The sequence below is a fragment of the Zosterops lateralis genome, assembly GCF_965231275.1.
Source record: "Zosterops lateralis genome assembly, contig: HAP1_HAP1_SCAFFOLD_57, whole genome shotgun sequence".
In the NCBI taxonomy this organism is placed as follows: Eukaryota; Metazoa; Chordata; class Aves; order Passeriformes; family Zosteropidae; genus Zosterops; species Zosterops lateralis.
The window spans coordinates 131,247-203,335 of NW_028154609.1; positions in this window are offsets into that span (position 1 = coordinate 131,247).

Here is a 72,089-nt window from a genome sequence, read left to right on the forward strand (position 1 = left end):
TATTTACCTTGTTTCTTCTCGTCACCAATAACAGAATCACACAAACCTATTTTTTCATTATAAATTAATTGCAATTCAATACAAATCAAAGACTTTTTGGCTTTTATCTACTTGGATATACTCCTTATCAGGAGGTGAATTACTAACTTGCACCTACTATTTTTCTTACCTTCTAAGGAAAAAAAGATTTTGCTAAAGTATTTCAAAAGTATTTGAAACTAGTAAATGAAGCACAGGCATTGGTGGTGATGGCAGACATCTATTTCTCCACAGTGACTGTTCTCTGCCTCTGGGTTTACCACTGTTTGGAGGAGAAGTTGTCTCTTTGGCCTTTACATTCATGCCTTCTTCATCAGGTTTTCTAACTGATTTGACAATTATTTCCAAGTTTGGTATTTAATTGTAATTAATTCATCATTCTTGTTTCATATCGGTTTTCAAGCTCTTCCTGCTATCTCGTAGATGCCTGGCATGGGCTCAGTTTAAACTCTTCATTTATACTTTCCCAGGATTTGAAAGGAAACACAGAAGCAGCATACCCTCTTGTGACTGTATTACAGTTTCTAGGATAGCTAGACACTGCCAACAAATAGCCTTTTCTACTGAGCACAATGTTCACTGTAACACATATTAGGGAACCAAACAGGCCACTTGCAATCAATGGAAAAAAGTACAGTGCTAAGCTTCAGTGAGCACTCAGATGATTGTGGATCGATTGTGCAAAGAATTTGAGGTAAGTTAAAACACCTTTTAGTGCACTGGCTGTTTACATGAGTTTAATGCAGTGGATGAGCTGTTGATGCCTTTTGCAATTGCATTAGGCCCTGTATCCATTCCAATCTCCTTGGCCTTAGTGCAAGGATCAGCACAATGGCGTTTGTCTCTTCTGTAGCACTCATCTCAAAACTGGCAGGCTGTGTGTAATGAACAGAGGGGGTGGGGTCAGCTGCTGCCTCTCACAGGATGGGCCAAACCTTAACTGGGAACACAGGCCAGGTGCAGCTGAGTGTAGCACTGTGGGTATTTATTCTCTGAGTTAGGCTGTACTCTGGTTCTCTGAGAGACTGAAAGGAAATGTGAGTGCTGCTGCTGTTGTAATTGTTTTTGATTTTTTTCATTAACCTTGAGTTTATGATAGCAGTGATCTGGGCCTTGTATTGGAAATATCTAACCTATTAAGCAATAAAGCTTAATTTTTCCCTTATAATTTAATTAGTGTGAGATTATAAACTCACTTAAATCAGGAGCTTATTTCTTCACAAGATATATGCGAAACCAAAACCCCTTCTTGAAACCTTATGGAGGATTAATTTCCTATATTGCATAATCCTACTGATCCTTTTCAGTGAGAATCCTCTGCTACCCATAGCAGTATCAGGTGTCTTGAGAGAATGTACATAATTTTATAGACTAGAAAGCTTTTTTTTTTTTTTTTTTTTTTTTTTTTTTTTTTTTTTTTTTTTTTTTTTTTTTAAGCAGCTGTTGTGTTTTTGCTGTTTGCTTTTCACAGTAGTCTCATGCTGTGGCAGCTTTGTTCAAATATGTAATACCTACTACTGTATGTAATACAAACTCCTCCTGCTTATTGTGTCAAGCAGCAGGAGTTTTTTGGTCAAAATGCTGGAATACCAGAATATATCTGTACCTCTGTTTGTAGGGTTTTTGGTTTATTGTAAACGCACAACTCTTTGCTCTTGGGAATGACAATACATTTAATTGGCAATTAAAACCCTCTGAAAAAGGAGAGAGAAAACGTGCTCTACATACTGTCACTGAAAGTTGGAAATAAGGCTCTCTAACACTATAAATTCTAATATTTCTAACCACTTTCTAATAAAGTGGTGTCACTTTTCTTTTCAGAAATGGGTGTAAGGGGAGTATTTGCCCCTAACTCACATAGAGCAGCTACCTAACAGACAGTTTTCCCCAAACTTGTTCATATCTGCTCAATATTCCTGCAAATTTTTTTTTTTTTTAAATATTAAAAGTACTTCTCAGAGCTTATTTACATCAGAGTAGGGTCTTTTGAAGGTCTTGGTGGTTGTTTGGGAAGCATACCATTCCTCAAATTACTCTTTTTTGGTTGCAGGCTTCCAAAAATGTTTCTTCTCTTTGGATGCATTCCCGTTATGTGGTCTGGCCAAGATATACCTTCTGGGGAGAGTTTCTCAGGCCCACAGTCTTAAAGGCTAAGAAGGCTACTTGCACATATTAGTACAGGACTGAGCCCTGACACTTAAAACTGAAGGTGTTCATAGGACTTAAACACTATTTGTTGCAATTAAACATTTTCCCAGCAATAATGAATGTGTTTCTTATGAGGAAAAAGAAAGCATTTTTGGTTGCCTATTTAATTTGTACAGATTTACTCTTTAATTTGGGATTTTTTCTGCTCAGATGAACTAAAAAGATCTATATTTGTATCATCAAAGAGTATATACCTTCATGTTGATGATCGCGGTAATGATGGTCAAGGAGGTGTCTTTCTGAAGGGTAATTTAGTCCTACTGTGGTTATAGTGCTCTATGACACACAAAAGACTGATATGTTCACCTGTTGTTCCTCCTGACGGAGTGTTCCCATAGCACAGACAGTTTTTCCTTCCACTAAAAAGTTCCTGCCTGCATGCCTGACTTTTATTACCGTTATAATGTAAAACAACATGGGTGCACTTAGAGAGCAGTGAAATATAATAATTGTGAGAAGTCCTTATTCAGTACCCCAGGATTTAAACTGATTTCAGTTGTCAATATTTCTCCCCTCCACCTGTCAAACTGATTTTCTTCTTATTGGTATCAAGGAGAGATTGTCACTGTTCATTTAAAGCAGATAAATTTCCAAATATATTTCAGGCTTGTTTTTTTCTAATATCTAAGAGCAAACATCTGAAAAAACACTTGCCTAAATTGCAATAGTAATCACTTGGACAAAATATGTGAATATATACAGATACTTACACACATATATAAGTACTTGGTGCTTTCTCAGGGAAAGTTTAATTATTTATTTGCAAGGCTTATATTGTTTTGGGTTTTTTTAGTTCATGGAAGTTAATGAATAGGACTGCTCTTGAAGAGAACAAATATCCTATATGATTCCATGTGTCCTAAGATACAGTTCTTGCTTTTCCACCGCCTTGCAGCTTACATAGATGGGGGTATCAGATAGTATCAGTGCAAGCCAGTACAGGCAATGGTAGAAGAGTGGAGGAAAGCAATACTCAAGAGAAGCATGGCCCTAATTGTTTCTTTCAGTAGTATTGTGCTCGTAAATAAATATAATAAATCTCTTTTATCTACTAAACAAAGCAGAGGGGTTAATTTATTTCATGGGATGTAGACATGATGGATCACATCTTGAGCCTTCTGATGTTGCAACAAGCTGGTGATTTGTTGTTTGTCATCTATAATTAAGAGTTCCCAGCAGATGTGTTTGTTACTCTTACATAGCACCATGGCAGGAAAACAACACCTGCAGCCTGTGGTTGCACAAGTAAATGACTGAGAGTCATGTCAAGTTCAAATTAGCATCCTTATATTATGTGGTTCTAAAATTGATTTACATAAACTCACATTTTCACTTTATTTTCTATTAAACTGGGACAATGCTTTAGGAATTCAGGTCTCTAGAAGATCAGGTTTTCCTGACTCTGTCTGTAGTCTGTATCTTCAGATATGTGTATGATTTTCTCACTTCTTTTGACAGCCTTTCCACAAGTACCTGGGTGAAATGGGCAAAGTTGATTTGTGTTCATACGCTACTCTACAGCTACAAAGCTGAGCTGAGTGTATAAATTTTAAAAAACAGAATATGTTATTGGTTTTCTTTGTTTGATATTTTTTGAAATACATTAACTCCTGTGGTTTTTGTTTTCCATTATTTTAAACAAGTGATGATGTTTGATGGGAGGGAAGTTAATTTCCAGACTAGTAGGATAGCATACTGTTGCTTTGATTTTATTATGTATTCACAGCTTCTTTCTACTATTCTTTGTTTCAGAGTAAATATTTAAAAACTCAGTGTTTCAAAATCTTTACATTTGTGTTTGCATCCTGCATAAAATTAAATGCTTTCCCTATCTAATAAAATGGATTGACTTTTTTTTTATATATAAGTGTTGGTTGGTGGAGTCAGATGTAAATATGCATTTAATACTAGGAAAAAAATCTAATGTGATTTCTGGAAGTACCAGATTTTCACTTTCTAGAAAGAATCAGTTATTAGTTGGTAAATAGATTTGTTTGACACCCACTCATGTTTATTCAGATTAGTTCCTGCTCTCGCAAACTGCCGGCTTGTTTTCTGCTGTGGAGAGAGCAGCAGGAACTCAATATTTAAGAACAGAATTAAATAATACTTAAAATTTAAGGGAGACTTCCTACATTCTGACTACCTTTTTACACTTTGCAAAACATTATTGTCATAATGAATAGCTTTGTAAAAGTTTTCTTTGGCAGTCAGTAACTCGTGTTACTGAGCAGCACAGGAGAGATGAGCTCTTGCTGGAGAGGTTAAAGTCAGTGCTGAGTTAAGGGGAAGGATCTTGTCCCTCAGTACCCTGGCAGGATTCTTCAGATGCCTTTTATTCTGCTCACTCACAGTAAAAGTCCCTCTTCTCTCATAGTATGTCATCTTGAGCCACATAAAGCAAAGTTCTCCAAATAATCACAAATAATTTTGATTAATTCAGTTCTGGCTTTGAAGATTTCTAGGGTCTGATTTTGTATCGAAGCCATATAAGCTCAGATTTACTATGGCCTTTTTGAGCAGAAAAACTCAAGGAGTAATTCAAGCACTTAAGTCCCATTGAGCATATTTATTGGCCTCTAGCCTGGCTTTCCAAGTTCCCAGGGAATCTTGAGGGCAAAGCCTCTGTTTTGCATCATGGACAGACTCTTCAACAAGGTTTAGCAACCAAAGGATTTACCTAGAAAATAAACTCCTTTCAAGTAAGGCTGCAGCTTATTTTCTATTGCATTGACAAACTTCAAAATGCTGGCAGATTTTCTGTTACAAGTTCTGCCCAATACTGATATTTTGGTAGGGCTTGAGAAAGGTGAAAAGGAGTGAAATTAACCAGAATTATTGTAACCAGAATCACTCTGCAAGTGAGCTGAGCAAAGTCAGGGAGCAGAGAACATCAGTTTGTTATGAGAGGAATTGAATTCAGAGTTGCTTTTAGGGTCCCAGTAGAGCACTTTTCTGCTGAGAAGTGCCTATTCAAGTTCAATTTGAAATATTTTTCAGGAAGCTGTTTCTAAAAAAAACCCCTTTTGATAGCTAACATAATTATATTAACATTTATATATAATAACAGTTTGTGTCTAAGATAATTGAAAGAGTGACTGTTAGAATCAATATATGAAAAATGCCTTCCAGTAGGATTTGGGAAAGAACCAACTGTCAGCATTTTGCAGTGATTAAAAGTGCATCTATACATTTGCCATCTCTTGAGGGCTGTTACAACTCAAAACAGCGCTGACTGTCACCACGGGGAGTGAAAAATTTCTCTTTATAAGAAGTCTATTTTTTTTGCTTGATACTCTTGAGTAATTTTATGTAATAATTGCTCTCAGTGGCTGTGACAAGTGTACCTGCTGTATGCCCATGGCCTGTTTGTGTCCCTCCACTCATGGTGCTGTTCTAAACCTCCTGCAAGTTGTTTGGCCTTCATTTTCTGGTAATTATTATCAGACTGAAAACCTCAAAAATTGTGGGGCCTGTGTTACAGCTAACTGCAGAGAAGAAACTGGCTAGTGACAGTTTCTTGAAGAGACAAGTGTATAAAGGTAAGGGATGTTCCTGATTTATTAGCCCTCCTGTAACCAAAATGCCACTTGGGGATTGCTCTGTTGGATCAGGATCTGTCCCATTTCTTCCTAGGGTTGTTTAATGATGGGATAGATATTGGCTATTTTTGAAGGAAAAATCTGTGTCAAGGAAATAGTGTAAATCTTGAAGCAACTAGAAATTAGCCAAACTCAGCTGAGGATGTAAGAGGTGACTACCATTGGGTGGTGCTGCTCTGCAGGGCAGGGTCTCTCCTCCGGGAGTTTCCCTGGTACATCACAGACCGTCAGCAGAATGCTGGAGCTTGGGCAAGGGAGGGGGATACAGTGACCTGCCTGGAGGAGGAGGGGAGCAATCTGCGTGGAACCAGGAAAGATTGAAAATAGATTGATATTTCTGTGTAGAGACGTGGCTACATCTGGTGGTTTAGGTGGAAAACTGGCTTTTGCAGCTACAAGATGTTTTTTAAAGATGAAGGATTGCTGTGGAGAGGAGGATCTGCCTGACGAAATGGGGCAACAACAGGTTGGCCAACCTGATGAGGAGAGGGAAGGAGACAACTTGGGAAGTAAGGACACCATACATGAGGATGCAAAATGGCAGTTACAAGAGACAGCTCAGAAACAATAAAACAGGGCAAAAGACACCCGTATAAAATGTATGTATACGGATTCATGGGGCCTGGAAAACAAATGGGAGGAACAACCACTCTGGTTGTCAAGCTGCGTCACTTGCAAAAAAGGGCATTGATTAACTCCCTTGGTTTACCACTTGTTAAGCCATATCTAGGCTACTGCATGCAGCTTTGGACAAGTCCCCTTCTCAGTCCAAGAAAGACATTCAGCAGAGGCCCCCATAGTGGTCCGGGTGGGAACCTTTACCCTGTAGGAAGAGGCTGAGGGACCAGGGCTGGGAGCTGGGGGTTTTTAGCAGCAGCTCTGCATCTTTGTGGAGAGGTTATAGGGGAAAATGACCAGCTATGCTTGGGCAGGATGTGAAAGGCAACTTGCAGAAACTGAAATTAAGGGTCCAGACTGCATGTGAAGAACAAAGATTTCCCCATGAGCACAGCCCAGCAGGGAAGCAGGCTGCACTTGCTTTAGTGCATTTTACTGAGTAGGAATTGGAGTAGCTGCAATTCATCACAGTTCTGCCTTGGTAATCTAAGGAGAGTCAGGAGTGATTGACATGTACCTAGATGATCTTATCTTCATGCATGGATCAAACGTGCCATGTGATCTCATGGGCTTTGAGAATTTGGGGAATAATGTCACCAACTTCTCTATGCTTGTTGTTACTTTCTTGGTCATATGCAAAATCGTCAGGGAATGTAATGCTGGTCTTTCTGAGGCTGTGTCTTTTCTGTTCACAAACTCATTGGATATGCTGGCCTCTTTTAATACCTTAGAAGTGTTCCAGTTTTCTGTTTTAGAAGGAGGATTATAGGAGGACTATGCATCTAGAAGTGTGGGGAAGCTAGTTCAGCATACAGCTCTCTGCAGTTATAATTTGGTTACTAATCTGATCTTTCTTATTTTTTAACCATAAGATTTGAGCAAAATTAATTCCTGTGCTCTACAAATATCTGAATCTGCAGACACAGGGATTTCACCATTCTAAATATAATATTTTGATTTTTCAGTAAGTGAAACCTATATTTCTTGTTCTGAGAACAGTGCCTTGATCACACACTTCACACACTTAGCCTGTCATAAATTATTTAGACAATTCCATTTTAATATTAGAGATGTGACAGTTCTATCCAAAATAAAACTTCAATACAGACAGATTCTGCCAGTCTGGCTTTAGGCTTCTGCCTAAAGCTCTAATTTAAGAGCTTGTGATGTTTCAGCTCAATTTGTAGAAGCTATGTAGGGCATTCAAAGTAAGAGATTAGAGGATGGGCATAGCAGACTCCATATCCAGTCCTCTCACAGTACTTTTTGCTCTTCTCAAGTATAAATTCAAATTAATTTCAGAGGAATAGATATTTCAGAAAGAACTTACACCTACCTTATACATTACAAATAAAGTTTGCTGCTACTCTGCACATACTGATGAATTCACCTGGGATTTTTTGGATTACACTAGCCAGTGAGTCAGGGCATGTAAAGTTCACCTTTTTCCTCACAGGAAAGTTAGTGTAACAGAATGCTGTTTCAGTTATTTCCAAAAGATGGTACCTCATTTCAGTGGTGAATAATTTTCTGTATATTCAAATCTATTTCTCTACAGTACAGCATCAGTTTTTGCAGACCTGTTTCATGACATCCTCACTAGTTTGATTTGGCCTTGGGATGTGTTCTTGTTCTTAATCTCTTCTTGCGGAGATTTAGTTGTTAATTGCTCGTTTGACAATAGAGTTATATTTGATACTAGGGAAAAATCCGAAGCAGACCCTCTTTATGAATATTTAGGAATATGGCCCTCTTTTCATATAGCTTGCACCATATCTTTTTTTCTGTTTTATCAAAATAATTTTTCTGTATTTTTCCACTACTTGTGGCTGTCTCTAAATTGTCTCTTATACATGGTAACTGTTCCTGTACTCTGTCTAGAGTAATGTATAGAGGTGAATATTGTTTCCAAAGGCATTCACAGGGCAGTTCATGCTTAATTTCTTTTATAAATATTTTTGGGGTTTAGACTGGGTTTGTATTTTTAGTCTTGGTATGAAATCTGTGCACCCCTTCATAGGCAGTTACATATATCCTGTGCTAAGTTTGGGGAAAAGAACCCCAGAGACCAGATTGTGACACTCTGGGTTTTACTGTACTGGAACATGGGGATCACATGCAGTAAGGTCACTGATTTACCATTGATTTAGTCTCTTCATTAAGGTACAACATATCACTAAAGAATTCAAAACTGGAGCATAGATGAAACTGGATAGCTTAAGCTCCAAACATGGTAGGCAAAATGCTGAAGGTCTGTTCTGGGCCTCTTTCTTCTGTTTGGAGTAGACTACCCTGAAGATGACAGAATTTGGTCACATATTCAATCATTTTAGCTTTAATATTTCAGATTTGTATCTGGTAAGTGTAACACAAAGGCTTTGAACGCTGAAAAGAGCTGATGATATAATGAGACTGTTAAAAAGTCAATGAAAAGTGAACCCAACCTTTGTGTAATCAAAGTGCTTTACAGACTTAATCCCCAAGAAGGATTTGGAACTCTATGAGCAAATTTTAGCTTCATGGTTTAAATGTGAGCACTATTCAGATTTGAATGTGCAAAGAGTCATGCATAATAGATATTTTCCCCCTTAGTTAAAGCCTGATGAGACTGTAGTTTAAATGCTTGACTCAGTATCTAAAGTCAGTATTTTGCAGGAGTTTGCTATCATGCTCTGATTGCTCAGCTACCTTGATGTTTTAATTAGTTGGCTGAAGATATTTTTGGTCTGAACATGAACAAGAATATGTTTGTACCTTGCTGAATTTGGCAGGTATGTGAGTTTTTTCACTTTTTTAGGGCCGGTGGCAGGTTCAGAATGTTCCTGAATAACTTCTGCAACTTCTGGAACTTTTGGTCCTTGATTAACTTTTTTTTTTTTTTTTTTTTTTTTTTTTTTTTTTTTTTTTTTTTTTTTTTTACCTTGCGCAATTGCACGGAGCAAAGACCTTCAATTTCTAAGCTGATAGTACTTTGCCCAATAAAGAAGGTGAGGGAAATCTAAGTCTCTCATACTGAAGCTTATAAAGACCTCTAGATAACCAGCTTTGGATGATAAAATGCAGTATTTCTTATGTGAGAATGACCTGATGGCTTTGGTGTAGGTTACCTAATGTTCTCCTTTCCACATTTGCAGATATTGCTCAGAGAGCTTGAGCCCTTCCCTGACTTCAACTGTTCCCAAAACACTGCCCTGACAAAGTAAATCTAGTGCCATATTTTGAATTATCTGGAATGTTTATGTATGAGTAAGAACAACTGGGTTAGTTGTATTGATTTATGACTAAGTCATTCAGCTATTGATTCAGTATGTTATTGGCAAGTAACACACTGCATTGCAGAATTATATGTGTGCTTATCAGCTCTATTGTTCACCACTGACTTTTTGGTTTTTCTTTCCAATGGAAACTAAATCCTTAGCTGAAAAAGGCTGAAAACATATATCTGTTGCTGCCTCTCAGTTTCTAACTCTGACATAACACCTGCTGTTGGCTTTGCCAGTGGTTCTTGCCATGCAGCTGCATGCCAGGGGCAGTGAGATTGGTGTTGGAAATTTTGCTGGGCAGACAAAATTTAAATACTTCAGAAACTTGACAATTTCCTTCTGAGAAACAGGTCACTTTTCTGATCAGCTCTGTACTGCTACAGGTCCTCCTGGTCCTCATCTAGCAAAGCATGATGGTTTTGGATATGTAATGAGACAGAGCCTTAGTGCCTGCAGGTTGTCTGTGTCTGGGTGGGTACCTCAGGGATACTCCCTTTGCAGCTGGGCTGTGCAGCAGCTTTGCTTTTGATCTGTACTGTTGAAGAATAAAAATTCATGCAAAAGGCAGAGTGGATATGCTATATTAAACTAGCATTCTTCTGTATTTGTCTGGATGGTCCCATGGGATTTCACTTGTACTTGATTTTGAAGCAGGAAGCTGAAGGGGCAGCCCCCCACATGAGCGCCTGCAATCAGCACTGAGGGTTCAGGGAACAGTGAGCTCGTATTAGTTTTTCTTGTCACTCAAGAGGGATCAGAAGCTAAAGATGAATTGTCTTTTTTTTTTTTTTTTTTTTTTTTTTTTTTTTTTTTTAGCTGTCGTTTTCTTCTTTATTTCTTGCAATAATTTTTAGATTCTGTAAAAATAGTTCCAAGTTATTCACTATTGAGTTCAAAGTTGGAGAAACTGTGAGATACCACACTTCTGCTGGCTCTTGTACCAGTGCTTTTATGAAAGTTCTCTGAATGCTAAAAAAAGCTTTATTTGGAGAGAGACACTTGCCCTCAATCAGTGTGTTTGACTTTCCCAAAGGCAATTAAGCTGCTAGTACTTCACTGAGAGACCAGGGGACAAATGTTGGTACATTACTGCGGGAATTCTGCTGTTCTTTGGAAATGGGAAGGCTGCTGCATCAAAGAAGTACTAAAGTCTTTCAAATAAAAGAGTTTATTAGAGGTGAGATACTAAGTCTATCCTTGTCTGAGTCTGTCTTTCCATACTGAGTTATAGCTGTAACAATTACCCTTGTATGTTTCAAATTACCACAAAATGGTCACGTAATAAGGAATTTAAAATTAATATTATTCCAGTTACCTTTTCTATTAAGGGAGCACAATATCTTAGGAAAGTGTAGTGTTTTGGATTAGAGGCTTTTTATTTTTCAATGAAGGCTTTATAAAACACATGTATGTGTTTTAAAGTACAAGGTTGGCTTTTAATTTCCTGCTTTAGAAGCTTAAGATAGATATTTGGAAGCTGAACCTCTAGAAAAGGAGCAATGAGGATTTTTTATTATGATAACATCTTAAAAAGTGTGGGGTTGTAATTTTGAAAATACATGTACGTATGAAATTATTGCAAACCTTAAGTTTATTTCAAGGTATATGTTCTAACTAAAGTGCAGTTGAATTAGTAAATGCAGTAGAAATCTGAGTGTTTGATTGTTTTGTGTGAATATTTGATTCTGAATTTGTACTATTCCAAGTGTAATGCAGGTATGAGGAGCTGAGCAGCAATTACTGTGGTTGTCACAAAATTAGTCATTAATGTAGGACAGGCAAAGTGAAAATTATACTTTCAGCACTTTCTCTCTGGCCTGACAGATACCCTTGAATTTCTGCTGCTGTCGGTTAAATATGTTCCCCTTTGCAGTGATGGATTTTCCCTGGGCTTCAAACAACAGGCATGAGCTATGAGTTGCTGCTTACTGGTGAAGAATGCAGAGCTTGCAAAGAATTCAGCTTGGCTTTTAGAGCTGGACTCTGAAGTTCTTTCTTTTGCCTCTGGCAGAGAGGTAAAAAGAATGAGTGCAGTTTTCTCCTCATGAAAATAAAACAGATTTAGCAATTATTTGTAATAACAACTATCTAGGACAGTTGGTTTTGGCCTTACTGATTTATAGAAGGAGGAAGAATTAAATTCTCCAGTAGAACATTTCAAATTTATTAAAACCATTTGTTTTTTAAACCCATGGTTTTGCATTGTAACATTTTTGGGTCACTATTTCTAATTGAAACCAGGTGCTGATTTTGGAATGAAAAAAGTTACATTAGAGTTGATTTGTTGGAAGAAATTACTGAAAACCTTTGCATGTTAAAGTGACTGAAAGTCTTTGCATTAATCTGAAAATTACGTCAAATGGTTGTTTTGGTTACAATTTTTTGGGAAAAAATAAGCTGGGAAAGGGAAGTGTCCAGAGCAAAAGTTCTTCTAATCCTCCTTTTTGAAAGTCCTTAACCCCTTTTAAAAAGGAAGCAATCTGGTGTCTTACTGTGCTGGCTGTTCTAGGATCTGCCTGACAAGTGGCAGGAAGTCTTTTTATGATCAGCGAGTTGCTTTTGAAGTGGGAAAATCTGGATGAGTAATAGCTGGAACCATTTTCAGTGATGTCTAACAGGAATAAATATTTGATAACTAGGTGATGTGTCATATATGTGTTTCTTGGTTTTGAGTGAGGATGGCATTCCATCCACGAAGTAATCATTTTAATTCATGTTCTTTAAGCATTGCTTGCTGAGAAATCTTTGTACTTTTGCTTTTAATCTATTCTACCAGAAACAGCCTGGAAGAAGTGATACTTACAATGACTGTGCTCCTTTTCTTTTTGCCTGGTGTTGAAAGTTGGAAGAGAGCTGGCTTAGATGTCCTGCTTTCTAAATGAAGAGTTTATGGAATTCATGAAAGCTAGGAGAAGAGATACATGTTGAAAAGCAGAACAGAAAATAAGGGAGAATGATAACTGTGGAACTATAGTCTGCTACTCCTACTTAATTTACCTAATCTTAAAGCCATTAGCTGTTGTCTGTATGATACTTTATACTTTTATAATGACATTGCAGGAAGTTAGTGGTGATCTCTCACCTTAGAAAAGGAATTGATGGAAAAACTACAAGGCTTGACTCTTTCTGAAAAGCAGTCCTGGCGGGGCTCCCTCCCAGCTTCTTTTGCACCAGCTTGCTGGCAGAGCTTGGGAAACTGAAAAGTCACTGACTTAAGGTAAGAACCCCTAGTTAGCAACAAACAAAACATCAGTGTGTTGTTATCATGATTTTCATACTAAATCCAAAGCACAGCACTGTACCAGTGACTAAGAAGAAAACTAACTTTATTCCAGCCAAAACCAGGAAAGCAATGTTGGTTGGTTAGATAGCTCCATGCTTCACATTGGTGTTTGGGCAGAGATTTCTGAGGTGTGAGACATAAGGATAACAAGTACTAGAAAAAACGGAATCTTAAACTACTTTATGTATGTATGTTGAAGTAGAAACAACCTTGCCTTTATTGATATATTTACCCCCTCTTCACACACGATGTGTCACTTGGAAACGAAAAGAAATCCTTCAGGCCATTCCTCTGAATCTCAGCTGCTCCTCCTGTAGAAGCTGTGCTGCATCAGTGATCCTGGGGGAGGGGTGTGTGTGTAGGTAAAAGAATTTGAAAATTCCAACAAACTAATTTGGTGTTGATTACAAACAGTTTGCAGACTTGTGAGTCCTCCCTTGACAACACTTCCTGATATTGCACCTAGGTCACATTGTACCTGCTTCACATAGGAGAACTTCTTGCTTGTGTCTCATCTGAACTTTCTGTTTTGCTTATATAAGATCTAAAAGCAGACTAACTTCATTGTTCTATTTAAATCTGACCCTTTATAAACCATTTTATAGTAATTTATTCTTTGTTCAAACAGTATACTTAAGCTTTTGTGGTCCAGCAAGTTTCTAAGTTTTCATTCGAGTTCTCAGCTATGTGATGGTGAGCTGTGGAGCCCCTTGTGCCCTTAAAGGAATTTCCAACTGCCTTTCCCTGGAAAAGCAACCCCTCCCAGGTGCAACAGAGGCTTCTCCTCCACGATTCCTTTCAAACATTGTGCAATCCGCTCCTTGGGTTTCACAAGTCCATTACTCCCCCATGGTATCTTCTTTCCCTGTTTCCCCATTGGCTATGGGGCCTGGTGTCCAGTTTCTGTCTTCCCTATGGTCACTTGCCCCTTGCCCTGCTCCCTGTACCCCCTACGAACCTGAGACATTATATAACTGAGAAAAATCACATGATCCCTCTTTTTGGCCTTCTGGATCCAACTTCAGCATATCGAATAACTGCTTGCTGAACTGATCTGGGGCTGACAGCCCTCTGCCTCTCTTTCTGAGCTAGCCTGTACCATGTGTGGATGTGTGAACTTAAATGCTTGCTTCAATTCTTCTTGAGAATTCTTCTCAAGAAATTTCTTCACTGGAGGGGCTGACTGAGATCTAATTAGGCTGTAGCTGCACTCTGAAAAAGACACTCTGTTACAGTGAGCCTTGGTAGAATGTGTACCACCAGTAAACCCTTGCATTACAAATGCTTTTGTAAGATCTGTGAATTCACATCTAAATTTCTTCTTTCTCTCCCCTAACTTTTGAGTAGTGTGGGAATCAACTTCTTACCTGCCTGGAAGATGTTAACTGTGAGATGGATGAGATGTTTGGGCTGTTTTTTGACCAGTCATTCTTTAGGATTGTTGACTCATTATTTATGGGATCAAGCTATTATTCCTCTCAATTTGTAATATGAATGGGTGGAGGGAATAGGAAGGTTTTAAGTCATTAATTATTTTTAAAAGTCCATAAGAATTTATAGCTAGCTTGTTTGAGGTTAGTGACTCAAGGTTTTTTGGCATTCAGTCCATTCAGTTCTGCGTTTTTCTACAGACAGAGGATAAATATAAAGTAGTTTTACATTTCTTGAAATCATAATGCTCTTAGGAAAAAAAAAGTGGTTTTGTTTTGGTGTTTTCTTTTAAACTGAACTGTACATTTTTGAGTCACAACATTTCTTTTCCTGTTGGGAGGAATAATTAATGTATGAGCCTCTATCCTTTTTTCATTCTAAAGTAAGAAGTACTAAACAATTATATATGCAAAGATCTGATTTTTTATTCAGCACAGCAGCATGCTGGTCCGCAAGTAGATCTGCTGATTTAAATGGTGGTGTTTCTGAACATTGTTAGAAGAGTTAGAACAAATTTAGAAGGTCATGTTTGATTTTGATGAGCTACAGCTGCAGAAAAGTGTTTGAAACATGTACTAGTTGCAGAACACAGCCTTATTACAAATGGGCAATTATGCAGATGTGAGTGTGGTCTTCTGTGTGAGCAGATGTCTTCCTTCAGCAGATAAATTACATGTTTTAGTGGTATACCAGCTTAGATCAAGGTGGTGTGAAGAACATTTCACATATTTTCTGTTTCAGAAATTGACTATTCTTGCATTTATTTCAAAATTCTATTCAATGGGTTTGTACATAAAATTGCAGAACAAAGATTCTTTCTCTTGGTTATCTGTTATATGCCTTCGTCCTGGTTTAAGGCAAATTTTGGAGGAAACCAGAAGGGATCCCTCTGGAAAGCAGGTTCAAACAGTCCCTCCCCCTACTGCTTCGGAAAAAGATTGCCTTTGAGAGAAATGGAAAAAGCTTGTTTATTTAACTAGCAAAGTATTCACAGGCATAAAAAAATGAGTAATATTATACAATAAAACCTCTTACTGTTCTGATGAGGTGGCAAATTCAGAAAATCCTTGTCATGGGGTGTAGCTCAGCTCACTCAGTCTCTCATCAGCCCCTCCTGCACTGGAAAATGCTGCGTCCTGGGCCCTGATGGGCCACAGGTATGAGCTCCTGGTGTTCTGGGTTTTCAGTCCGGAGCAGGTTTGAACAATTCCAAGAAAAAGGAAAGAAACAGTCCCAGGAGCTTCTCTACCACAGCTAGCTAAAAAAACCCTAAAAGCAAAGGAGAGCTCTCTCTCACTGTCCATGCTGCAGATAAAAGAGTCTGTGAGAGGGAAAAATGTGGGAGAACAAGTGCAGTTTCTGAAAACAAACTGCACACTTCTCTCCCCCTTCACTCTAGGAACCGGTCTTAAAGATGAAGAACTTAACATTCAACATAAACAGGACAGACAATTGGGGATAAAAGCATCAGAAAGTCACTCCAGGACGTTCCACTCCTTATCTCCAGATCATCAGCCTATCATCACCCCAGGACAGCCTTTCACAAATAGCTCATGAAAATTAGGATTGGATGTCATTAGGAATAACATCTTTGTTCTCTGTCATATTACTGGGTAATGAACTGTTTGTTGAACAGCAGTGGTGAGCACCCGATGGCCACCTGCAGCTGATTCTCCATAAAAATAATAATACTTTCACAGATGTAAGTATTGATTTCATTTTCCTTCTGCCTTAGGGAATTACATGATCCTTACCATTTATTATCTCTTTGGCTGACAGAAGTTGATAGTGGAAATGCTGATAACATTAATTCCTGTGTCTGTCAGGAACCTGGTGAAGTATTGTGTTGGATGGGCCTTTCCAAGTCCAAAGGCCTCTGGGAGAAGGAAAGTCCTGTGTTCAGTGCTCTGACAGCTGATTTTTTTTTTTTCCCTTCCTTTCCTATCTGTGGAGAAATATACCAAAGTTGGCTGATGAACTCTTAACCCTGACTGGATAAGGAATGTCCCTCTTGCTACCATAAACTTTCTCTTAAGAAGTCTTTGCCATGTTGGCCTGTAATATTACTGGTTCTGCAGCTCGGTATGAAAAAGGGATCAGGCATCCAAATTATGGGCCTTTTTGATGCTTAAGTAGGAATAATCCTTTCCTTCACCTCCTCTTGAGTACTGAACCCAAAATATTCTAGACCTCTGCATTTTGACTTTCTCAGACTTGAACTCGTTTTTCTCATAGGAAGTTTACATTTGTTTTGTAACTCTTCATGTCTTCCTTAAACTGAAGACCTTAACTTGCCCCTGCTTCTTCTGGAAGCTCAACTATATCCTATGCAAAATATCTTATTTCCACAAAAGCTCAATCTCATATTACACCTGTTGTGTCTGGACAGATTTGGGTTTATATGTCAAAAATCATTGAAAAAATAGTCTGTAATACTATTCTTTGTTTGCCTCACACAGGAGGTGTACTTCGTGTCAGCTGAAGAGGGAGTTAAACATCAGTCTTCACCCTTTACTCATTTAAGGAAATGAATTAATACATAGAGGTGAGGGACAATTGTTTGTTCTTTATTTGAACCCTCTGCATGTTGCTGTGAATGTGGGCATGGGCAAGATAAATGTCACCTGATTTTTGGTTAGCCCTTCAAAATGCAGCAAGGGCCAGGGAGTAGGGGAGCAATACCATGTTAAGGACATGGTCTGGAGCTCTGGTTTCTGTTTTGTTGTCACTTGTTCTTGAGGCTAAACAACTGGTCTCTTGCTTGTTCATTACTTTCTACAGAGGGGTGCTAAGTCTCTCTTCCAGTAGAGTACTGCCAAAACATTTTCCTAATCAGTGGAAGGACTGGAAGAAATCTGTGAAACAATCATGAGAGTTTTCGTGGGAAATTGGGCTTGCTCTGGCTGCTAGGTGTACATTACTTTCTAATGGGACAAGAAATGTATTAAAGTGTCTAGACTTTCAGAAGTAAGAAGTAAGTTGGTAATTAGTGAGCAGGATGAGAGAGATACATTTTTATGAGTAAACATGATTTTCTTCATTGAAATGAAGAGGAAGTGTGAGCCAATACTATGTTAAATAGGATAAATGTTAGCTGGATGAAAATGCAAACTCAAGGGGTTTTTTAATACTTCACTGAAACACTGGATTAATGTTTAATTCTGATGACTAAATCCATTAATAGATATATTTCTTACTAAGTTAGATAAATGAGTTTTTCAGGCAATTTTGTTATTCCCTCAGGGCATGGGTTCCACTTGCCTGAATATTGCTCTAATTAGATGATGACACAGTATCCCAATAGCTCTTTTAAAAATGTGGGACCTCTGCCACTAGACAATAACTTTAGTTCAGCTTCTTTGTTTTTAATTAATGAAAAAGAGGTCTTTTGTTTGAAGAAATCAAAGGATACTCTGGGGATATGAAGTATTTATGTCATTCCAGGTAGGGTAGAACAGATAGACTGAATTTAGAAAATATGGAAGATCTTTGCTGCAAAAGGCTCCTATAAGTTATTTTATGTTCCTCATTTTTGTGGCTCTTGAAATAATTAAATTCTTATTTCACTAAATTAAGAATGATGCTACTCTCTAACTGGCTTTCAAACAAAGGTAATTGTTTGAAGTCTATTACAAAAGTCAAGGGACACTGAGGAAGTTGAACTTTTTGAAAACAGTTTAGTAGGTGCAGTTAACTGAAATCTATAGAAAGGTTGAGTAGATACTGCAGGCTGTTCTTCGTATTCTATGTGATAACTCATGACTGGAATGTGAGCTACTAATGTGTGACTGACATGGGAGGAAAAAAAATCTGGCTTTAGATAATGGATCTGCAGGGAAAGAAAAGAAGTTCTTTTAAAATCAGCTACAAAGCTGAGGCTGTACAATGACAGGATGCATTTCAACAACTGCTTACATAAAGGGTTTTTGCCTGACAGAAGGTATTGCTCTGTTTCTTCCACCTGTTTGTGTGACAGCTGTCACTACTCTCATTGCTCTGGTTCATGAGTGCAGCAGAATGTGAGTCCCTGGGTGGGTATTACCTTGGTTTTCTTCCTACTTGCTGGATGTAGAATCATTCTCAGTACATGTCAACACAAAAGAATAACTTGTCTAGCTTTATCTAGAGAATAATATTGGGCAACCATATTTAAAAGTCAAGACCATAAATCTTGAATTATGGAATGATAAGGAGCCAATGAAGGTTATCTAGCTCCTGCTTGAATTAGGGGCGGAAGCAGCTTCAGGGTTAGGTCAGGGTACTTATGGCCTTGTCCTTCTGAATTTTAGGTAGCTCCAAGAATGTAGATTGCCAGACCTCTCAGAGCATTCTGTTCCAGTGCTTTCTGTGCTCACTGTGAACCTATACTCCCTTTTATATCTAGCAGTAATTTGCAGTGTCTCAGCTAGTGACTATTTTCCTCCTTTCACTGTGCTCCTTTGAAAAAATAGTGGCATCTTCTTTATAACTACCTCTGAGGTAAAAGGCACTGTATTTATTCCTGAGATCTTGACGTTAAACTTGATCTGAGTAGAATAACAGGTAATATTGAGAAGGCATGAAGAATATAGATTTCAAGCAATAGAGATGGAAACAGAAGTCTGGTGCTTTGCTGTAGGGATTTGGGATACATAGGCTCAAGCTCTTGCTCAGCTTCAGTCAAAGTGTAGAGCTTTTTGCCTCTGGCAAAGAGACAATGTTAGAACTTTAGTTTGTCAGGGGCTATGACAGGATTTCAGCATCATGTGAGTTTACAAAATCTCCAGTGCCAGTATAGGGCACAACCTAATTTTAAGGACTTTGGTGACAAATGGCTTATTGTCTGTTTTCATGGGCAGTGGTAGTGTGATATTAAGTAGCTATTAGTTTTCATAAAATATCTGACTTGACAGGAATGTTGATATGGGTTTTGACCTAGTCTTAGGGGAAATTGATAAGCCACAAAGTTTAAAAGCAGTTAAGTAATCTTGAAATTTTGAGAACAGGCTCTACTTTTTTTTTCCTCTTGAGTTAACTGCATGTATTTCTATTTTAATTACGTTTTCCCTAAATGAAAAAAGCCCTTTTACAGTCTCATTTTGAAAGAATACAAACAATGAGTTCAGCAAATGAGGTGTACAAATGTGTGAATAGGACACAAAATGTCAACGCAGATTTGGCCTTTTTTGCATTTGCAGTTGACACTGCCAAGGGAGTAAATGACATTCAGCATTGGCATCAGTATTATAACGTGGCATTCCCCTATGGCAGTATCCCAGTGAGGCAGGCAGGGTTTCAGAGTGAGAAGAGCAGAAGCAAATATCTCTTTTTCTTCTGTTTCTTTTTTTGAGCGGTTTTGTGACATTTTCTTTTGTGGTGAAGAAAATAATTTGATATAGCAAAATCTAAAGCAAATAAATTAACTTCTGGTGAAAGACTTTCTTCTAGGGCAAGAGTTTTCAGCAGAGGGGAACACAGAGAATGCCTCAGTGGCTACAGTGCTGGTCTTGGAGAATGGGGCTCATTCAGTTTCTTTCTTTGAGAGATTTGGAATTGAATGGTTCTTTCCTCGATACCTGTGAGAAGGTGCTGTTTGAAGGGTGCTGAAAACAGAAAGCTAGAAGGCTGAGAAGGGCACAGATTGTTAGCTGAGAGTTATGTTGAGACCTGTGTGATAGAAATTCTGATTTCTAGTCTCAGCATTCTGGGGGAGCGGTGCAGCGGAATTGTCCAGGTTCAATGGGCAATGATCATCCACTAGCCTTTATGCAAGGGAATGGTACCACCTATCTCTCTCTGGACACAGAAGTAACTTGAAATCAGGCTAAAGAAGGAGAGATCATACCATTTTGGCAATTTCAAGGTGCACAGCTTGAGCGGTGATCTGGATCATGACATCTTAGCAGTCTTTTGGAATCACTAGTAGGTGCTAAAGTGAAATGCTCCCCTGAGCAGTGCTAAATTCCACCAAACCTGTAAATGCTGCATGTGTTCAGTCTTGTACAAGACCAATTTAGGCTGCACTGCCTTACCTTGAACTTTTCTTCAAAACATTAAAGCATAAATTGAGTTTGTTTTCTGAAAGTTGATCTTGTGATTAAAAAGAAAAGAGATATAAGGTTTGGGAGGGCTGGCTTTTATGTGTGTGTGGAGAAATTTCTTTTATTGTGTCTCAGTTGCAAGAGCTGCAGGAAACTGATTTTTTTTTTTATCGGACCTGGCATGCCAGCAGCTTTATTGTTTGGAATATCTGTGATTCCATCTGAGATACCTATTGAGAGTACATGTGCTCTTTATTTTCCGGCAAGCCAGGGACTGTAAGCCATGCTTACATATAAGCTATGCTGATGAGTTGTCTGGAGAACATTGGAAGAATATGAAATTCACTCTAAAGAACAGTTAGGTAGTGCACTGTCTTTGACCTTGGGGTTTCCCAAATGTTGGTTGCATCTGTCACGTTGATGACAGAGTAGAGCAAGAGGGTTATTTTCCCAACCTTGATCTGTTGCACAGAGTGGGCTGTCATATGCTGGATCACCCAGCCCCTGCTCGTGAGTTCATGCATAGTTTGACTGACTTGCTTAGTGTTAATTTCCTTTTTTCCCTCCAGCACATAATAAAGATATTCAGCTGCTTAGAAAAGAGTATTGTACTTGTATCTCAACAGTATGTTTGATTACTTTTTTTAAAGCTCTTGTAGCTGGTTTCAATAAATTACAGAGGGTTTCCTTATTTGAATGTAAAAGTATCTGATTTTGTGCCTAAGTTTATGCTCATCTATTCTTATGTATTTTCAGTCCTCATAGGTGCGAAAGTGAGACTTCTGTGCACCTTAAGCTTGGATTTCAATAAGTTTTATGTATTGATTTACAGCGATGAAGGTCGTTTATTTTTGTCAGCTAGTCCTTTCTTAAGATTTTTTTTGAAAAACTTAGATATTTTCTTCAGTGATATACTGTCATAGAAGAAAAAGAAGAACATAACTGGAATTAAGTGGGTTCAGGAGAACTTCTTGGTTGCTATATTTGGTTTATTCTGATTGCTCAGAGAGCAAAGGTCTGACAACAGATCTTTGATTAGGTTTTACACTTGATAAATGTTTTCAATACATCTATTTCTATTTCAAACCCAGAAAACTTGCGAATCTTTTTTTCACCCTAGTATGCAGTCACACCTCTTGGTGTCTTGATGTGGACTTGCTTCTGGGGAGAGCTTAGTTATTTATTTGTAGATGATTTCATCCATTAATTCTGACTTGTAGGAATCTGGTTTTGAAAGTATTTCTTTTCAGCATCATGTTCACTGATTTCCAGTTCAGTGTTTCCTCTGGCAAGTCCAGTTTTCAAATGTCATTTGTTCTTTTCTTGCCTAAGTATCTAAATAAACTCACAAGCTTTTAAATAGTGAATTAAAAAAAAATAAATAATCAAGTGCTCTGACATGTGACCTCAGATTTATTCAAAGCCCTGTGGGAGACATTTAAATTGTTAAAATTCTGCATATGTGATACTTCTATGGGGCAAGAAAGTAACTGTATCTAATTTAGTTCAAAGTACTGAGAAGGCTTGAATGTAGCTATGTTCTAGATGAGTAAGATTAAATTAGAACTTTCCAGCTGAAATAAGAGTAAATATATTCCTCATTTTACTGACTTGCAGAGCCACCTGTATCTATTAAGATACCAAGACCCTCCTGAAGAGAGAGAGAATGCTGCTGCTGTGTGGAACTGTCTCTCCTGGGTTTGCTCTGTCTCTACCTGCAGCTGGAACAAAATGAAATTAATATGATAAATACCAATTAGTTATGGCTTTTTGATACAGATGAGACTTGGAAGACACCTGGCCCATCTCTTGCTGAAATGTTTGGGAATGAGCCTGGTGCTGTATTTGGAGCAGAAGTGCAACTGTACAGATTATTTTCTGGCTTACTCTAAGCCATTTAAACAGCAAGGTTCTCATCCTGCTGAGTAAACATGGGGTGAATTTGGCTGCTGCTGAGGAAAGTCTTTGGATTCACTGCGCAAGAAAAGAGTGCCATTAATGCTTAATGCCATTAAGCAGTTGCCATACCGGTAACAGTTTCAATTTAATGAAAGGGGTCTGCACGTATGCACACATGATTTGTGCGTATAATTTGATACAGAGGTGTGGATTAGAGTTTGCCTCTGGCTGACTGAAGATCCTTTGGATGAAAGATGATCTGCTAATGTGCTGCTAAGTTTATTAATATCCAGCAGAGCAGCTATTATCCATTTTATCAACAGATTACAGTGCTTGGTTTATGACTCCTTTTTTGCCTTCTCATGACTTGTCAAATTGCTTCCAACTGAGTATCGATGTTTCAAATCTACAATACCTGCAGAAGGCACTGCAGGTATATAAAATTAATCTTTCATGGTGCAGCTAATTTTCTTTGACTGCATAACACCAGTGCTTTCTTAGTGGGAGGCATTAAGGTCTATCTGCATTTTTTTTTTAAGGCACTCATAGACTTGTACTGAAAACTTGATTGATCATCATTCCGACTTAGAGAACTTGCTGTAAGTTCTGTAAGTGCTGTACTTGTCACCCAGCAATCCAAACACAATAGAGCATGCGGATGAAAACCAAGCATGGAGTTTTGCTGTGGAGTTTTCCTGCTGGAGAATTTTTGTCTTGATCCAGCTCCCGAATTCTGAGTAATTGAACAGAAATGATTGAGCATAGATAATTTTTCCCATGTATTAATAATTTTTCAAGGCTTGTTTCAAAGCTTATTGAAAGCTTATTTGTGGAAGAGTCTTTTGCTTTCTTAATAGCTTCTGAAATATTCAGCTGTCTAGTAATTAAATTCAATGGTCTGCATTATTCTAAGATCATTTGTATTTCAAATGTGCTATTTGACATTGGACAACTTTTAGCAGAAAGAAGTTTTGTGTGTTGCTTACACTCTGTTTCTGTTCCTTGGGCAAAGGTATCTAAATTAATTATTTAATGAATGAAGAGGAAAGGATATTGCTCAGCATGGTTAATTACTACCATATGTCCCATGCTTGCTTTGCTACCATTAATCTTCCTAAATCTTGGGAAATTTTTTGTTGCTTGATGTGTCTCAGGATTAGCTGTGAGAGAACAGCCACTTGTGGAGTAGTGGCCAAACTGCGCCTACTGTGAGATCCATTCCCAAGCGGGTTTACTGTTGTCAGGAAAGCTCTTACCAGAAAAGTTGCTCCCCATCTGCTCTTCCTTACTGCAGAGGAGTTTGTGCATCCATTGCCACATCATATCCCTCTTCCTTTCCCTGGCATGATATGAAAAAGTATCTGCATGGAAATAATATTGCTCCAAAACATAATGCACAATAAAACTGCTGCAATAGACTGCTGCAGTTCTGTACTGGGCCCTGGCATGAAATGTCCTGGGAACACTCCAAGAGCAGACTGAGCACTGTACTGGCTGCTAATGGCAGCACTTTGTACTGTCATCCATGATGGATGCTGGTTAGTAGGTCATCTCCCTCCCTGAGCTGTATCTGGTTTTGGCACTACTTTACTGCAAATAGAGCTGTAGACTGGTTTTACAAAGGCTTAACATTTGACTAGTGGTGCACAAGCAATAGAAATGTCCCAGAATTTATTTTATTTTATTTGTTAGTTTCTATGAGCTGACAGATTCAGGGTATTTTGAGCTGCTGAGGTACCCAGACAGGACAGTTACTGCCTGCAGACAGAGTACTTCAACCTCGAAGGAAAAGCACTGTGCTAAATAAGCTTCTAAGCCTTTAATATGAATTTTCGAGAGTCTTAAAGCTACTATTAACTGCTGTTCCAGTCTGGTTTTGTAGGCTGGATATGGATCACTTGTATTACAACATTCGTGGATCATAACTCAAGTGAGTTACTACCTTATTCTTCTGGATTTAAAACAGGCTAAAATCGCAAAGACCTAACAGGCTTAAGGACTGGGAGAGGAGGAGGAGGATATAAAACTACATGTTAGAAGTGGCAAAGCTTCCACTTCATGAGAATAATTCTGTTTCTGCTGTAAAATCACTTAAAAGGGCACAGGAGATTTTTTCTTTGGAGATTTTTGAGCTCAGGGCTTTTCAGTGGTTATCACTGAAAACATGTATCAGCTATGGTTGTTTGAAATTTCTGTACAAACTGAGAATTGAAGAAACTGTTACTATAATATTCCCATTGGAAATTGCTTTTCTGCTAGTGTGTTTACAGAGCTGAAGAAAATGGTAGACATTCAGGGACAGCCATGAATGTGATAGGAACAATGTTAAATTAGATTGCTGACTTTGAAAACTTCTTTATAGAAATAGTATTTTTATAATTATATTATCTACTTGTTTAGAAACTCTAGCTGTTTTCTAGGAACTTTGTGAGTGGTAGGTGCTAGAAAACATGGAATCTTCTCTAGAGTGCTCACAAAAATTGGACTGTTCCACTTCATACATAAATACACACATAAATACACACATAAATATATTCATATGTATTCAAAGAAAATTAGAGATCTAGTAGAATTCCACAGCCCCACCCTCTACCCCCCAACTAGTTTAGCCTTAAGTTAATTTCTATTGATTTACTTTAGTAGGGAGAGGGAAAAGAGCCAAGGAGGGAGGTTTCAAAGTACTCCCTTAAAAAACTATAAAGTTAAGGGGTTTATTTTGTGAACAGACTTCTTTATTGTCAAGTAGACTCTACAGTATGGGAAATATCTAAAGTAAAGCTGCCTTCAGTGCTTTCATATGCTCTGCAATATATCTGTGCAATCCTTTCCAGTTGGAACCTTTCCTCATTTTGATGGACTGGCAAGTGAAAGAGGCAACTCTGTTAATGTTTATTTTCATCCTCCATAGAACCACAGAATGGTTTGGGTTGGAAAGGACCTTAAAGACAATCTAATGCCAATCCCCCTGCCATGGGTAGGGACACAAGAATGCTCTCTGGGTATAGGAACACATTTAGAATGGATGTTACATTCTAATGAAACCATAATGGCAGAGACACTGCTAAAAGGCTCATTATGCTGTAATAATCTGAACATCTATGCAAAATAATAAGTGACTAAGTTTTCGTGTGACTTCAGTCTAGCCAGATCTACTATTTTTTTCTCCTCTGTAAGTTTTCTTATTTCTTGATTATTTTTTATGAGGAGGAAGACTGAGTATTTTCTTCCTGAGACCAGTGAAGGTTAGGTGAGAGCATGTCTCTTGTACTCAGAGATGAACTCTACAAAATTATGTTTTCTTCTTTCAAGACTTTAGGGAAAAAATCATTCCTTCTGTTCCTAATTTCCAGATGTGTGCAGAGTTGCATTTGGAACTAATTAAGAGTTTGAAAGTGTTATCTTGTGTAGCAATATTTGAGTCAAGGTGCATGGAGATCGAAGTTCTTTCTGCCTGCTCATGCCTAGCAAGCAAAGTCTGTGAATTTCTAGTGAAATTTTCCTACTCTGTGGCACAATTGCATTGTGAAAATGCTATTTTTTTAAACTGTATAATGAAATACTTCTGCATCACGGGAATTATCACCAATATTTTTTTCCTTCTTTTCTGCTGTTCCCCCTTTCATTCCATTTATCTTTTATTCTTGAATAATCTTCAATAATTTACTTTTTTTTTACTTTACTTACTTAACTTCTGCTTTACTAACTTAACTTCTGCAAAGTTTTTGCTGGGTGGTATTTAACAGTCTTACTGCAATGTCAATAATTTAATTTTTACAGTATTCAAGATGTAATATCAATACAAATAGGTAAAAAAGCTTCTTAAAATTTGTGTTGTTTTTTTTTTTTTTTTTTAATACTGCATAATTTATTGAAAAGCAAGCAGATTAACTAATTTTAATGCTAATTTGCATTACTGTATTCTCCTGCCCTTGAAATTGGATTGTTTGAAAATGTCAGAGAGAGAAAATTTCCACTTTCTGTAATCCTCAACATTTGTCTGATCCTCTGACTTTGTCACTTTCCAGTAAGCTGTGATATGCTCTAGGCAGGCCTACTTTGAAGGGAGGAAGAGTGCTGGCAACATAAAAAGGCTGGAGAGGCAGAGAGGTAACGGAAGACCACAGGCAAAAAGAAATACCTGGATAACACAATGGTGAAGAGGCAAACATGAAAACAGAAGAGACTCACACCTCAGCCTTTAAGATAATGGTTCCCAAATCTGTAAAGTTGAAGAGCTGTTTGTCACTCTGCTCTGAAGGTTTGCTGCTCATTACAGCAAGGGGAACTTTTTCAGGACAGTAGGAGCTGCAGGGCTGGGACCATGGCAGAGCAGCCTCTTTGATTTTAGTAGGGACACTTTTGGAAAGTTTGGAAAAGGTGGCACTGGGTAGAAGATGTGAAGCCAATCAGTGAGCTGCACTCTAGGGGCACCTAGAGTCAGCTACTGAATGTGTAGTTTGTCATGTCTTATTTTGAGAATCCTTAAGATGGCATTACTTTTTGTAGTGGGTCAAATTACTGGGCTGCACAGAGAGGAGGGGCAAGAACATGTGCTCAGTCATTGAGTATTTCAAACTAGAGAAGCATCAGAAATAATCTCTAATAGTCAAAATGGAGATGTAGGTAGTGCCTCTTTTCCTGCTCCCCTGGAGCCTTTTATATTCATAAGGCAGCATCTTTGTGACACTGATTCCTGTCTCTTTACAGATCAGCAGCATGTTCTTCAGGCATGATGGTAGGCTACAGGCTTTACCTGTGGTTATCTGTCTGCAATTGTCTGCCTTTTAAAACTGTTCAGAGCAAGAGATCTTCACTCTGCCTTCACCTAACAAATGGACAGGGAATGTTTGCAAGCTGCTAAATTTGAATAAAAGCCTTTTGGAGTGAGTAGTTAGCATGGCTGGCATCAGAAGGCCACTGCAGGGTTTGGGCTTTTTGTATTCTCTGGTGTATATCTGCAAATGACAAGAAAAACAGAGATAAAAGGGAGGAGATGATTCCTCTAGAACATAATAGAACAGCAAAATGTTCTAATATGGCTGGCAGGTTTGCTTATCTAGTGCTATTTTAAGCTAATGAAAGCAGTATTTCATCCTTGGATCAAGGTTTATACATATTCTTACAGTTGTGAGGGTTGTCAAAGTAATTGATGTACTGCCAAAACTGCAGTGAGGATACAAATAGATTTTTGTGTGGGTTGGAGTAGATCTCATGGTAATTTAGTGGCAATTGGTGTGTGTAGGAAGAGTATTTAGTCCCTTGTTCTGAGGTAAAAACAGTCCATTTGTAATGTAGATCTTGAGGAATATGGATCTTGGCTTTCTGAGGAAGACCAGTAATTTATCTAACTTTGTATTTTGCTTGGATTAGTGGCCAAAGTAACAGAGGAAGATGCAACTCTTTTAAAATTTGAGCTCTTATGGATGGCCTGGACTAGCTTCTCTTTGCATCTGCATGTGAGCGTTAAGTATTTTTGCTTTAACACAAGCGAAGTTCTGGTCGCTGTGATCAGCTGCTGGTATGGATGGTTTGTGGGAGAGAGAGGAAAGTATTCACAAAGCTTTCTCTAGGTACCTAGCAAGGAAGCAATGGAGCACACTAGCCATCAGGATCCAGCATTTCTTGTGTGCCAGCAAAAAGCTGTATGATCTTTCTGGGCCTTGTCACTCTGTTCTCCTCCCTGAACATCCTGGTGCTACAGTGCAACTGTTTAGTGTCTTGTCTTGTGGTGTGTTCTGACCCAGACTCTTCCAGAACAAGGCCAGAGCATATGCTACCTCTTCTCTGTGCTTCTCATCATAAGAAAAGTGAGGGTCAAGAGTGAGGGAGAATTGAACCCTCTCCCTCCAATCTGTTCTGCTACAGACATGTACAGTTACAGAATCATTACTGTAAGTTCAAAAGCATTTCTAGGTCCCTCATTTTAGGTACAGGAAAGTCTATTTGTGCACTTGACAGAGCCATTTCGTTTTAATTTATTCTGCCTGAGGGTGCTTCTAGTTAGGAGTTAGAGAAGACTACCAAAGGTGTTGAATGTGACCATGTGTTTCACTGAATCAATGGATCCTTATATTTCTTCCTAGGAAAAAAAAAAAAAGTAATGGTTCTGTTGATGCTATCCAGCTGAACCATGTCTTTTGCCCTCTTGAAATTAGAAACCAAGCTCTTAGATACATTCAAGATGTATGATTTCTTTCTAATAATGTATCCTAAGTTCTATACGAGTTTCTTTATTTTGAGAAGTTTCACTTTGTTTCCGAAGCTTACCCTTTTGAACTTATGTCCCTTCCAAGCAGAGGAGATGAGATCTTAGGATGTGTCAGAGAGAAGCAGGCAGAGAACTGGTCTAGTGTTTTGGCTTCTTTCTTTCCAATGAAGAATGACGGGGACACTATAGACAAGAGTGTGGGCAGACTTAGAGCCTGGTAAAATATAGGCAAGGACAGATATGGGTGTAAATGACCTGATAAAGATGAAAGAAGAAATTTACTGTGTTCAGTGACTTTTCCTGAAGATGAACTGCATATTTTTTGCTGTTCTTGTTGCTATACACTTTAAGACAGATTGAGTTGAAACTTTTTTTCCAAATATCAGCAAGGTAGAGGGAAATACATAGTGTTTTGTTTTGGGGAAAGCCTACCAGTGATCTGTTTCTGCTATGAAGATCCAGTTATGAGTCACTGGTGTTACTGATAGCATGTATGTACAGGTTGATGCTTATCAGCTTGATGGTATAGTGAGGACCTATTTGCTTGCTTTGATTTTGTCTGGTTTGGTATGAATAAGAGTTATAAGCTTTAAATGCATGAAAAAGCAAAATAAGAGTGATAATGTTTTCCATTAACCATGCGCTATTCTTTTTATTTTTTTCCTTTTTTTCTTTGTTTGTTCGTCGGGCGGGAGGGCAGGGGTTGGGGTTAGGGTTAGGAAGCGCTACTATTTTAATGGTTGAACTAAGTGATTTCTATTTCCTTTCATTTGGGTACCCTTTTGCAGTAGAGGTGAGAGCACACTAGCAGCTGGTTTAATCCTGAAAATAGATTTCCTTTTCTTATTGCTTTCATGATCTTCGCAGAAATCTGTGATCTTTCAAGGGTTGTTTTACGACTGAGAACCACTCAAGTATCGAAATCGAGTGATGACAGTGACGGGATTTGGCCGGTAGATGGGGAGTCAGAAAAACTATCCTGCGGAGCCCTCGGCTTGGAAAAATAGATTTTGGGGTTTGTGACTTCCAGCAAAGTCTTTGGCTCCCGACACAGATTACCTGCTTGAGTTGATTTAATATTTTCTTCTGTGAAAGTGGATGTCGAAGCCTGGTAATCTCATAATCTCAGCCGCAGAATTTGGATCCAACTATAACTGCTGCAATGTTCAAAACGATGTGTTTGGGAGTAAATAAGCAGCTATTCTGCTCAGTGGTTGAATATGCTGTTAGATTAAATCTTGTCTACCCTATTGAGTGCAGACTAATACTACGACAAATCTAGTCTTTTATGCTTGACCAAAATATTTTGGAGCTTTTTAAGGTCACCTGCAGCTGGACCTTTTGAAATACCAGTGTGCTCCAACTTGGTTGTCTTTTAAACCAGAGGTCGTCATGCTTTAAGGACTAAGAGTCTCTGGTTAATTTGAATATTGTCTAAGAAATGCTATTTTCATTGGAGTACTGTGAATAATAGCTCTGAAAACATTCTTTAGCATGGCTAAATTGGTAAGTTGCAGACCTTTAATGCAGCTTTTAGATGCTGTGCTTGAAAACATTTGGTGTGAAGGATCAGCTACTGCAGTATGTTTCAAAAATATTGGGGGGCAAGTTGTTGGAAGGATTTGGTTTGAAGTTTTAAGTTGACATTCATAAAGGCAGAATGTATACCTATGAGCAGGTATAAAACTGAAAGTATAGTTCTCTGCTGTGAATTGACTATTTATGCACTCAAATGGTTTTGTGGTTACACAATGAAAAATTCCACAGTATTTAAGAAATTCAAGGAAATATTTTATGATGACTTGCATCAGTCCTTTAGTATGTGAAGCGTGCTATTGGCCATGGAACAATCAAAGGAAAACCATTTCTCGGTTCTTGAGCACAATCTAAAAATTATAAAGATGGGATCAATAGCTGTCCAAGTACTGTGATTTTGTTTGTTTGAACAACTTTGTGGGTAATGTTGACTATATATTTTGGAAGGGGTGTTGACAAGGCAAGAGAAGACTGGGAGTAGAAGAGAATGGTAGAGTGTAAAGTGAGAAAAATTTGTAAGTTTGGCTAAAAGAATGTGTTCAACTGTCCTGATGGTTGCTTATTTTTCTCAACATTGAGGCCAATATTTTCAAAAGCAATTATAAAAGTGGCATACATCAATTTTATGCATCAGGGCACCTGTATTACATTCTTTACTCTCTATAAATGTTCAATTACTGCTTTGCCTACAATAAAAAAGATTTATTCTTTCAAGATAATGCTAATTGAACATCTGAAAATTAAGCCACTCAGTATCATTAGTAGAATCTGATGAACTAGGCCAAGCTTGAGGAATAAGCTGATATTGATCATTTTGGTACAAAGTGGATAGGAATAAAGTGCTTATAACACTACTGGTTTGTTTTTTGTTGTTTTGTTTCTTTAAAAAAATGTAACTGCTTTAGAAGACTCAACCCACTTTTTAACCCAGTCACACTGCCAGAGACATGTTCAAACCAGAAGGCTTTTCGTGCTTTCTCTGCATGGAGTTCTCACTCAGATCTCCAGTTAAGGAATGTTATGTTGTGGGAAATAGTAAAGGTAAGAAGCTGCGAAAGCAGGTCTCAGAAACAGAAAGAGCAGAGAACTTAGAGCTAACTGCAGCTGCAAAGCCTGAAAGAAGTAAATAGACAATAGTACAGCAAGCAAGGACATGAAACAATAGCTTGAATTTTCAGGCTTGGCCAAGATAGACCTTAAGACTGCAGAAAAATATGCTTAGCAAGATAGTAGAAGGTTTTATGCTTAATGTGGAGTATTGTTAAAAGAAACCATACAAGCATTGTTTGAAGCAGGTGTACATGTGGTTTTAGTGACTGGCTAGAACAACTTGTAAGCTTTAGCAATATGTTATCAGCTGGAAAACTTTTAAAATGCCCTGTAACAAAGAGATCTTTGGCTGTACTGGCAAGATGTGAGCTGTTGCCATCTTTTAATTGTCTGTAATGAGGCTGCTGTTGCAATAAAGCTCAAGGAACGTCTCCCAGTTAGAAAGAGTAGAGAACTTAGAGTTAGTTGTTGTTGTAAATCTTGAAAGAAGAAAAGATATAATAGTATAGTAAGTAAGGATATGAAATAATATTTTGAGTTTTTAGGTTTGGCTAAGATAGACTTTAAGATTGTAGAAAAACATGTTTAGTAAGATAGTAGAAGGTTTTAAGCTTAATAATGGAGTATTGTGTATTGTTAATAGAAAGTATATGAGTAAGTATTGTTTGAAATAGGTATATGTGTGTTTTTAGTGATTGGCTAGAATAATTGTTTGTAAGACTTAGTAATATGTTATTTGTTGGAAAATTTTTAAAATGTCTTGTAGCAAAGACATTTTTGGTTGTTGGTGGTAAGACATGAGCTGTTGTTTTTTTAAATTGTCATAACTTGTAATGAGGTTGATGTTGTGAGCTTAAGGAACATATTTTAGTAGTCTTGTATCACTTGTGAAAAGTGCCAACACACTGTTTAAAGTCCAAGCAGTGCACCAAGTTCTGCTGCTGTTTTACATCTGTGAAATAATCTTGCTTCCAGGATCCCTGATCCCCTGCTGCCAATAGAGAACACTATATACTCCATAAGACTTTCCTAACTGTTGTTTGCAAGTTGCTAACTAGAAACTTGTACTTGTGTGCTGACACTGTGAATCATGGTATGTGATACCCAAAATGACAGAGGCATTGCCTGTTTCCCCATGAAATGTTGCTTCTTCTCTTCCTCTTACACTTTGTGTTTCACTATAAATGCCATTTGCTTGGTGTTGTGAGGCTGGGGGGTTAATCACAGGTGCTCTATTTGTCAGTGGGTTACAAACTTGATGTTCTTGGAGAATTTAGGGACTTTTAAAACAATGACTGTGTTATTTCTTTTGCAAATGTTGCTTTGTCATTGTCCCGAAGATGGCAAGAGGCTAAGTGTTTTTAATCTTCAGCCTTCTCAGCTCTTCATGAGACGTAGATGTGCTGTTAATATCACACAGCTCCTTTAATTAGGTAATTAGCACTGGAACAACAGTGCTAAGAAATCAGGAATGGGAAAAATAATAGGCTTTCCAGGCCTTAACAGTCTATTTGTTACTACAGTAATCTTTTAGCCTCATTCCCTTATGAGCTAATATCCTCAGTGGTACTGTCATGTCTCTAACTTTATTCCCATCAATGAAGCTGCACAGCCTAATAGATCTGTCCCAGATAAGCAGTTTTCACTCTGCAGAGCATAGATGCTTTGCCTACTCAATGGTCCGTATCAGCTATTAAGTAGTGACAATGGTCTTCCCTGAACAACCTTTTAGCAAACAGCTTATTTCAGTGAGCTTGCCTGGTGCAACAGGAATGTTGCAGGGTGGGGTGTTTTTGGTGGCCGGTTGGAGTTCTTGATGATTTAGTATTGGGTATCAATTCAAGCAATAGTTGTATGTTTATGTAAGTGTATAAAAAGATGTCCTGACTTAACATAAGTTAAATAAGGCTTTATAAGAAACTAGTGCACAAAATGGGAGCTGCCTTTAGCAGTTCATCCTTCTGGCCGCAGAACACATTTATTAATCATTCAGTACATTTTGCTATTTTGATAGCTGAGAAAACCTTTGAAGATGCATTGTTTCAGAGTTCATTGGTTTGGCTTGGGTTTTGGTTTTTTAGCTCTTTTTCTTTGTTTTCCAAAGGGAGAAATGGTAAAATATAGGATTTTCCTTTATGCAATGTGTTCTTTGACTTTCTCCAGTCTGCTGTTACTAAGATGATTAATTGCTCAGACTGGAAGATAGGACTCTTTTCAGAGTCCTTGTTATCTGATAGAGGCTAAATTCATTGGGGATGGGGAGAGGAAAATATATTAGTTTTGGTTTACAAAATAGTTTGTGCATTTTAGAAGTAAAGTTTGAAGGAACCCCAGCATTTCTGAGAGAGGCGTGAGAAAAGAAGCAAGGCAGCTTCATGAAGTAAATCATGTTTGTTCTTTAGGAGTTTTGGGCTACTTGCCTATGGGAAGAGTTAATTCTTTATGTATACAGGAGACTTAATTATGCATTTATACTAGTGCATTCATCTGCAAACTAAGCCTCTGGACAGCTTGCATGAAAGCTTGTGCAAAGTCATTCACTGTAGCATGGGCTCGTGTCTCCAGAATCATCATCTCCAGTGAAAACCATAATTTGTTGTCTCACTGGAGAAGTGTACTCAATATTACCTTCCTGGGGGGAAGGTTGGATTGTCATCCCGTGGACCCAGTTGGCTCCTCAGAGTCTCCTGAGTATGGGGTCACTCTGTGTGATGGGGTCACTCTGTGTGGATGTTTGCTACACACCTCAGGAGAGATGCTGGATGGTGGCAGAGCCTAAAGGAGGAGCTGGGGGAGAGGCTGCTCAGGATCCAGAACTGTGTGTGGATTTTCTCAAACAGTACTTAGTGTGGATGAAGGACCCTGCTGCTCCTGGTGAGAGGTACAGATAGCCTTGGGAAGGTGACAGCAGAAAAACCTGTTTTCACTTGCTGTGCTCTCTCCTGAGCTCAGATGCTACCTTGTAGGACAAGAGCTGTTTGCTGAGGATTTCCTTTAGTCTGGGGTTGTATGGACAGCAAGATCTCTGTAAGAACATAATGCCCTGTATGGCAATAGTTGTAAGTAAAGGATCCAAAGTGATTTCTGACCTGCTCTGTGGTCTAGAGACAAGAGTCTCTGTGATAACTGCAGCAAAGGATGGCCTGTGTGGATCCCTTGATTTCTCTCTCTGTATTTCACTGTGTGTGCCCTTCTGCAGTGAGTGGTGAGCAGATGGGCTTGACTGGCATAGGCTGTCTTTCAACAGCTGCTTCTTCTGTGACACAAAATGAGGAGAGATCCATTTTCTTTTAGCAGCTGTGAGAGTGCCCCTTTGGTGGTGCTGACGAAAGTTCATCTGCAGCTGCATTTATGTAGGAAAGTTTCCACTGGTTTAATTCTTCTCCAAAGTCAGTCCCACTTTCTGTTTTTGCTGCATGATATCTCTATGCCACTGAGGAAAGCTGAGTGTCCTAATGTACCTCTCTAAGCTCTTGGGCCAGTCCAAGCCTCTTGCTTTGTTGCATGTGGCAATGTTAGAGCTGATGGAAATCCAAGTGGCTTGGCTGCTGTAGAGTTTTTGACTGGGATGGGGAAAATGAGGGAAAATTTTGTAAGAAGGGAAAATCCACTTCCTTTTGTCTCTTTCCCTACCAGCTTTATGAAATCTGTGTATTTTCAAATAATATTGCCTTCTATGATTCTTGCTTGTAAATGAAAAATAAACCCAAGAATTTCAAGTCCTTCTAGAGTAAGTAGATTTTCTGGTTTTCCTTGAAAAAGGTTTTGTGCACAGACTTTGGCATTTTAGCAGAACATTTAGTTTTCTATACCTAATTTGCTACTGCTTGTCTTCCTTATCACCATCCCAAGCTGCTCCTCCCACTCCAGATAAAACTTAAGAGGGGGCTGGAGTGCCAGAAGTATCAGACTGACATCTTAGTCACCTCAGAAAGTTCTGTTTTTCCAATGAGTAAGTTAGAGAATAAAGGAGCCGCACTGGAGGAGAAAAAAAATGGGTCTGTTTTGGAATGGAAAATACCTGTCAACTCTGTCAGCTCTTCTCTTCAGCCTCCAGAAATGCAAGCATTAATCCTGTCCCTGAATATCACCTGATGGTCTAACTCTGAAGACCCCATTTCTTTTAGAGCTTTGTTGCCTTCTTCTCATTGTCATTCATACTGTATAAATATATTCTGAATTATATGAAATGGTTACTTCCTGTAAGTGGGTTGAACTAGCCATTTGGTACATACTGCTCTAGCTATAAATAATCCATGTTTAAGACAGGCTAGATGGTCTCTGGAAAAATTTCCAGCACTTTGTTTCTGTTGTGGACATGAGAAAACACTATCAGGTTTTTCTTTATACAATGTAGTTCATAGGTTTTTCTTTTGGAAAAAAAAAAGAAAGCTTGTTTTTGATATCAGTTTCTTCTGCCCAAAACTTACTGACTGCTGCTATCTTACCTTGTTCATGAAAGATCAAGGACTTTTGCTACCTGCTATGACTGACTGATGGATGATCTGCTGAAGAAAAGTAAAAAGTGTGAAAGTTGGAAGTGAAAGTTATGTGAGGGTGATGTATATCTTTATCTAAAGAGGTCTCAAACATATAGTTGTTCCAGGGGAGTTTTGGATGGGATATTGGTCAGGCTTTGGAAGTGGTGGAATCACCATCCCTGGGAGCGTTTCAATAATATCTAGGTGTGGTACTTGGAGACATTGTTTAGTGGTGGAGTTGGTAGTGCTGAGTTAACAATTTGACTCGATGAACCTAAAGGTCTTTTACAGCTGTCATAATTCTATGATTTTATGAATGTTTTACATGCTGTACTGGTGTGTTTACAGCAACTTCTGAATAAGAGGCCATGTTTTGCCCCCTGCAGTAAAGTAGGAGTTTTTGTAACTGGGCCATTTGTTATAGCTGCAGAACAGATTTATCAGAATAACAGTTAAATCTGGGGGTGAACAAGAAACAGGAATAATGCAAATAGCCTTCTGTTATTGAAGCATATTGAAATGCTTCTATAATAACCTGGAGAACAGAAAAGCTGAAATACTCCATCAGCTTTTTTACTTAGGTTGAGCAATTAGATCAGAGAACTCAATGGCACCTTGTGTACAAGAGAAAATCTAGGAGCATCACTGTCTGAAGAGCCCAGCTGGAAAGTGACATGATGGCACATTTCCTCCTGCCAGTGATGTCTCCTTGTCATCAGAATTGTCATCATTACTGCTCTTCTTTCAGGCTGCTGTAACTTGGCTATTCATCAGATTTTGTCCTGGTTACTTACAAAATGTATCCACCGCAGCTTTAGGTGGTGGCTCGAAGAGTTGCTGCTCTTTCATGTTGAGAGCAATAATGTAGTGACATAAACAGCAATGGATCCTTCTAGGGTGATAGAAGCAGTGCAATTAGCCCATAAGTGTTTTTTATTGGTTTTATTTTCAATATTCACATAAACACCTTTTTCTTTAACATGTACCAAACTGAGTTGGGTGTTTCACACAAACTACCTAACTCAAAATTTCTTCTTGTATTTCTTGCTTCCAGTTGGGCCAGAAAAATAAAGCCTGTGTTATGCCTCTCTAATTTCAAAATTCTGGGAAGAATGTTCCTATCTATTTTTCTTTTCCCCCTGTGGGTTTGGTTTGTTGTGGCTGTATTTGTTTTTTGTTGCATCTTCAGCACTGGGAAAAGTATTCAAGTAGTGCTTCACTCTTTCTAGGACTTTTTCTATTACAAAAGATAGTCACTTTTGCTGGTTGTTGGTTTTGTTTTGTGGTTTTTTTTTTTTTTTTTTTTTTTTTTTGGGGGTGTTTTTTTTTTTTTTTTTGGGGGTTTTTTTTCTATTTGTTTAGGTTTTTTAGTTCTAAAGTTTTAGTCCTAAACTAAGATTTTCTCTCTTTCCCTCTCAGTGGAAAACTTTAATTGTGGGGAGGAAAAAAAAAAAATCAAGTGCCCTCTAGATATTTAAGGACCTTTATGTTGATTCTGGAAAAAATTATTTCATGATGCTGAAGATGCAAGATTTGGGATCCTTTGCCTCTTGTCTAGAACTGTTTGTGGAAAAACACCCTTCTTATTTGCTGGATTGGAAGGATTCTGAATTTGTAGTGTGGTTGCACTTGGATTCATTGGCACTGTTGTAAAAATGAGTTAGGTGGTGCCTAGAGTGTATTTAGGAGTTTAACTGTGTAATATTTTAACCTACAGTGAAGGTAGAGAAATAAGAAAAGTTGGACTGTTAGGTTTATACTGAGTACAGAACATGTTAAGTTTTAATGAGTTATCTGGAGCATAAAAGGGAACAAGCACAGAATCAAAAGAAAAAAGGGTTTTATCATTGTTGCAGAAAGCAAGAGCAATATTATGTTATTTTATCCTAAAGAAGGATGGCAGGATGTTGTTTTAATATTGTTTTAATATAAGGTGAAACAATGGAGTCCATGCTGGAAGATGCAGTAACGTTTGAATTTTTGTGATAAATGCTGATCTCAAAACATGGGAAAGATGAGCATGCAGGGGCAAATGTGTGGAAAAATATAAGTGATCTTATACTTGCAAAGTAAAATCATGATGAAACTCCTGGCCTTGGGCTACATTGTGCTTACAGCACGTCATTAAGCATATTTTTATTTAAGATTTTTTAATTATTATTTTCTTTGTTGTTATGCAAGACATGTAGCAATTTATAATTAGCTACTCTTCATTATTATTTGGAAAAATAAAACGGGGGGGAAGAGAAGCTGTGGACTCAGAACTGATAAAACTTTTCTAACCAGCAATTCACTTACAGTAACTATTTCAAGAAGACCTCAGTTTTGCAGCAATGCTTCCTTCGCAGATTACTCTTCTCTGCCTGATATTTGTTTTTAGGGCATGGGTTGAACTCAATGATCTTGAAGGTCTTTTCCAGCCTAGTTACTCTGTGAATTCTGTGGATATTGACAGGTCAAGAGAAAGGACATAGTCAAGATACAACTTCAAGAATAAAAGAGTAGGGACATCTTGTCTATTTTTCTGTGATATCTCTTTAAGTGTAGCATTTGCTTCCCATTTAAGTAAAATAAACCAAACTGCAAATTTGCAAAATGCGCAGCAGTCTCTCTTGACAGAAAACTTGAGGGAGGTGATAAATGGGCAGATAAAAAAAAATGTTAGTTTTGGCTGCAATATTCTTGGTAATTACTTCAAAAAGAACATCCTGACTTTTGTTTCCCCCCTAATTCCTATCTCCTACCTGCTAATATGTATGTGACATCTGTCAGAATTCTGCCAATCAGCTGACATGGTTAGGCATCACTCTGTCTCTGCTTGAGAAATGTCTTTTTTCCTCTGGCCCATGAAAGCCTGAAAAGAAAAGTCTGATGACAAAAAGATAAAATTTGGAAACTCATTAAAAGGCCATATAGAAAGAAAGAGATTCCTTTTTACACCATTTAAAGTTGTGATTTGATTCAGAAATACGAGTTCCTATTTAAGTTATTTTCTTTGATTTGGGTTTTTCTGTTTGGTTGTTGTTATATTTTTCCCCCTTGGTGTTTACTTGTTTTGTTTGTCTTTTAAAATAAATGCAGTACAGAAAGCCCCCAGTAATAATGATGAGTACTTAGTATTGTAATTCTGACAGTTTTAAAGGGAATGAACTACAGGTTTTAGACCTTATCTGTAATGGTGCCTTTTCTCCTAGATGGCCACATCTGATAAGGGTCTGACGTGAGCATCATAATGAAGTCTTGATTTGTCACATCTCTCGGACTTGTTCTAAAGTCTTGTTGGTCCATCTTTCTGAAGGAGTTTGCTCTGAAGCCAGGCCTGAAATTTTAAATAGCTGTGTTGTTTTGTATTTTTTTTATAAATTTTCCTTCTCCCCCTGCTAATGGACTGGTGAACCTTGATCTTTCCAGATTTTATTTTCTAGAATTTTGAGAAGCTTCTTTACCTCAAGCTCATTGCAAACATTGCGCATCTAGTGAACACAAAAAGCACTACTTGACCAATCGCAAATAAGCGATATAGTCCACTTGGTCATGGGTAAATATTTCACAGAAAGATCTGGGTGAATAAAGATATGAAAAGACCGTTGTTTAAATAGCTTCCAATGGGATATGAAGAGACATCATGACCATTTCTATCACTGAAGAGACTGAACTGGCTCTGTTCAATCATTGGTTAAAGTCTGGTTTTGTTTGTGCCTTGATATTTGTTTTAGTTATGCTCTGTCTCTGTGAATATATATTTGGCATCCAGCAGAAAACAGTTTAAATTGTGTGCAGAGAGGTGCAGTCCAAGACTCCTGATGGAGCGCTTAAGGCTTGAAGAGATTTGTATTCTGAATAAGAAGATCCTCATTTCTGTGTATAAACTAATATCCTGGTACACTTGGCTACTGCATAGATTATCAGTGTTGGTTGGTGTGAGTTGTTTCTTTTTTTCTTTGCTTTCATGGGTCCAGTGGTAGAATAAAATATTTTGGTAGCTGAATGGATAACTATATTTAAACCAGCGAATACTTAGTAATGGAGTGTTTTAAAAAACAAAACACTAGCATTGCAGAACTTTCCCTTGACAATAATGGTAAAAATGCCACAACTCAGAAATAAAGCCCTTCCATTGATTAGAATAAATTGTAGTTAAGCAAACATTGTACTGTTTGATGCAAGAATAGAAATGTGGTAGTTCTTTGCTAACCCCAGTTGTAGCCATGGTAAGTAGCAGGTGGGGTGTAGTTGCCTGACAGTCTCAGTCTTGTCATGGTTCAGGAATGGTATTCCCCAATTAAGTGCTCCCACCACAACCAGCTGCTGCATGTTCCCCCCACTTTTGCCCTTGCCTTCCTCGCTTTGGGATGGAGAGCAGAATTGGAGGCCCAAAGGCAAAGATCATTGGTTGAGATATGAACAATTTACTGGAAACAGGAATGGGACAAGAAAATAAACAGTAACAGCAACAGTACTAATGACAGAGGGTGCAAGAAAAGAAACAATGGAAAATACAATCAATAATAGAAAATACTTGTGCCAGGGAAGGAACCACTTCTCCCTGGAAGAGAGTTTTTTCTGTGCCCTGGCAGTGATGTGAGGTGGTACAGAATAACCTGGCCATGCCCCCTCCTGCATACTGGAAAAAAATAACCCTGTCCTGGCTGGAACCAGGACACCTGCCCACAGAAAATATATAGTAATTAAATTGTTGCAGAAAACTGTGCAAGTCTTATGCCAGATTTAAGAGCAGCTGCTTTCTGTCTTTCTTTTTCTGTGGTGTTTTTGATGCAGACTGCAGAACCTGCTTTGGACCTTTTCCAGAAAGTTATTGAAATCAGTCTTCAGTAACTGTATTGGTTTTTGCTGTGCACCAAGGTCACTGAGCTGCATGAGCAGACAGCAGTGTTAAAAATAGGATTTGAGGATTTTAGAAGGTGTCTTTTTACAGCCTGAATAAGGCATATAAAAGCACGCCATCCATATAGTATTTACTACTTTTGTCCTGATTTTCTGCCTCTTCTTCCCTCCAGTTGTGGTCCTGCTGGTCAGTTCTGATATCAGCAGTAGCTCTCCAACATTTATCATGTCAAAGCTCTGAAAAGAATAGAGGTATTGGCTGCCCCATCATTGCTGGCACTGATAATTAGAAATACAAGTTCATATCCTTTGGCCAGGGTGGTGTTGTGTACTTCTATTCAAAGCAGGTGGAAGTTTTTGATAAAGTTGCTTGGTATTTTCCTGGTGAATTATTGTTCTAAGCAGAAACAAAATCATTATGTCAAAAATTTAGTTCTTTTTGTCTAAAGCTTCAAGATAGTCATGTTTGAATGAAACTTTTTCAGCTTTTGAGTAAAGTAGAATTTTAAAAGGACATGCAGCTGCCAAGGTTGCTTTTACTATACCTATCACAGCATTCTTTCTTTAGTGTGAGGCCTGGATTCAAGCTTATCCCCTACCTACATTAGACCAGTCACCAGAATCAGGTGAGTGCTAAGACACCAAGCCATGATTTGCTTTGGGGTGGATCTCCTGTTTCTTCTCTTGAAGCATTTTGTTTCATGCTCACACTGATATAGACATTCAGTAATTCAGCCTTGGTGGAGGTGGGAGAGTTAGAATTAATTTTGTCATGGCAGTCTTTGCTTTCTGTTTAGGTTTGATCTTGGACGTCTGGAGCAATAGTGTCAAAATAGTTTTATGAATCTCAGGTACCTGTAGGAAAGGCAGTTTTTGCAGAGTTCTTTAGACTGTTTGAGATATGCCTTTAATTTACTTACATTAGAATACATAATGGAGAAGGACAATATTTTTAGAGAAAAGAACTTGCACCTAGGGTGAACGCCTTTAAAAAATGTAGTATCATAGTAAATACCTGGAGGAGGACTTGAGAGCTCGCAGCCTATGGAGAACATATGACCTACACTTCATTTTTATGACAGAATGTTAAATTTTTTTTCCTTGGTGTTTTTTTTTGTTTGTTTGTTTTTTTTTGTTTGTTTTTTTTTTTTTTTTTTTTTTTTTGTTTTGTTTTTTTTTTTTTTTTCTTTTTTCATACCACTACTGACTATTCTTAAAGTCAGAATAACTGGCCAAAGAAGCTTCAAAGCTGTAGTTCCTTCAGCAAGGGTAAAGACATTGTTGGGAAAAATGGGACAGGAAGGGCTTGTGAATATGATTGCCTGGTAAGAAATACTGGAGATGTAAAACCTGTGAGTGAAATAGAAATGAAGGCCAGCTTTGAGATGTGATCATGGCAGGCAGGAAGACAGTGATTAGCTGGAGATAGGTTGAAGGACAGAAAACAAAAGGACCCAGGAGCGTACCCCCTCTCCACCCTGCCAAGGCATCAGGGAAAAAGTAGATGAGAAAAGTAGTGTTTAGAGTTTAGAATACAGGATGATATGGTAATATAGTAGTTCTCATAGGCTGCATGCAAAGTTTGTAGGTTTTATATCTCACGCTGGTTGGTCACTGTAAATTAGAATATTCAACACAAAAAAAGATATCATGTATTGTAATAAGGTCCTCGTGCTCTCTTACCGCTCTGACTCCTGCACTCTTCTTACCCCTCTTAGCTTTTTTACCTCCCTTACCTCTCTCTCCCTCTCTCTTTGGGGCATCCCTTTAGCTGAGGCTGGTGGCTGAAGGCAAAGCCCTTGCAATAAAACCACGTGTTTCTAGAATATCTCAGGTCTGCAGAGTTCCTTGTCCCTGCCGTCCACGGATGCCCAACAACATGTAACCTTTATTGTAGGATTTTTGTGAACTCCATATGATTTTGTGTGGTCTGTTTTATTCCCAGAAACGACCCCTGCCTTCCTCACTGTATCTTTTCATAAGGGAAACTTTTCTGAATGTGCCTAACTGGCTGAATGCCTTCAGTGCTAACAGGCTTATTAACCACTAATCCAGCACAACAATTATGAGTGCAGCTGCTGCAGAAATGCACAGTGAAGAAGCACAAAAACTGTGCCTGAAGACAGAAGAATAAATAACAGTGTAGTGATAATTGCCTCCTGTAGGTACTGCACAGCGTGGTAGTCATCAGAAACCTATTCAGTCTGCCCTTCCCTCTCTCCGTGATGAGTTTTCTTCATCCCCCCACGCTAGCCTGCCTGCAACCTTTTAGAGAACTTCTCTGGATTATGGCTGAAATGCTTGGAGTAATTAGATAAAACACTGTTGTCAGTTTCTGTGAAGAGAAATAAATTTATTACTTTAGTTGAATTCAGGCCAAACTTTGCTTCTTCTCTATATAAGTAGTTGGATGAAAAGATAAACACTTGGATAAAGTAATTTTGCTTTATCTACCTTCAGACAGAACAAAAGGTAACAAACCGAAATGACTAAGGAATCGGAAATCTGTCAGTCCAACACTGGCTCGTTTAATCAGGGTGAAATACCTCACCCTCTGCATAAACTGCTGAGCACTCGCTTCTTGTGTCTTACCTTGTCAGGCTGAGGAGCCCTCCCAGAGAAAGGTCCCACTTTTAGCTGATGGTAGGTTGTTGCTGGCATGAGTCATGGCAGGATGAAATCCTAATGCATGTATCTTCCGATGTCAGCTGGAATTCTTTGTAGATGTGCAAGGAGTGGGAGATCAGCACTTCCAAATTAATCCAATGTGCCCTGTGGCATATTGGCCGCTTGGATTTGATGACACACCTTGTGTCTGAAGCCCAGGACCTGAGGGTTAGCGATGGCTTGCTACAATTCTGCTTTAAGAGTTGTATAAGAGTTAGACAACTGAATATATCTTGCAAGCAAAAACAAGAAATCAGAAATCAAAATTTTGAAATTGAGTGAATCATAGGAATTAGGGCAAGCTCAAGTGACTAAGCAAAGCTATTGAATTTGATGCTCCATCAAGATGTAAGAGTGTATTTGGTGTGATTGTGACTCAGCACTTGCTGGTGAGTCATTCCTCTTCACTGGGACATTAGTGCTGTTGGTTTTCTGGCTGAAAAAGAAAAGACGAGTGGGAAGAGATTTAAACCTACAGAGAAAGTTCGAACTTCATGAATACAAAGGGGGGAAGATGTACCCCCAGTTAGATTATTTTTCTTGAAAGACTTTATTTTTAACTTTTGAATATGTTATTTTTGGTGGAATGGGATTAATTTTCCCAGCATTACTTTTACTGGATGCTTTTCATATTTTATTTAGCAGAAAATTCATTTGTGAATACATAAAACCATCCAACTTTTAAGGGAGTGTAGTTTACTTTTCTATGGTTCTTTAACACAGATGAGTTTAAAATACTTCATACCAATAACTCAGTTGCAAGACAACACTAATAGAGCAGAATTGAAATCAATAAGTACAAACAGGAGAATAAAGGTCTGAGAATATACAAGTATTTACTGAACTATATATGTGTAGTAGAAACTGCAGAACAAAGTCTTGTCAGCAGTTACAGTGTTCTGAGAAGATGAGGACTTGAGGGGAAATGGGAGGTGAAAAGCAGTGAAATCCTGACCTGAACTCTGATAGTCTGTGTTCATCATATCACAAGTCAGTAATGGAATAAAAGTGTAAGAGTTCTATCACCTGTATCCATACAGAGCAAGGGTGTCTGCCTTCAGCCACAGTGACGGCCAGGATGACAGTGTTAATCTTTTTGTGAAGTTTCAAATTTAGCAATTAATAGAGGTTGGTTTGTTTGTGGGAATGGTTGGGTGTATTGCTGAGTTAACCTGCTGTACAGATCTTGAGATCAGGAGACAAAATCCTTTCTCCTTTTCTGTTCTATTTGCCAAGTCTGGCAGAGACCATGGGGGAGCTGTAGTTTGTGTTGTAATGTACAGCATGGGCAGCTGCTTGGGAGCACCTGGGGATCCCAATTAATAAGTTCTTGGCACTCCTGCAGGACTAAGGCACTGGCAGTGCTATGGATTTTTTTTTTCTTCTTCCTGTGTCAAATTGAAGTTGTGTCTTTGGTCTTTTTATTGCAAGTCTCGGTATATTATGATCCATTCCTACCCATGTCTATGGTACTAGCAGTATGTATAGATTATAGAGAATTTCTAGATGCAGCATTAATTCAAAGAAGTTGCAAAATCTGGAGTGTTTTTCTAAATGCAGCTTTTTAAACCGTGTTTCGCAGGTGATGTGCTACAAAATACCCGCAGTGTCAGATCTCACTGTTCTTTTTTAATCAAAGGATATGATAAAATCACTTAATGTGGCAAAGACACTGTCATATGTGCTCATTATTTGTTTTGATCTCCAGACTCTGAGTTTGGTTTTCAAATGTAAGCACTTCCATGGGATTTGTGAATTTCTGATGGACATGTGGTTTGGTACATCAGGAACAAAAGCATGCCAGTGTCTCCACTGGAAACTTTGACTATCTGGCAATGTTACATTAAGGAACATAAAAGAAGATGATTAGTGACAGACAAGGTCTATGACATATGTCTGGAGGATTTAATAAATGAGGACAGTAATTTTTGAGGGATGTATCATTCTTTTCTTACACATACTCTTCCAGCACTATGGGGAATGATCTCTGGTATTTGATTTATGTTTGGAAGTAATAATATTTCTTATGCTTGTGCTTTTATTGCATATAGTTGGTACTTTTCCAGATTGTTAGGCAATTATATTTAAGTGGTGACTGAGCTAATGTGGAGCCTGGCTTAAAGTCCGAAGAAATGGATATATGGCAAAGCCCATAAGACCTGATTCAAAAAGATCTTTTACTTCAAAAAGCCCATAACTAGTTCTATGCAAATTATAGAGGAAGATATAAAGCAGGAAAGAAACAAAGAAAGGTCCCAAGTTAATACTTCCTTTTATCCTTATTTTGATACAGCACATGTGTCTAGTGATGTCTCTGGCATAAGAACATCTGTGTGCTGGTGTGAGGCCCTCTCTGCTACATCCTCACAACATGCTGCTGCCATGCTTTCGGATGACATCAAACAATGTAGTCCTGGAGGTCCTACTTCAAAGCGTTAGCTAAGGATTTAGAATTCAAGAGCTGTTGAAAGTAGCTTTCAGTTTCTGTACTTGCAGTGCAGAACAAGTGTCTAAGTAATGATTTAATGGGTTCCTTCATTTCTTTACCCCCTCAAAATTATAATAACAAGGCAGTTTATTTTCATACACTCTTGAGTATCTTGAGTATTTTTCAAAAAATGAACAGAGGGAACAGTTCTGATTCTCAGCAGTTTTTTGGGTTTGCAGGTTTTGTCCTTTTATTTTTTTTTTTCATATTAGAACAAGACTGGAGTGTTTTGATGATACTACACGACAAAATTGCACAGAAGTTGCCCATTTTCAATTTTGAAAAGCCAAGATTTTAATTTCAGCTGCTTTAGCTAGAAACTTATCCCACTGTATCTTGGATATCTTCCAGGTGAAAACTTTAACCCGTTTCACTGGAAATGTTCTAATTAGTGCTTGTTCCAGCTTCAAAGTCTTTTAAAACCAGAACAAAGCAGCAAACTGCTAGCAAATCTGAGCCAACAAAGATAAAGTGAGCAAAGGATTAGACCCAAGGACCCTGAGAAGCAGGGCTGTAGTCAGAGCTTAGCCCAGATCTAGCTCAGCCTAGAAATCCTGTTGGTTTGAATAAGATATTTCTCAGTTCTTGTCAATTGCTTGTCTCTGAACACTCCAAAACCAAACCACTGTGGGATTATTTGTTACTGGAAATTGCTCAATGTATTACTACTCTGTTTGGCTTCTTCACTTTTGATGTGTTTCTGTTGAGCTGAAGCCAATGTGAAAACACTTCAGCTGTGCTAGAAAACACATACGAGGCTGGTTTGTTTAATATGGTTTTATTCAGATTTTAAAGGGATGGAAGCTTTTTCACTATTAGATACAGAATATTAAGAAATGTGAATGAGACACTGAGTTTTCTGGATTTTTTTTAAAATTTTTTCTTCCAAAAGGGACCAGCCTCCAAAGTAACCTTTACAATATCTATTTGTCTCTGCTTGCAAAATGATGATTGTTCCTTAGTAAGGAGTCTCTGTTCCTGTTTGAGGGGCAGACATGACGAAAAAAAATGAAGCCATATTTAACCCCTTCACCTCATACTTTCAAGAAAAATCGCATAATTTTGTTAGTATGGGCTTTTAACTATTCTCCACATGAAAGACAAAGGAAGAGTAGGGGTGATATTTGATAAATGTGCAATTTGGGATTTTATGTCTGCACTCTCCTGGTTGGTTGACTTCATATCTCTGCTGCAGATTGTAGGACTATGATGGAAGATGTGAGATGTTATTTAGACTGCAGAAATTTCAGTTTGAAGTTTTCCCTGTCTAGGCAGGATTAGATATGCTGGAAGAGAATGGACTATTTTTAGGATATTTTTAAGGATGAAGACTCTTTTTCACTGGGAAAAGGCCATATAGGTGTTACTTCCCCCTTTCCACCATCCACCAGGTGAATTGGGGTCCAGTTATGCACTTCTGCATGTGCCTGAACTAGTGGTATTTGGGGATTCTAGGAATAACTGGGAGGTAAATAAAATACTGTGAATGAGTTTTCCTATGGCATTATGCATCTTTTCCTGGAGGAGATCTTGCGATTTTATGGTTTCTGTGGTGTTGTCTATTATATTACTGCAACAATAAATGGATGCAGCAGACAAGTGTCTATTACTTGTCTCTATTCCATATTTTAGGTGTTAGATCACTACTTCTCACCTCTGGGATGTGTTGAAAATATGGTAAAGGTGGAAGCTATTGCCATCAAGTGTAATACAGTTCGGTTATATAAAGGTCTTTGTAATTTTGTTTTCCTGTGTTCTTTGCTAGTAAAGAAACACTGAAAACCTCTTCTTTGCTCTTGAAATGTTAGTGTTTGTAGTTGCTCCTTTATAATCTATATGTTGCCAGACACTGTCACTTCTATTGTTATTCGTCACTACAGGAAAGATTCAAAAGATAAATTGAAGCCTTTTGTACACCTGATTTTTTACATGCTTCTGATTTAGAAGAGATACGTGTTTGTGTCAGCAGTTAAATCTCTGCATATAATCAAACATCCCTGCTTTTCATTGATTCTCACTCCCCTCCATCTCACACGGTGTGCAGTCAGCATAATGAATTGGGGTTTTTTGCATGGAAATAGAATCCACCCTATTGTTTGCATGCATTGGATTTAGCATACTACAATTCTGATAGAGAACAATAATGGGCAATGCTAGTCACAAGTATTTCTGTGGCTCTGATGGGAACCCATCAAATAGATTTTATTATTCTTTGTTTAGGCTTTGACACCTGAAGTATAGAGGAGGAAAACTGAGCCCCAATGGCAAAGACTGATCAAACCATTTGTTTTGCACAACTCTCTTTTCCAGTACCTCACTTCAATTTCAAAGAAACATTTCCTGTGCTGTCAGTTTTCCTCAATAATTGTTGTATGTTTGGTGGTTAAATAGTTTCTGACCCACTTGTTTGCTTTGCACAAGGACTTTATAATAATACTACTTCTTTCTGTGAGAATTTGTAACTCTGACTACTGAAACACACGTATTGATTTTTCACTGGTGTTGGATTTGTTGTGGAATTGGGAGAAAATGGCTTACTTGCAGCTGTTGATGTGGAAGGCTTGGGATTTCAAAGCATTTGAAGGTTTGCCTTCAACTAATGATAGCTCAGTATTTGGCGCATTTTACTTAGTTATGAACATTCTGCTCTTCAGCCTGTTTGCTTGTGTTCTGATGGAAATCGGTTGCTCCCTCCTTACAGTCTGCCTATCAAAATTGCAAGAGTAGGCACTGGGGTTCAAGATCTTGCCTAGTTACTTGAGTGCCTTGTCAATTAAGAAAGCTGTTGCTTCTGTGCCAGAGGGATGTAGGGCAGAAGACTATTATCATGTGAGAAGCTTTGTTTCCAAATGCGTTGTGCTCTGATGGAGCAGGGTCCTCACTTATGTAAATGTTTAAACAGAATTATCACTGCCTGTGTATTTCTGGAATATTAAAGTGTTCTACTGTGAAAGCCTTGTCTATGCAGAAAAACATTCTTTGGTAGTCCTTCAAATTGTTTAGTATTACAGAAATTGTTCAGTAGCTCTTCATACTCTTCTAGTAAATATTGATCAATTAGTTATGAGCAGGAGAATTTGCAGTTTGCACCAAAATTGCAAGGTGATATTGGTACCCTCAATAGAAATACACAATTTTTCCTATGTAATATTTGCTTAAAAATAAAAATGCCAAAAGCTCAATATTTGAAAAACATTTTTTTTCTATATTTATATAGATAAAGAGGTCTACAGCTCCCTCACAGGGAAACAGAGGGGCAGGACTGATCTCTTCTCTGTGGTGACCAGAGATAGGACCTGAGGAAATGGCCTGAAGCTGTGTCAGGGCAGGTTTAGGAGGCTGGATATTAGAAAAAGGTTTTTTGCCCAGAAGTTGAATGGACGCTGGAACAGGCTCCTCAGGGAAGTGGTCACATCACCAAGCCTTACAGAACTCAAGAAGGGTTTGGACAATACTCACAAGCAGCACATGGTGTGATTTTTGGGAATGCACTAACTGTGCAGGGTTGGGAGCTGGACGTTGGTGATCCTTGTAGATCATCCTTCTAACAGAGAATATTCTATGACTATCAAATTAAATGTATTCCTTGTTCCGGATTATTTGCCAAGTTTTGAGATTTTGATGACTTTGCTTGGTTACCAAGCTGAACTTGAACGGAGAGATGACCTATTTTCACTGTGGCAGGTATGCAGGGTACTGCTCTTGCTGGATCACTTAAGTGGTGATTTGAATGCAGTGAGCGAAATGCACAGGAGGCAGGATAGATAATAGCTACAGAAAACATTCAGGAGTGGTGTGGTGGGCTGACCCCAGCCCACAGCAAAACTCCTGCCCTAATCATCTCTCCCTCTCCTATCAAATATGTGTAATGATTTCTTGGGAAGACGAAAGCCATCATGAACATCCCCACATCCTATCCATTTCCCTGAGATTTTATTGCTAAGCATGGCATTGTATGGAATGGAATGTCTGCTTAGTAAGTGGAGGCAGCTTGTCCCAGCTATGTCTCCTAGCCTTTTGCCCACCCTTGAAGTGCTGACCTCTGAGTGTATGTGAGGTTGGAGAGAAAACCTTGGTTCTTGCCTTGGCAAGAACTGTTCAGCAATAGCCAAAATGTTCATGTGGTACAAACACTGTTTCACCTTCAAATCTAGGGAACAGCTTACACAGGCTGCTATGAAGAAAGTTACTTTTGCTCCAAGAAAACTCAGTGAAAATAAACAGGTTTTTGGAAACTTTGATTGCATGAATCTGTATTTGCATTTTAGCAGCATAAAAGATAACCATCAGAGATAAGTGAAGAAAAGGGAAAAAAATCTACTAGGCAACCTCCAGATTCCATGCTGACTTTAATTAGTATACTGCTGTCTGTAAATGACTGAAATTATACAGTAATGACTGAAATATTTCTTAGAATGCATAGATTTTTACATGACAGAAAGTGTTTGAACTTTAATTACAAGATTAAAAGATAGCTTGACAGGTTTCTCAGGACAATATGTCCCTTGAGTTATTAATTTCTAATTATTAATAACTGTACTTCTGACAAAAAAAATATTACCCAAATTATGGTAGGATGCCATCTGGGATCTCAGTTCTGTGTAAGAAGTGCTCAGTGAGGCTTCTGCCAAAGTGGGAAAGTGAAGAAAGGCTTGAAGTACAGGCAGAAAAAAATCCTGACTCTGAGAAAGCTCTTCATTCCTGTTCTAGGAGCAGCTGGTTCTGTTTTGAAACAGTTGTAGAGTTAAACTTGGATGAAAAATACTGTACTTAATATCATATTTATTTATTTGGTATATTGTGGCTGGTCACAATTTTACGTGTTACTTGTAATAGTATATGTTCTGCCAGTGCTCAAGTGCCCAAATTTTTAGTCTCCAAGAAAAGCAGCGAAAGGTGGAAAGAACAAAAGAGATTCTGCACGTTCTCCTTGTATTTATCCTTTTTGCAGTTATTCGTTGCTAAAAACATAAAGCTTTGCTCAGAGATGAAAAGTGTTAATCAGTACATGAGTGAGGAACTTGCCATTTTGCACTTGCTGAAATGAGTGATCCTTTGCAGACTCTGCAGCACTCACAGTTGCTGCAATACCTCTTTATTTAATCCTGATCTCCTGCCCTTGTGAAAACAGTCCACAAATGTTTTTATTTAAATACACACTATTGTCACTCTGACTGAGGTTGGATGTTTATTTAGATATTTTTAAGCAGTTACAAACAACCCAAATATAAGATACAGTCTTTCTCTGACGCTTGGGCAAAAAGATGGCTTTCTATTTATTTTGGTATTTCCTGTCTAGAAATCTTCCTTCTGACTGGTCCTTATGCAGTGATTTTCCTGAAGTTCTGTGTGACTCTGATAAAGACCTTTCCTTATCTGACTTTTTGTTAAGAATTTTTTTTTTTTTACAAATGGAAGCGTTCTGTTTACAGACAGATCTCTGCAGCACAGTGAGTATTTCTTATTCTGCAGTGATGCCTAGTTATCCAAAGGGCACAGGAAAGATGCAAATAGCTCTGAGTGTTTGGGAAATTAAGGTTATTTGCCCTTTGTTCCTGGTTAGCAGCTGATAAACCACCCTTTCTCCAGTTTGGGCTGTTGAAGCAGAGACTGCCTAGTATGTTCATGTTAAAAATTGGACCAAATATTTATATGCACATTTTGATAAACTCTTGACATCTTTTTGCATTGTCAATTCTCTACAGAGAGAAATAATGCAGTATTAATGAAACGGTGCAATTAGTAATGTGCCACTTTGCTTGGATACATCCTCCCTGTTTATGTATCAATCAATGTCAATGAAGGGAGAATTGACAGGGGGGTGAAGTGGTTGAATGGATTTTGGCTCAGCCATCTCTGCATGAGGTCCACACTAGTTCTTTTTAGGCTCTGGAATTTCAGGGATATGGCTTAATAATTGTAAAGGAGCAGTAAAATATTTTTCTGTAATTTCTCTATAAGTAAGTTGTGCACTGAGCTGACATTTACTGCATACATATGTTCAGTGTGTATATGCACACACATATGTACAAAACGTGAATTGCATGTATATGATCTCTAAATGTGTAAATTTAATATGTGTTAAATACCAGCTCTTTCAGATTCAGGTAGTAGGATATAGGGTATTTAAGGTGTCCAAGTAATTCTGTGTAGTTTCCTAGGTAGGAAACTAAAACACATATAGTGAGTTTAATTTTGAATCTGTAGAGTACAATCTACTAACTCAAGACTAGAAAGTCTAATTTAATGTCGGTACTCCTATATTGATGTTTTGTGTAGACGTTCAGGATTTTGGAAAATAAGGTTTTGCAAAATATGTTAAAAACACATGAGAAGCAGTCACCCAGAAGTTAGAAGGAGCTGAAATACAGTCATAGATTTGGTGAAGTTTTACGAGTTGGCAAAAGCTATGTCTATTTTTGTTGAATCTCATGAATTAATTCGTGCTTTATCTCAGAGAGAAAATCTTTCCGGCAGTGACAGCACCTTTATCAAGTACCTCAGTGCTCCATAGGCATAATGTATCGGTAAGACACTAATGGATTTATCAGCGTTACTGTAATTGTTGTTTTGTTTCTTTATTTTTATAGAATTTGCTATGGTAACTCTCCTGCTGTCAGCAATGGCAGCCACTCTGTGATCATTGTAGACATCTGTAAAGAGATGCAACCCAGCGTGGTTCCTCTCTGAGTTCTTATTGAGATTTTGTCTTACTCTTATTCTCTTATTGAGATTTCCCCCAGTCTAAAAGGGTCTCTGTGACTGCACAGGTATTTCCTGCATTTCATGTGGGGAAATCTGATGCTTGACATGAAATAAACAACATGCTGTTCAGTGCTGAAAATGCAGATGGGTTCAACAATGCCTTGCAGTCCTTCCCTGTGCCAGAAATAGCAGAAGGCATTTAAATTTCCCTCAAATGGCTTTTTCTTGGCAGAGAATTAGATAGCACTAGAAGAACAGTGCAATACAGCATGGGGTTCCCAGGGCCAGCTGCAGCTCACCTCTGTGGGCCAGCTGAGCCTGGGTTGATGCAGACCGTGTTAAGTGTTAAGCTGACTGGCAGAAGGCTGTGGATCAAAATATCTTGGGTCGCAAAAGGATTGGATGAAATGCTGTAAGAACACGGGGTGAAATGCGATAATAGCCCACTGATTTTTTTTTTTTTTTCACAGCTCCTAATTTTCTGTAGCGAGTGCCATGCTTGAAATGAGATTCCAGTGTCTGGTGCCTGTTGAACAAAGCAAATCCTCCACTCTCCAAGTGAGGCTGTTCAGTAACATTAATCTGTGTGTGGACAGTTTCAGTAAGAATTAATTTTTACGAAGTGTATGCTGTGTATATTGAACCTCAGAAAAGGGATGTACTCTACATTTACAAAGAGAAAAAAATTGAACAAGCATTTAAGTAATTTTTTTTTTTTTTTTTATTGTGGAGCAACTTTTTTTTTCCTGCATAGAAAAAGATCCTGTATTTCATCACTGTATAAATATTATGTTCTTTTTCACTCAAGCTGACTAAAACTTACAGCATAAATGATTTCAATAAAAGTGAAAGTTGGTTTTAAATGCAATTCTGTAAAACATATCCTGGGGTAAACCCAAACCCTTCTGTGTGCTATATCTGAATTACAAAACAGCAGGACCTAAGTTGAACTATTAAACAGCAGGATCAAAGCGAGAACCTTTTAAAGAAAAGCTAACATAGGTGATGTACAGTGGGGCAATCAACACTAATTCCCACTGAGACAGCACTAGACCGTGCCCCTTGAGTGGTGCAATTGATAAGTGATTGTAAGGCTGCATGGAGAGAAAAAGAATATAAAAATGCTTGTAAGAGCATATTAATAAAGCACATATACTCTTGGAATTGTCACTATTTTCAAGCACTCAAAAGTAAGCATTCAAAACACCAGTTGGTAAAATCATCTTCTGCAACCTGGGCTCCTTGTTCCAAAGGAGCATGGGGCTTGCTGTGGTGTTGGTGCCCAGGTGCTGATGCTGCCTGCCTACCATTTATTGTGGTAGCATCTTTATGCTGGACTAGGTTTTATCTAAGCACTTCTGAAATGCCTCAGAGCAAAGAGGCTCAAAGAATGAGATGAGTGATAGATCTACAAGATAAAACACTGGATTGCTTCCAGGTAGTGGTTTTTTTTATTGTTTAAAAGGAGAGTGTTAATCAGTGTTTTGAATAGGAGTGCTTTATTTGGTAAGGAAAAAAGAGAGATGTTGTGTGAAAAATCTCAGCTTTGCTCTCTCCATGGTGGAAGGAAGCTGGGATGCATATACCTTCACTAAAGCTGGAACCCACTGCATAAAGTGTCAGGCATATTGGCAATACTCCATGTTCTAAACTTTTTCATAGGTTTAAATTTTTTTTCACTGTAGTGTAGTTAGAAAAGTTTTCAGAAGTTCTGTGAGTTGTCAGAAAGTTCAGGTTTTAAGGTGGTTTTCTTTCACATTAGCACAGAGCCAGTGCACAGCAAGTCTCTTCCCATAAACTGAAATCGGTGCACCCATGAATAAATCCCAACTCTGACAAGGATGCATTTCCTAGCATAGAGAGTGGACTTTATCAGGTCATTGGTACTTTTTCAGAATTCTTATCAAGAAAAATTGTACTTAATTATAGTGAAAATAAAACCGAATCCCTTTGCCTTGTTGACAATGACAGTGAATCCTACACAACCTTTTATCCTCTCAGTTTCTAGGATTGCATCAGTAGTGAAAAGAGATTGTCCTCTTTGCCCTGGTAAAATGTGAAGGAGTACATGACTTCACCAACTCTAGTCACCTCTGTTTTTTCTTTTCCAGACAGTGGGGCTTTTCTGCGTCAAAAATCAGGCTGATACTGTGCCACCCACTGTGCAGTCTCATTACAGCATCTGTATCACAGTCCTGCCTCACGCTGATGACATGGAGCTTCTGAGTCTCCCCATGAATGCTGAGGAGGTCAGGCTGGTTTTTATCCATCTTTCCCTCTTTCGTGTCTGACTAAAACATTTTGAGTTCAATGATCATAGGAGAAGGCTGCCTGTGGCAAGCTAGCCATGATCTCCCTTTGTGCTCAGAGGAGGGCAGTGGTTATATTGATGAGCAGGTCTCCTGGGGTGGTGCTCAGAGGTGGGAGGTTACAGTGCAAGCTCAGACACTACTTGTTTGTAATCCTTTCTGTGTGAGAGAGACCAGAAGCTGTCTTATGTAACTTATTTCTTACATTTAATCAAAATCTTTCTTTCATTTATGAAGCTGGATAGAGAGAAATGTGTAAAGATTTATATAAAGATTTAATATTTTAATAAAATTCTGTCATGCTTAGTTGAACCAGTGGAAGAATCACAAGGAAATAGCAGCCTAATTTGTTATAAGAGCTATATTTTCATCTGAGTTTTTTTAAAGAGTGTTACTATATAATTCTGGCTTTAGCAAGGTCTATACATCACCATGTTGTGCCTGTAAACAGGATATGAAGTGGTTGTGCTTCATTAGATGAAGACAGTAATTCACTGGGCACTCAGACCTGCACTGAGCTCTCTTTTGGGATGCAGCCTGGGTGCTGCTGATGTTCCAGTCAGGGGAAGCAGAAGGCGTTTGGTACACAGACAAGTGTATGCTGCCATGTGGCACGTGTGCAGTGCTCTTCCTAAAAAAAAAAAAAAAAAAAAAAAAAAAAAAAAAAAAAAAAAGAAGAAGAAAATTGAGCTGTTATATATGCTAATTTGTTTAAGTGTATGTGGCTTCTCTTCACATACTGCATTCTATGGTATTTTTAATTTTCATCACGATCTTTGTAAGCTACATGCTCAGCAGATGCTCCATCCTCCTGAAAAGTATAGACTTCAGTGGTTAATTAGCTGTTAAAGGTTTATTTCTGAGAACTTCTGTAATATGCTGGAGTCTTGCAAAATATATATACACTTTTTTAAAAAAAGAGAATCACTTCCCATTTAAAACCATTTTAACTTCTCAAGCTCTCTATTTTAGTGTAACTTTGCTTCAGGCTGGACATGGCTGATAGGGGATACAACTTTGGCTGGCAGGGGTCTGAACACTCAGTTTTTACTGAAGTAACCTTTCTAATCTGAGGCACCTTAAAAAAAATGATGTTCTCCTTATTTAATCCTGTTTCCAGGAGTTGTCTTCTTTCAACCTGCAATCTCTTCCCTTTGTGTTTCTTAGGGGAAGAAGAGGGAAGTGGCTTGTGGTTTTCTTTTTAGTGGGAGTACTAAATTGAGGGATACCATTCCTAAACCATCACAGGTGAGTGTAAAAAACCCACACAATGTTCCCTGTACTCTTATAACTTTAAAGTCTTATTTAATACACAGAAAAACCATGCACTAAGACTTCATAAAGATAGAATGGAGTCTTATGTTTTGACATAGAAGGATTTCTTTTCAAAATGAGAATGCTGTAGTACTTAATTTTAAAACTCTCCAGGCTAGTGAAATAGTTATTTTTGGAAATCAAAAGCACGCATTATAATTACCATATTTCTATGCTTAAAAGAGTTGAGATGCTTTTTTAACAGGTTTTTTTTCCCCTGAATAAAAACCCACCAGGTATTTCTTCTGGCAGGACTGATTCTCCTTTTAGGAAGAACCTGAAATAATGACATAATGAAAAACACGCAGTGTGTATTTGTTTTGGTTCTTATATGTGTATACTATGCCTGTTGTGGAAGTTTTCATACCCTTTCCTAATCCAAAACTTAATTTTATTCTACATCCATCTCTCTTTTTTATTTTTGTTGCAAAATGTTTAACTTCTTTGTTGTTTGTTTTAGGGTGAATCACATGATGTGTTTTTAATGTTACTCCTATGCTGCATTCCTCAGTTAACTGAGCTCCTAGGTTGAGTTTACATGCCTGGCACATGATCTTTTCTATTTTAAGTCAAGAGGGAAAAAAATAGTGTTATTATCATCTTCTTTATTAAAGTTATAGACATTTCTTGTTTTGCATTAAAAAAAGTCCACAGTTTATTAACTTTTTGATTACATCAGTGTGAAAAACTTGAAAACAACTTTAAGTGGAGGGAGATGTTGCCATCTTGCCTAGGGTGTACCCTGTTACTGTTCTGTTCTTTATGTAACAGACCTCAGCAGTGATTGTTTGGTGAGACTGTAAGCAAAGGTCACTGTGTGGGTCAGTAGCCATCATTTCATTGGATCTTACTCCCTGCTGTTAAACTGCAGTTCACGCATGGCTTTTTTTTTTTTTTTTTTTTAACGTGAATTTATGAATTTTTGTAAAAGAGAATGTGTAAATTTGCACACAACCTATAATTTCACCCTGTATAAATTATCAACCTTAGATTAAAGGTCTTCTCTTTATTTCTGTCAGATGTAGAGGATTAATGATAGCCATTCAAAAAATGTTATTGAGCAGAAATCTGCTGGTTTATATTGAACACTTGAATACCTTGCATCTTCAAATTTCAAGAATATTGCTAACTTTATTTAAATACCATTCATTATTAGTGTGTACAGGTTTTAACCTCTACCTGAAAAAAGGCCTTTCTCTTGAAAAGTCTCCAGAGCACGTTCTGAACAGTACACAAGTGTGACTAGACTCCCTTGAAGTCAAAAGCAATACTTTTAATTGACATAAATGGGACCAGATTGACAAATGTATGTACGAGGATTGTTTCTCCCACCAGTGAACTGAAAGCCCTTCAGGGGGTGAGGGCCAGTCTCTGTTTCACCAATTTTCTGGCTGTATAACTTCATTGATTTCCACTGCACAGCCATGACATGTGAAATGGAGTGGACAATCAGGCCCTAGGGATGGTGGCTGCACAGTCAGCTCTGCCTCCTGCTTTGGGGCAAGAAGCATAAAAGGAACTCCGTGCTCTCTTCACAAACACCTCTGCAGGCTGGGCACCTCTGTCTCCTCTCCTCCTGTGTGCAAAGTATAGGCAGCTGGTATTCACTTCGAAAAGGGTTACAGGAGAGATTCTGGGGCAGAGAGATACCAGGGCACCTGGTACAGAAATCCAACAAAAATATGAGGCTGGGCTGGATCTAGTCAGTAGTATTAGCATTCCTGTGCTCAAGAAACCCATCTTGCTTCTGTAATTGGAAAAATCCAGTATCCTTTACTAAAACTTCACTCAGCTAGGAGTGTATCATCTCACAGAGGGTGTTCTGTGCATCCTACCTTATGTTCATAGATGCATCCCACCTTATGTTCATAGATGCATCCCACCTTATGTTCATAGTAATGATGAAAAAATGTCTTTACTAACGTAGCTTAGGAGGTACCAATCAAGTAAATTTGCAAATGTTTGTCTTTGTAACTAAGTTAAATCAGCATAAAATAATGTCTTTTGAAAACATTTTGTTCTAGAAAAGAGCCATCTATATTTTCACTGCCCATTTAATTTTCTACATGATGTATTTAATCAACATGCTCTATAATATAGGCAGAAAATTTTTGCCAAGAAAAAAATTAGTTTTACTGATGACAGCAACAAGGAATGATGGGTACATCCTCAATATATCTTGAAATACATGGTAGCTTGTAGCAGGAAATCATACTTGAAAAATTCAAATTCGCTTGAATAGCACAGTAGCATCACATGGGTTGAAGTCTATGTCATATCTTCTATAAAAAGATACTGAAATCCAGGAAAGATTTCTAGGTTGAAAGAGGAAGTCCCTTCTGCAGATGTATGCCAGAATGATTACTAACTGCAGTCTTCCTGGTTCTCCTCTTTGGCAAGAGGTGAAAGGGGGCTTATTGTTTATGGAGTTAGAATACACTTGTAGATCTAATCCAGCCATAGCTTGCTTAGGGATGACAAGCAAACAGCAGATCTGTGCCATGCTTGTCTGGCTGGCTGCAGCCATGGGAAGTTACCACTGTAAATAACTCTGTGTCATAGGCTGGGGTGCCTTTCCCTCTGGTATTAAAAACGCCTTAGGGCTGGTGGAGCAAGCAGAGATCAGCTGTGTGTGACAATGCTCTCTCCTTCCTCCTCCAGGGAGGAGGGCTGTCCCTGCTCCCATTGGGATGTGCTGGTGCCACGCAAGGCTTCCTTATGTGCTACAAACCCCCAGCCAGAGCAGCTGTCAGCCTGGTGGCAGTGCCAAAATGCCTCTGAAGGAACCGAGCTGGGGTGAGCATTTGTTCTGCAGCCTGTGCTGACAGATTTGAGTCACTGCTGTTAAGCTGCAACTGTTGTGGAACATTTTGTAATGGTGTAAATAACTTGTCATGTTTTGCAGCTGTAGGATGCACTTAGCAAGGTCTTGGGGTACCCTACAAGTAAGTTGAATGTTGGAAGGTGCAGTGTTGTTTCCAACTGTAAATACTCTCAGGGTTTGGAGACAAGTGATTTTTCTATAGGTATTCATTTAGTTCAGAATGAGACCTTTCCTTGTCCCTCCTATAAAGTATAGCCTTCCTAGAACATATTAATCTTCTGTTTAGAGATATATACTTTTCCCCCCGAATGGACTATTTATACCCATATGGAAAGTGAAGAAATGAGTTCATTTGCTCTCCGTGTGCTGTCGTGATAGCAGCAGGTGTGCTAATACACCTTTAACTTTTCCACATGTTAGTATTTCTCATCTCATGGCATCCCTGTGCTCCCACGGGTACTGGCTGAATAACAGGGGAAATTACTAAAAGGAAATCTTGATTTATAGCAGCTGGATGCAGCATCTCAAGCCAGCTCCTAAACATCCAAATCTTCATAAGTGGGAGAGAAAAATCTGTTTCCTGAGCTGAGGATGCTAAGGTGTTTCTGCTTGTTTGCACATTTAGTTCTGTGAAAGAAGACAAATGGAGAGGCCTGGAAATTAAAAGGAGTGTGAAGGAAGTCTGAGCTGATTCAGCATGTACTGAGTTCAGCTGAGAGTGGAAACTTTGGCTGATTTTCTTCATGGCAGTCCACACAGTGCTGTATTTTAGGCTGGTGACCAAACCAATGTTGGTAACAAATCACTGTTTTTGCTATTGATGAACAGTCCTTGCACAGCATCAAGGCTTTCTCTCTTTCTCACTTTGCCACCTCAGTGAGAACTCTGGGCGTGGGCAAGATGCTAGGAGGGGATGGAGCTGGGACAGCTGACCCCAGCTGACCAAATGGATGTCTCATGGCATATGATGTTATGCTTAGCAATAAAATGTGTGAGTTTGGGTGAGGGGTGTAGGAAGAGGGGGAGAGTTTTTTCCAGGATAGCTGTTTCTGGGGCATCACTCTGGCTGGGCATGAATCCACTAGTGAGAAGTTGCTTTTCTTCCTTTCTTTTTCATCACTTATTCAACTGTCTGTATCTTGACCCTTTATGTACTTTTTGCCCTTCCAATTCTCTCCCCCTTTTCTCTTGGGGGTTAAGTGATTTACCTGGCAGCTGTGGTCAACCTACCACAAGCACTGTGATTTGAGAATGAGACTATTGAGGGCTCTTTTACATTTAGTGGTCAGTATCACTTTATGAATCCTTCATTTTTCTTTCTTGTAACTGTATTATTAGCTGTAGTATTACACACTCAGCTTATATTTTTGACTGTTAAGATCAAGCTTAGTTAGCTCTTGACCTCATACAGACCTAAGTAAGATCTAGTATATGTTGACAGCACACTGCTGTCATATGCTTGCTCATTTGAATGAGATTCTGCAGAAAATCTGGGTGAAGAGGTTGAGGTATTTTCCCAAGAGGACACCTTTATCCCCAGGGGGAGAGGGTTACAGTCATGCCATGAATCAGTTCTGTTTCTGGTCCAGTAAATGACAAATCATGGTTTGCTCAGTGGTGTGGCTTTAGCAGGAAGGTGAATTATGTCACACTAGACACTCTGTGTATGCCAGGGATGTACTTTCAGCAGGGAAATTTGTATATTTCAGCCTCCTCAGGCTGAAGAGACAACATTGTTCAGTGCTTTCCCAAAAAAGTGATTTAGCCACTGGGCTATTGGATAAAAGAAGTACTCCAGCCACTGGGAAACAGAAGCATTTGTGTCTGAAAAGTTTTAAAATGCTTAATTCTTGAAGTGTGCATGAAACATCCATTGTGCATGCCTCTCAGATTAAATCCTTCTAGAAAGAAGGAAATGCGAAGAGCATTTAGTCCTGCATGACCACTGGAATGGTGTTGCTCCAAAGTCCAGCCCATATTCCTGTTTCTCAGCTGACAAGGATTAAGCCCAGGATGATATGTATTAATTTACATGGCAACAAAATTTACAGAGTTCTTCTAATAGATTTCTGTAAAGTGTGGGATTAATTCACCTAATGAGTTACTATTACTTGATTCACCTATTTGTTAGAAACTTATTACAGAAGTAAGGATCCAGCTCCCCAGTTCCAGACCACTGGCTTAGGAAATTGGACAGAACATAACCAGTAAGGTCAAGGATGTTGGTTTATATATGAGGGTGAAAAATGAAAGAATAAACTGGTGGAGAGAGCTTTGTGCAAAAAATTTGTCTTAAATTGAACTAGAAAATGGGAAACACCTGTCAACCTTTCACAGATACATACTTGTGTTTTTTGCTTGTAGTTCTCTAGCTGGGGAAATGTGAACCAGTCCTTATTTTGTCTTGCATTTTTGTAACCAAATGAATGTTTATGTCCTTATATTTTTAAAAGGAAGGTATTTTTAAACATGTCAGGTTATTTTATTGAAAAATGTACATCTCAAATTGTGATTTTTAAATTTCCATTTTTATGAAATTTGGCTGTAGTGGAATAGTTTTCTATTTGGCATAAATAATTTTGGGAACAGGCTTGCTTCCTGGACTCTTTGCAATAATAAGGGTTTGAAATTCTGTTTTTGTCTAGAAGAAATGACTGCTGTTAGTGATGTTGTTCTTTAAGTCAATACTCTTTCCCCCACCATCAGTAGATAATTTATTTATTAGCAAATAAATCTGTTTGCTGCTTCCTTCACACAGCTGTTAAAAAAAAAAAAAAAAAAAAAAAAAAAAAGCGCCAATTTTTGTTATATCTTTTTCAGCTTACCGAATTGGTATCTTGTGTGTCTCATAACTTCAATGTACAAGGTACAATTCTACTGTAGTCCTTGTAACCAAGTATATCATAATTGAATATTGTGTCATATATTTAAATTTATTGCAGAAAAAGAAAACTCTCAACAAACTTCCACATGCAAAGATAAATATGTATATGTACAATTAGCCAGCGCTCCTGTTTGTGCTTATGTGTGGAAACCTAGGCATATTTTATATTGCTAGTTTTTAAAATGGCTTTTGTATGTGATTCAGACAAGGCAATTTTGCATATTAGATAGCTTTTAACTTTGCTTACTAAATAATTTGTTCTTGCTTCCGTAAGCATGCTCAAATGCGTTTTTTTGTATTGCTGTCACCAGGGATAAATGTACATGTATGGAAGAGAAGGAACATTTGTTCTCAAGATTGCATTTGCTAGGAGTGAGCTGGATGTATTCAATTTTATCTTTGTGTTGATGGTGGCTAAAAATGTGAGGTATGTTTCTTCACTGACAAGTTTAAGAGAAACAAAAGGAGATTCAAATATCCATGGTGAATTTTCCTTTGAGTCTCTGATGATAAACATCAAATAATGGTTACTAAACTGGTTATTCCATACCATTGCCAACAACTGGCAAAGTTGGCTTGTTTTTGATGGCAGTTTGGGTTGCAATGATCTTTCCCTTTCCCCCTGCCCTCAAACCCTCCTTTTTGGCTTAAGTTTTTGGTTTTGTTTTTTTTTTTTCTCCAGTGTTTCCTCTATCCCATTGCCGTTTCAGGAACTTAAAATAAGCCAAAATATTTACTTTTGTCTTTAATTACCATTAACTATAACTAATAATAACTAATAATAACTAATTACCAGTAGTTACACATGTCTTTGAAATGTGTAACTAATGGTAATTAATACATAATTTTCTCAATTAGAAATCTTGCTAGCCTGTTTATGTGATAACTGGGAAATACTGATGAATGAAAAATTTAAAAGTTCATAGAAATAGTTGCTTTTTCCTAATACTGAATAGGAATTCTATTATGCAAAAGAGCATGTTCTTCCATTCCTAAATGCTTTTACAGATTATACAGTGCTTCTTCTTTACCTTTCACAACTTCACTACCTTTTGAAACAGGCTTTAAAGAATTGTATTTCTGTTTCCTCAATAAAACAGGAATTATCATATTAGTGACAGAAACGGGTGTCAGCGTTTTAACCAGTTATCACACCAAACAAGTTATCTGAATTCTTGAAGACGCTTTTGTATACCTATTTTATTTTGACAAATGTAAAAATGAAGAAGACTTAATGGGTGAAAGAGGGTCATTCCAAGTTCATAATGGGCCAGGCAGGGATTAGTCTGTTCATACCTAATAAAAATAGTCTTTTTGTTTTAGAAAAAATATTTAGGAATCTGGATATGAATGCAAATGCACATGGATTGTTGAACCAGATGCTTTCTCTGCAGCACATTGGTCTCCTTCATGTGGAAGCCCTGGATGACAAAAGGAGGGATAAATGTTTTAAGAGCAATGGCTGAAAGACTTGGAACCAAGCTGATGGAGCAAAAAGCAAAATTTGTCTTCAGCTCTCCCAAGGAGACTGGAAGAGAAGTGGTGATGGAAGATACAGTTGATGTATCTAGGGAAGAGGAGGAGATGCAGTGAAAGGATTGGCAAAAGGCCTGAAACGTTACTGCATTGCTCAAGATGCAGTGACATATTTAAGATGCGTTTCTAGCAAAAAGAAAAATGAAAAACTGTAGGCCACTCATCTAAATGTGGAAAGGAAACAGTCTAGAAAAGAAAGAAGAAATTCAGATGGGACTCTGCAAGGTTTGGACAAGCTTTGGATGCAAGGCATAACTGATGGAAGCTGCTAATGGCAATGGTGGCGTGAGGATGGCTTGCAAAAAATTATGGGCAAGTGGCTGAGGTGAGTTGCATCAACAGATCAATTCTGCTGAAGTCAGACCTTGCTATCTCTAGAACACTTTTGTGTCAAACTTTGAATGGTGGTTACTGGGGTGAAGGGAAAGCAACGAGCTGGATGAACATTTGCTTCTCCAGAGGGAAAGACTCTGAAATGGGTTTAGAGTGGGTTTAGTTATATTCTAGGAATTAATTCTTGTTATTCTGTTCACTTGCCTTGTTTACTCTTTTTTTCATTAAAAATGGAAATATTTGACTGTTTTACCTAAAGTTGAAGATGGGCAGAAGTGATTGCTGTGAGTGCAATTAGCATAATTTCCCCAGTTCTCTGCATAGGTCTTCAAGCAAGCATTTACCTAGGATGTCCCTTAAATTTGAATGCAGCTGTGTTCTTGTCAGCTGAATCATGGCAGGAAGGGTTCATTGAAAAGTGATCTGGATGTTTGATTGGCTGAAGGAGTGACATATTGATTCCCAGAGATAGCAAGTATAAATAATGCATATAAATGCACCAAATCCAATGCTAAATTGGGGCTCTGTTTCTGCTTTTGATGTTGAAGGAAGGAGAGGCAATGTGGATTTCAAAGGCATGCATATTTCCATGCACATTTCTAAATACAAGATTAGCTGGGACTCTTACATGTTAATATTCTGTTTTAGGGAAAGGTATCAGTAGTTAAACATGGAATGAAAGACTATTTCCTTTTTTTCTTTTATTAGTCTTGGCAAATATATTCATAAGCCTTTCTGCCTAGAGACAACAGACTGAGACACTCTTTCAAAAGCAGGTATCTAAAGAACCACGTGCTCCCAGTATCTACAGCCCTTACCCTCATATGCAAGCAAATACTGCCCGTGGTAACAAAGCTGTCATGCTAGCTCACAATTTAGGAGATGTTTTATGCATTGCTGCACTCAGAGAAGCCCCTTTCAGTAGAGTGGATTATAAAACCAGTTGCTGAGGAACATTGCTTGTGACACGTTTTAGGTGATGGCATTTTGACTGTTGTTTTAACATACATAACTTTGCCTTTAGCGATGAGTAACTGTTCTAGTTCTGCTGTCATCTCAGTTTTATTAAGCCTTAACCCAAAGAGCCAGAGGGATGGAGCTTTTTTATTTATGTTTTTCTGTTTATGTTTATTATCGCCCTCTGGTTATTGGCTAAGTGGATTTAAATCTGTCATGTTTAAGGTTTTACCTTTAAATTTGTTTTTTACCTTTTTAATCCTGAAGTATTACTCATGTAGCTCTTACTATTGTTTGGTCTTGAGGAACTCTACTCATTTTTTTTTAGAAAGGCTTTAGAAATTCTTGAAATTTGGCTGACAAAAGTAGTATTTCTCAGAAAGACTGCTGAAGTTGTCAGTTTGGTTCTCTTAAGGTTGTGAATCATTTAGCAGCAGTGTCTACAGATCTGTCAAATCTCATGCTTTATACATAGCATTCATTCATTTGGTCCCTGTCTATGGCTCATGTATTTTCAACAGTTCTACAGCTTCTCTTCTACTCTTTGAGCACTGATAATAAGGCAATTGCTGACCATACAGAGTGTCAGAGGAAAATTTGGATTCTGCAGAAGCAATGACAAAAATATTGCCTTCCTTCAAGCTGATGGTGCCACCTATAGTGGGGAAAAGTGATTGTCTTTCTCTTATTGTTTGACTAATCTTCCCTAGGGCTGGTGGAGTTATTACTTTTTTCACAACAGAGAGGATCACACGCAAGGTACAGACAGACAAATGCATATACATGTAGCCCAAGACTACTCTTGAGCATCACTGAACTGACTTTATGACAGACTTTCTTTCCACCCTGTCTGTTCTCTCACCGTGTTGTGCCTTGTTACTTGGAACCTCAGGAACCTTAGCAATTAGTGCAACCTATACCTGTGCTCCTCTCTGAAGGCTTTCTGGGTAGAGATTTACATGGCTGTCTTCACTCTCTCTAACTCTACTCAGCTGGAGAGTTGCTTGGCACAAATGGTTCAGTTCTCTGCCACTGTTATTTTGAGATAAAGTGTAATATGTTGCTCTGTGTATATGGTGCTTTGTAGCCAGAAAAATATCATGCCATTCCTAATTCCCTAAGATGGCATGTTGTTCTTTGGGATTTCTTGGCTGGAAATAAGTACACATTCATATATTTACAGTTAACAGTGATACTGTTGTGTCTCAGATACATGAGATGTGTTGAACACACATAATATGTGGACTAGAAATATCCTAGTGGAAAGACAAAATACACCCAAGAAATTCCAAATATGTGTCAAACTCTTCTGAAGTGTGACAGAAAGCTTTAAGAATGCTGAATAAATCAGTAAGAAATAGGGGACAAAGGCAACTCAGTCCATAACTTGCATTTTTTATTGGGTAGGTAGAAGAGGAATAAATAATCGTATCAGTTTTGGATGAACAGGACAGGAATTAACAGAACATTAACTAAGTTAAGAGAATGTTAAATAACTTAACTCTGTCTGTTGATACTACAGAAAATTTAAGGTGAGTGTTGGAGTGTTATTATGTGTTAGGGTTTGGGCTTGGTTGTTTCCTTTTTGGAGAAGAGAGGATTTGTCTTTAGTGGTTTTAATTTTATTTTCCCAGATCAATAGCTGGAATTCAGGATTTGGTGCAGTGAGTAAAGGCTAAAATACAGGTTATCTTGAGACATCTTAGAGCACTAATATAATTTCTGTTGCTTTTTCATGGCTAATGACATCTTTATTCTTTCTGCAACACATTCTTTGAGCTACCTCCTTGCTTTCCTGAGTAGCTCATTATCAGGTGGCATGCAAAAGTAAGAAGCTGTGTAAAAAGGAGTCAGAATGACATTTTGAATAATTTGGGTCATTGCTGGATGGAAAGGTATCTGATGTTTTACATCTGAGTCATTGATATAGTAGAGTTTGTCAGGTGTTTTTTTAATCTTATAGTAGTGTTTTTTAACTGTTATCTGGATTAATATTGCATGCAACAAAAGTTGTCATGGTATCAGAATTCCATCATCATGTTAACAAATCAACATAATGAGATTTGGTTTTTGTTCTTAAAACTTTGAATTTGGTCACAGTTGTGATACAACTTTCCCAAACATTAAAACATTATTCAACTCCATCATTTACCAACAGTCCTGGCTCACTGCTGAGGTTCCAGGTGACTGGAAGCTGCCAATGTGACACCCATTCACAAGAAGGGTGGGAAGGAGGATCCCAGTAATTATAGCCCAGTCAGCCTGACCTCAGTACCCGGTGAAGGTAATGGAGCAGTTTATATTGAGTGTCATCACACAGCACCTACAGGATGGCCAGGGTGTCAGAGCCAGCCAGCACGGGTTTAGGAGGGGTGGGTCGTGTTTGACCAACCTGGTCTCCTTTGATGACCAGGTGACCTGCCTGGTGGATGCAGGAAGGGCTCTGGATGTCTGTCTGGACTTCAGCAAGGCCTTTGGCACTGTCTCCCACAGCACACTCCAGGATAAGCTGGCAGCCCGGGGCTTGGACAGGAGCCCTCTTTGCTGGGTTAGGAACTGGCTGCATGGCCAGGCCCAGAGAGTGCTGGGGAATGGTGCTGCATCCAGCTGGGGACAGTCACCAGGGGTGTTCCTCAGGGGTCTGTGCTGGGGCCAGCTCTGTTCAGTATTTGTATTGACAACATGGATGAGGGTATTGAGTCTTTCATTAGTAAATTTGTAGATGACACTAAGCTGGGAACATTTGTTGATCTGTTGGCAGGTGGGAGGGCTCTGCAGAGAGACCTGGAATGGTTGGATGGGTGGGCAGAGTGCAACAAGATGGAGTTTAATGAGTCCAAGTGCCAAGTCCTGCACTTTGGCCACAATAACCCCTGCAGTGCTCTAGGCTGGGGATGGTGTGGCTGGACAGTGCCCAGGCAGAAAGGGACCTGGGGGTTCTGGTCAGCAGCGGCTGAACATGAGCCTGCAGTGTGCCCAGGTGGCCAAGAGGGCCAATGGCCCCTGGCCTGGATCAGGAATGGTGTGGCCAGCAGGAGCAGGGAGCTCATTCTTCCCCTGGACTCAGCACTGGTGAGGCCACACCTCGAGTGCTGTGTCCAGTTCTGGCCCCTCAGTTTAGGAAGGACCTTGAGACGCTTGAACGTGTCCAGAGGAGGCAACGAGGCTGGTGAGGGGCTTGGAAAACAAGCCAGAGGAAGAACGACTGAGGGAGCTGGGGGTGTTTAGCCTGGAGAAAAGGAGACTCAGAGGTGACCTTATCACTCTCTACAACTTCCTGAAGGGGGGTTGCAGACAGCTGGGGGTTGGTCTCTTTGTCCAGGCAGCAACTGACAGAAGGACAGGACACAGTCTTCAGCTGTGACAAGGGAAATATAGGTTGGATAGTAGGAAGAAGTTTTTCACAGGAAGAGTGATTAAATACTGGAATAGTCTGCCTGGGGAGGTGGTGGAGTCACCATCCCTGGATGTGTTTAAGAAGAGACTGGATGTGGCACTCGATGCCATGATCCAGTTGAGGTGTCAGGGCTGGGTTGGACTCGATGATCTTGAAGGTCTTTTCCAACCTACACATTCTGTGATTCTGTGATGGGACCCTGACTGGGGTTACTGGGAGCTCCCAGAGTCATCCTGAGAATCAACTGGGAATACACTGGGAGCAACTGGGAATGACAGGATGCATACTGGTGACAACTGGGAGGTTCTGGCAGGGACTGGGATAAAACTGGGGGCAACTGAACCATGCTGAGGGAACTGGGAGTGCCTGGCAATGACTACAAGGGCAACTGGGATATACTGGGAGTGCCTGAGACCATGTAGGTTGTGACTGGGATCACACTGGGAGCCACTGGGAATGTGCTGGTGGGAACTGGGACCAATTGTGAGTGACTGGGGCCCTGCTGGGAGAGACTGGCATCATACTGGGAGTGATGGGGGTTTTCTAGGGGTAACTGGGAGAACTGGGAACACAGCAGACAAAAGAAGGAGGAACTGGGAGCAACTGGGACCCTGCTGGGGGCAAATTGTACCGTACTGGGGAATAATTGGGAATGACTTGGCTCATACGGGGAGTGCCAAGGAAACTGGAACCACACGGGGGTGTGTGGTTACTAATAAACCTCCCTCCCCCGCAAAAAAAGCAACCCAACACAAACAAACAAACAAACCCAAAAAAACCCCAAAACAAAACCAAAACCAAAACCAACCAAACAAAACCACCTCCCGGGGACCCCCCCCCCATGTCCCCCCGAGGGCCATCTGCGCCTCGCCTTTGGAGCCCTGCCAGCTCCAAACATCCCCCCAAAAACCCCAAGCCCAGGGAGCCCAAACCCGGGATATTTGGGGCGAGCTCCCCCTCCCCGGGCACCTGCGGGATGGGGCCGATGGTCCCGGGGCTGCTGCGGCTTCAGGGAGCGCTGGAGCCGCCCGCTCCCTCCTCTGCTCTTCTTCCTCCCGCTTCCCGCGGCCGCTCCGCCTCTTCCTCCCTCCCTCCTCCTCCTGCCCCGTTCCCGAACCCCTCGCAGCCCGCGGGACGAGCGGGGATGGAGCCGGGAAAGGTCGGAAGGCAGAGAGGGCCCAGGGGGATGCCAGGACTGGCAGTGACTGGGCTGTGCTGGGAGCACCTCATCACCCCCGTCAGGTGACATTTTATAGGGGACCCCCGTTCCAAGCCCCTCTGGGGGATGTTTTGCCCCCCCCGCCCCCCGGGGTGGATTTTTGGGATTCTCTCTGCCATGGCCGCTTGAAGAGGCGCCTGTTTTGGGTTCCCAGGAAAACTCCCCTTCAAAGGGCAACACCACTCCCGGTGATTCCGGCAGCGGAGCCCCGGGGGGGATTTGGGGGTCCCAGGGGGGATTTGGGGGTCCCGGGGGGATTTGGGGGTCCCGGGAGGGTTTGGGGGTCCCGGGAGGGTTTGGGGGTCCCGGGAGGGTTTGGGGGTCCCTGGGCGGGGCCGGTGACAGAGCTGGGACCCCGAGCCGGGTCTGAACCTTCTCACTGTGCCCGGGCAGCGTCAGCGTGTTCAGGGAGATCCTGGGGCCCGGGGGGTCACCCCAAATCCCAGGGGAGCCCAAATGGCCAGGGAGCCCCTGCAGTGCCCCCAGCGCTGGATCTGCTGCAGGCAGGGGGGCACCAGCACTCGGCCCCCACCCCCCACCATCACAGGGGGGCAGAAACGGGGGAGGGGCACGGACAGGTCGGGGGGACCCCCAAAGTCCTGGGGGAGGGGACACGGGGGGACTCCCAGGAATCCCCGTGGGGGGATGAGGGGGGACCCAGGAGGAGTTTGGGGGGGCCGGGGGGGTCATGGGGGGACCCCCAGGAGTCTTGTGGGGGGTGGGGAGGGCAAAGAACAGGGCGACCCCCAGGATGGGTTTGGGGGGGATCTGGGCTGGAGCTTCCCTGGCAGTGGGATGGGGATGGGAACTGCCCATGGAATTCCATGGGAATGGGATGGCAGTGAGATCCAGCTACAGAATTCCCATGGGAACGGGACAGCAGTGGGGTCCATCCTTGGAGGCCCCACGGGAATTCCCATGTTCCCAAATTCTGCCCTCCCAAATCCCACATTTCCCAATCCCACATTCCCACGGGAATTCTGCCCTCCCCCCCTTTATGCTCCAGTGCCTCCCGCCCATATCTGACACATTTCCGGAGCCATTCCAGGCAGGAGTGCCCCAGGGCATTTGTCACTTCCTCAGCCTGGATCTCCTCCTGTTCCCGGCGCCTCTTGGTGACCTGGGCAGCGCCGTGGCCACCAGGAATCCCCCGGATCCCCGGGGGCTCGGGGGGAATGCCAGGAGTGGGAGTGACTGGGCTGTACTGGGATCCTACTGGGATCCTGCTGGGAGTGAGCAGGAGCAGCGGGATGGCTCCAGGGCTGGGGCTGGGGGCGCTCCTGGGGGGGCCAGGGGGAGTGGGACCCCCGGCCCCGGGACCCTGACCCGCCATTCCCGGCCCCGGGACCCCCCTGCTCCCCTTATCCTGCACAGGGACCCCCTGAATCCCCCATTTCTGAACACCAGCACCCCCTGCTCCCCTTTTCCCGGCCATCCCATGGCTCCCACCCTCCAGATTTCCCGTGTGCTTGACTTCGGGAAGGTGTGGAATGCCTTGGACCCCCATTCCTGCCTTTCCCAGCCCCCAGCCCCACCTTTCTTCAAAACCAGAGACCCCCTGAACTCCCCCGTCCTGAACATTCTGAGTGTCCCCACCCTGGTCCCCCCCTTTTTTGGGAAACCCTGAACTTCCCTTTCTTGGGCTCAAAGACCCCCTGGAACTCCCTTCTGCCTCTCCAAGTTCCTGCTCCCCATTTCCCTGACCCTGAGACCCCCCTGCACCCCCATTCCTGAGAACCCAGGTGCCCTTTTACCCTTTTGCCCTGCCCTGAGACCCCCCTGCACCCCCTGATCCGGCACCAACACAACCTTTTCCCGGCCACCCCGCCTCTCCCAGGCCCCAGACCCCCCTTTTCCTTCTCCCTGGGACCCCTGGGCCCCCATTCCTGCATTTCCCAGCCCCTCCTTTCCTCACACTGAGGAGCCCTGGCACCCCCTTTGCTGGGCACAGGATTCCCTGGACACCCCATCCCACCTCTCCCAGTCCCTGCACCCCCTTGCCTTGACTCTGAGCCCCTGAACCTCCTTCAGCTGTCCCAGCTCTTCCAGTCCCCCCTTTCCTTGGCCTCTTGACCCCCCTGGATCCCCAAACTCCCACTTTCAGCCCCCCAGCTCCCCCAAATCTCCGTGTCCCCCCAGTTCCCCACTCCCTGCAGTCCCTGGAAGTGGTGCTGTTGGAGCCCGGCCCGGGGGTCCCCCAGTCCTGGATTGTGGGGACGGGGACGGGACCCCCTGCGAGCGCTGGGACAGCGAGCGGGGCCGGATGGAGCCGCAGACACCGGGGATGGCAGCGGGAGCTGGGCTGGGTTATTGGGATAACCAGAGCTGGATACTGGGATAGCCAGAGCTGGATATGGGATAGCCAGAGCTGGGTATGGGATAGCCAGAGCTGGGATATTGGGATAGCCAGAGCTGGATATTGGGATAGCCAGAGCTGGGATAATGGGATAGCCAGGACTGGATACTTGGATAGCCAGAGCTGGGATATTGGGATAGCCAGAGCTGGGATATTGGGATAGCCAGATCTGCGGTACTGGGATAGCCAGAGCTGGGATAATGGGATAGCCAGAGCTGGATACTTGGATAGCCAGAGCTGGGATATTGGGATAGCCAGAGCTGGGATATTGGGATAGCCAGAGATGGATATGGGATAGCCAGAGCTGGGATAGTGGGATAACCAGGCCCAGGACATTGGGATAACCAGGCCCGGCTCAAGGAGAGGAACCGGCTCGTGGCCGACAGTGACCTGGAGATGGGGCCGGGACAACCAGAGCGGGGGGAGTGGGGGGAGCCAGGGCTGGGCTGGGATCTGTGGGGATGGAGGACTCTGAGGGGCTGCAATGGGATCTGTGGGGATGAGGAGGATCTGTGGGGCTGGAATGGGAATCCAGGGAGCTCCAAGGGGCTCTGTGGGGCTGGGACACGACTCCATGGGTCCCTTCTCTCCTCGTTCCCAGGTCTCCACACGGTGCA